Consider the following 71,588-nt stretch of genomic DNA (forward strand, 5'->3'; position numbering starts at 1 on the left):
ACAATATTGGTTCTACCCATCTGTGAGCATTGGATGTGTTTCTATTTGTTTGTGTCACCTATGATTTCTTTCAGCGGTGTTTTGCAGTTTTCCTACAGAGACTTTTCACCTCCTTGATTAAGTAGATTCCTAAGTATTTTATTTATTTTTTTTTTGAGGGAAGCTATTGTAAAAGGGGTTGAGTTCTTGATTTGATTCTCAGTTTGATCATTGGTGCATAGCAGTGCTACTCATTTGTATACCTTGATTTCATATCCTGAAAGTTTGCTGAATTCCTTTTTTGGATCTAGGAGCTTTTTGGATGACTCCTTAGGGTTTTTAAGGTATATGAACACATCATCAGTGAGGAATAACAATTTGACTTTTTCTTTACTTATTTGGATGCCCTTTATTTCTTTCTCTTGTCTGATCATTCTGGCTAGGATTTCCAATACTATGTTAAATAGAAGCGGTGAAAGTGAGCGTTCTTGTCTCCTTCCTGTTCTCAGAGAGAATGCTTTCAACTTTTCCTTGTTCAGTATAATGCTGGCTGTTGGTTTGTCATAGATGGCTTTTATTTTATTTTATTTTATTTCTTTTTTTAATTGCATTTTAGGTTTTGGGGTACATGTGAAGGACATGCAAGATTGTTGGATTGGTACACATATGGCAGTGTGGTTTGCTGCCTTCCTTCCCCTCACCTGTATCTGTCATTTCTCCCCATGCCATCTCCTCCCACCTTCCCACCCCCCCTTCCCTCCCCCATTTCCCCCCAACGGACCCCAGTGTGTAGTACTCCCCTCCCTGTGTCCATGTGTTCTCATTGTTCAACACCTGCCTATGAGTGAGAACATGTGGTGTTTGATTTTCTGCTCTTGTGTCAGTTTGCTGAGAATGATGGTTTCCAGGTTTATCCATGTCCCTACAAAGGACATGAACTCATCGTTTTTGATGGCTGCATAATATTCCATGGTGTATATGTAATAGATGGCTTTTATTAACTTGATGTATGTCCCTTCTATGCCAGTTTTGCTGAGGGTTTTAATCATAAAGTGATGGTGAATTTTGTCAAATTTTTTTCTGTGTCTATTGAGTTGATGAAACAATTTTTGTTTTTAATTCTGTTATGTGATATATCACATTGATTGACTTGCAGATATTAAATCATCCCTGCATCCCTGGTATGAAACCCACTTGATTATGACATATTATCTTTTTGACATACTGTTGGATTCAGTTAGCTAGTATTTTGTTGAGGATTTTTGTACCTATGTTTATCAGAGATATTGGTATGTAGTTTTCTTTTTTCTTATGCCTGTTCCAGGTTTTAGTATTAGGGTGATACTGGCTTCACAGAATGATTTAGAGAGAATTCTTTTATTCTCTATCTTTTGAATAGTTTCAGTAAGATTGATACAAGTTTTTTTATTGAATGTCTGATAGAATTCAGCTGTGAATACAACTTGTCCTGGACTATTTTTCTTTGGCAGTTTTAAAATTATTATTTTAATGCTGCTTTGTTGGTCTGTTCAGAGTTTCTATTTCTTCCTGATTTAATCTAGGAGAGGTGTATATTTCTAAAAATTTATCCATCTCCTCTAGACTTTCTAATTTGTCTGCATAAAGGTGTTCATAGTAGCCTTCAATTATCTTTTGTATTTCTGTGGTAGCAGTTGTAGTATTTCCTGTTTCACTTCTAATTGAGCTTATCTAGATCTTCTGTCTTTTTTTCTTGGTTAATCTTGCTAATGGTCTGTCAATTTCATTTATTTTTTCAAAGAACCAGCTTTTTTGTTTAATTAATCTTTTGTATTTTTTGTTTCAATTTCATTTATTTCTACTCTGATCTTTGTTATTTCTTTCATTCTGCTGGGTTTGGGTTTGGTTTGTTCTTGTTTCTCGGATTCCTTGAAGGATGACCTTAGATTGTCTATTTGTGCTCTTTCAGACTTTTTGATGTAGGCATTAATGCTATGAACTTTCCTCTTAGCATCGCTTTTTTCTGTCTCCCAGAGTTTATTTGTTTTGTTTTGTTTTGTTTTGTTTTGTTTTGTTTTGTTTTGTTTTGTTTTGTTTTGTTTTTGACAGAGTTTCACTCTTGTTGCCCAGGCTGGGGTGCAGTGGCACAATCTTGGCTTAATGCAACCTCCACCTCCTGGGTTTAGGAGATTCTCCTACCTCAGCCTCCCAAGTAGCTGGGATTATAGGCACACACCACCACACCTGGCTAATTTTTGTATTTTTAGTAGAGATGGGGTTTCCCCCTGTTGACCAGACCGATCTTGAACTCCTGACCTCAGGTGATTTACCCACCTTGGCCTCCCAGACTGCTGGGATTACAGGTATGAACCACTGCGCCCAGCACTCCCAGAGTTTTTAATAAGTTGTGTCACAATTATTGTTCAGTTCAAAGATTTTTAAAAATTTTCGTCTTGATTTTATTGTTGACCCAAAGATCATTCAGGAGCAGATTATTTAATTTCCATGTATTTGTGTAGTTTTGAGGATTCATTTTGGAGTTAATTTCCAGTTTTATTCCACTGTGTTCTGAAAGGGTACTTCATATAATTTTGATTTTCTTAAACTTATTGAGGCTTGTTTTGTGGCCTATCATAACATCTGTCTTGGAGAATGTTCTATGTGCTGATGAAAATAATGTATATTCTGCAGTTGTTGATTAGAATATTCTGTAAATATCTGAATGTCCATTTGTTCTAGGGTGATATGGTTTGGCTCTGTGACCCCACCCAAATCTCACCTTGTAGCTCCCATAATTCTTATGTGTTGTGAGAGGCACCCTGTGGGAGATGATTGAATTATGGGGGTGGGTCTTTCCCATGCTATTCTCATGATAGTGAATGGGTCTCAGGTGATCTGATGGTTCTGGAAATGGCGCCCTCACAAGCTCTCTCTTTGCCTGCCGCCATCCATGTAAGATGTGATTTTCTCCTCCTTGGCTTCCACCGTGATTGTGAGGCTTCCCCAGCCACAAGGAACTGTAAGTCCAGTTAAACCCCTATCTTTTGTAAATTGCCCAGTCTCAGGTATGTCTTTATCAGCAGCATGAAAACAGACTAATACAGTAAATTGGAACCAGTAGAGTGGGGTGCCACTGAAAAGATACCCAAAAATGTGGAAGCGACTTTGGAACTGGGTAACAGGCAGAGACTGTAACAGCTTGGAGGGCTCAGAAGAAGAGAGGAAAATGTAGGAAAGTGTGGAACTTCCTAGACTTGTTGAATAATGATATGGACAATGAAATCCAGGCTGAGATGATCTCAGATGAAGATGAGAAACTTGTTGGGAACTGAAGCAAAGGTGACTCTTTTTATGTTTTAGCAAAGAGACTGGTGGCATTTTGCCCCTGCCCTAGAGATCTGTGGAACTTTGAACTTGAGAGAGATGATTTAGGGTATCTGGTGGAAGAAATTTCTAAGCGGCAAAGCATTCAAGAGATTACTTGGGTGCTGTTAAAAGCATTCAGTTTTAAAAGGGAAACAGAATAAAAGTTTGGAAAATTTGCAGCCTGACAATGTGATAGAAAAGAAAATCCCATTTTCTGAGGAGAAATGTAAGCCAGCTGCAGAAATTGGCATAAGTAACAATGAGCTGAATGTTAATTCCCAAGACAAATCCCTTCCGCTGCTTCCTTTACCCTTGTATCTCTCTCAGCTCTTTAAATTGACTCAGCTCCAGGTCAGGTCAGAATCTTCTCCCATGATCTAGATTTTCAGGTTCCCCAATAAGGTTCAGTGGTGAGCAATCCCCCTTTCCCACTTCCACAGTTTGGGCATGCACAGTGTTTGTGATGTCTCCCAGATCCTGCAGGAGCAATCTGCTTCCTTCAGAGGGTCTGTGGGTTCCCTTGGCTTTCCTACTTTATTCCTGCAGTAGTTCTGGAGCAAAAATTTATAATGCGAGACTCCACAAGCTGCTCTGTCCGCCCAAGTCAGAGCTGCAACCTGCCTCCTGCCCACCATGATTCTCTTCCCTATTCTGTTTTATTCTATTGGTCTATGCGTCTGGTTTTTATTTCTTTTTTTAATACAGTACTGTACTGTTTTGGTTACTACAGCCTTGTAAAAGTGTTTTGAACTCAGGTAGTGTGATACGTCCAGCTTTGTTCTTTTCGCTCAGGATGGCTTTGCCTATTCAGGCTCTTTTTTGGTTCTATACCAATTTTATAATTTTTTTTCTATTTTTGTGGAAAATGCCATTGGCATTTTGATAGGGATCACATTAAATATGTAGATTGGTTTGGGCAATGTGGTCATTTTAATGATACTAATTCTCCTGATCCATTAGCATGGAATTTCTTTCCATTTGTTTGTGTCCACTTCGATTTCTTTAATCAGTGTTTTGTAGTTTTCCTTGTAGGGATCTTTCATCTCTTTGGTAAAATTTATTCCTAAGTATTTTGTCATATTTTTTGTAGCTATTATAAATGGAATTGCCTTCTTAATTTCTTTGTCAGCTATTTTATGATTGGCGAATAGAAATACTGGTTATTTTTATATATTGATTTTGTATCCTGCAAGTCTACTGAATTTGCTTATCAGTTCTAAGAGTGCTCTGGTGGAGTGTTAGGTTTTTCTAAATATAAGATTATTCTGGGACTTGTTTTATGAGTTCTTGCCAGGAAGATGGCAAATAGGAGACAGGGCTGATGTACAGCCCTTCCTTGGATGGACAGAATAGTACCATGTTGAGTAGGAGGGGTGAAACTGAGTATACTTGTCTTTTCGCAGTTCCTAGAGAAAAAGCTTTCAACTTTTCACCATTCCTTATGATGTTAGCTATAGATTTTGTCACATAGAACCTTTATTATATTAAGGCATGATCTTTCTATGCCTAGTTTATTGGGAGTTTTTATCATGAAAAGGCATTGAATTTTATCAAATGCTTCGAACTGCATTTATTGAGCCATCATATGGATTTTGGCCATCATCATGTTGATGCAGTGTATCACATTGATTGATTCATGTATATTGAAACATCCTCACATCTTTGGTGTAAATCCTACTTGATCACGTTATGTTATTATTATTATTATTATTATTTGATCCACTGTTGGGTTCAGTTTGCTACTATTTTGTTAAGTATTTTTCCGTATGTATTCATCAGGATATTCATCTATAGTGTTCTTTTCTTGTATCATCCTTGTCTGGTTTTGCCTCATAAAACGAGTTTAGAAGTGTTCCCTCCTCTTCAATATTTTGGAATAGTTGGAGGAAAATTGGTGTTAATTCTTTGAAAGTTTGGTGAAATCCATCAGTGAAACTATATGCGCTTGGACTTTTCTTTGTTGGGAGATTTGTTTATTACTGATTTAATTTCATTACTCATTATTTGTCTGTTCAGATTTTGTCTCTTCCTGATTAAATCTTGGTAGGTTATATGTTTCCAGAAATATATCCATTTCCTCTTGTTTTTCTAGTTTGTTACCATGTATTTGTTCATAATAATTCCTGATTATCTTTTGTATTTCTGTGGGATCAGTTGTAATAGCTTCTTTTTCATTTATGATGTCGTTTACTTGGGTATTGTCTTTTCTTTTCTTGGTTAGTCTAGTTACCAGTTTATCAATTTGTTTATCTTTTCAAAGAATCAACTTTTTGTTTCATTGATTCTTTGTATTTTTTAACATCAATATTGTATTTTGTTCTGCTCTGATCTTTATTATTTTTCTTTTGCTGATTTGGCATTTTATGGGTTCTTGCTGTTCTATTTTGTTAAAGTGCATTGTTAGATTGTCTATTTGAAATTTTTCTACTTTTTAATGTAGGTGTTTATTCCTATAAACTTTCTTTTAACATGCTTTTCCTGTATCCCACAAGTTTGGGTAGGTTATATTTCCATTTTTATTTGTTTCAAGAAATTTTTTTATTTCCCTCTTAATTTCTTTTTCTTTTCTTTTCTTTTATTAGATGGAATCTCACTCTGTTGCCCAGACTGGAGTGTAGTGGCACAATCTCAGCTCACTGTAACCTTTACCTTTCAGATTCAAGAGATTCTCCTGCCTTAGCCTCCCAAGCAGCTGGGACCACAGGCATGTTCCACCACGCCCAGCTAATTTTTGGATTTTTAGTAGCAATGGGAGTTTCACCATATTGGCCAGGCTGGTCTCACTCAGCCTCCCAAAGTGCTGGAATTACAGGCATGAGCCACCACACTGGCCTCCCTCTTAATTTATTTACCCAGTGATCATTCAGGAGCACATTGTTTAATTTGCATGGTTTTCAAAGTTTCTCTTGGTATTGATTTCTAGTTTTACTCCGTCATGTTATGAGAAAATACTTGATATAATTGCAATTTTAAAAAATTTGTCTTGTTCTGTAGCCTAACATATGGTCTATCCTGGAGAACGTTCATGTGCTGATGAGAAGATTGTATATTCTACAGTTGTTGGATAAATTATCCTATAATTGTCTGTTAGGTCCATTTGGTCTAAAGACCATTTTATGCCTAATATTTCTTTGTTGATTTTCTGTCCAGATAATCTGTCTACTGCTGAGAGCAGGGTGTTGAAGTCCCCCACTAATATTTTATTGGAATTTATCTCTCTTTTTAGATCTAGTAATATTTGTTTTATAAATCTGGGTGCTCCAATGGTGTGCATATATATAGAGAACTGTTATATTCTCTTTCTAGATTGATCCTTTTATCATTATATAATGACCTTCTTTGTCCTATTTTACTGTTTTTGCTTTAAAGTCTGTTTTATCTAAGTATAGCTACTCCTACTCTTTCTTATTGCATAGAATATCTTTTTATACCCCTTTACTTTCAGTGTGTATGAATCTTTGCAGGTAAAATGTGTTTCTTGTAGTCAGTATATAGTTGGATCATATTTTTCATCCATTCATCCAGTCTCTCTTTCTTTCTTTCTCTCCTTCCTTCTTTCTTTTTTTTTTTCTTTCCTTCTTTCTTTATTTGTTTCTTTTTTTTGACACAGTTTCTCTCTGTCACCCAGACTGGAGTGAATTGGCATGATCTTGGCTCACTGCAACCTCCACCTCCCAGGTTCAAGTGATTCTCATCCCTCAGCCTCCAAAGTAGCTGGGATTGTAGATCCATGCCACCACACCTGGCTAATTATATATATATATATATATATATATATATTTTTTTCTTTAAAGTAGAGACAAGGTTTTGCCATGTTGGCCAGGCTGGTCTCACACTCCTGACCTCGAGTGATCCACCCCCACCTCCACCCCCTTGGCCTCCCAAAATGCTGGATTACAGGCATGAGCCACTGTATCCAGCCCAGTCTATATCTTTTAAGTGGAGAATTTAATTCATTTACATTCAAAGTAATTATTGATACATAAAGTTTTTGAGTTGTTTTGTTTTGTTTTGCTTTTGTAGACAGAGCTTCACTCTTATACAGGCTGGAGTGCAATGTTGCGATCTCGGCTCACCACAACCTCTACCTCCCAGGTTCAAGCGATTCTTCTGCCTCAGCCTCCTGAGTACCTGGGATTACAGGCATGCGCCACCATGTCTGGCTAATTTTGTATTTTTATTAGGGACAGGGTTTCTCCATGTTGGTCAGGCTGGTGTCAAACTCCCGACCTCAGATGATCCAGCTGGCTCGGCCTCCCAAAGTGCTGGGATTACAGGCGTGAGCCACTGCCCCAGCTGAAACATGAAGTTTTGTTTCTGTAATACTGTTAATTGTTTGTTTACTGTTTTGTGTATTCTTTATTCCTTTTTACCTCTTATTGTTTTTCATCATGGGTTTTCAGTAGTCATACTATTTGCATGGTTTTTCATCCTCATTTGTGTGTTTACTTAACAGTGAGTTCTATATTTTCATGTGTTTTCATGATGGTAAGTGTCATCTATTCACTTCCAAGTTTAGAAGTCTCTTATGCATTTCTTGTAGGGTCAGTCTAATAATGAATTTCCTCAACATTTTTTTCTAAGGGAAAGACTTCATTTCTCATTCATTTGTACAGGATAATTTTCTGGGTATAGTACACTTACTGGCAGTTTTATTCTCTCAGCACTTTGAATATAATATATCATTTTTCTTCTAGCCTGTAAGGTTTCTTCTGGGAAATCCACTGTTAGTGTGATAGGGGTGCCTTTATAAATGGCGGAATGCTTTTCTCTTGCTGTCTTTAGAATTCTCTCTTTGTCTTTGACTTCAGACAGTTTGAATATAATGTGTTGAAAAGAAGGCTTTTTTGCATTATATCTGTTTTGGTATTTTTTGGTTATATCTAGATGTCTAAATCTCTTGCTAGACATGAGAAATTTTCACGTATTATTGTGTTAAATATGTTTCCTCATGCTTTTTTCTTTGTTTGCCTTCTGGGACACTGATACTTCAAATATTTGATCACTTTATGGCGTTCTGTATGTCATGAAGGCTTTGCTCTTTTTCTTTTTAAAAAATTTTTTATTATTTATTTGTTTTTTAAAGACAGGGTCTCTCTCTGTCACCCAGTCTGGAGTGCAGTGGTATAATCTTGGCTCACTGAAACCTCTGCCTCCTGGGTTCAAGAGAGCCTCCCACCTTAGCCTTCTGAATAGCTGGTACTACAGACACACGCCACTATGCCTGGCCAATTTTTGTATTTTTTGTAGAGATAAGGTCTCACTACGCTGCCCAGGCTGATCTCAAAGTCTGGAGCTCAAGCAATTCACCTGCCTCAGCCTTCCAAATTGTTAGGATTACAGGTGTGAGCCACTGCACCCAGCCCTGCTTTGCTCGTTGTTAAAAGTCTTTTTTTCATTATTTTTGTCTGACTGGGTTATTTTAAAAGACTTTTCTTCAAGTTCTGAGATTCTTCCTCTTCTTGGTCTAGTTGATTGTTAAAGCTTTCAGATGCATTTTGTATTGCATTCAAGAACTTCTTCAGTTCTAGAATTTCTCTTAGGTTCTTTTTTATGTTATCAATCTCTTTGGTAAATTTCTCATTTAAATCTTCTATTGTTTTCCTGATTTATTTATTTTGTTTCTTGGAGTTCTCTTGTATCTTACTGCACTTTGTTAGTATCACAATTTTGAATTCTTTTTCCGGGATTTTGTGAATTTCTTTTTGATTGGGCTCTGTTTCTAGAGAATTATTGTGTTCCTTCAGAGGTGTCATATTTCCTTGCTTTGTCGTGCTTCTTGTGTCCTTACATTATATTTGTAAATCTCATGTAATATAGTCACTTTTTCCAATTTTTTGAGCTTGTTTTCATTGTGGAGACTTTTTCCTAAAGATGTGTGTATGGTATTGCTTGGTTATTGCTTTGACTTTCACTCTTGGTGTGTGCAGTAGTGTAATTTCTGTATAATTTCTTTGGCCTTTCTGTGCACTAGGGAGCCTCTCCAGACTCCTGGCCAATTCCTGCTAAATGGGCTGCCTTAGTTCTGTTCTGTTTCTTTACTTGCTGTTGGTGCTTCCTGTCAGTTCTCTGTTGAATTCCAGTGTTATCTCTTAAATGATCTGTTTAAGGTGGGATTATCAACTCACTATTTTGATTCCTCAACATGGAAGAGGCAAGTACAAGATGGTTGACCATCTTGAAGCCTCTTTCTCCAATTAGAAGATTTTTGCCTTCTAGTAATAGGACCTACCTCCTTTTAGCTAACTAGTATTTAGACATTCCCAATAAGTCATTCTGTCAGGCTGACACAATGACTGTTGATACAAATGAATTATCTTTGTCCTATTTCTCATGGCCTGCTGCCTCTCCCTGCAGAAGTTGATAGCTTTTAGGAAATACGCTTCCTTAAAATACTCATTTTCTATTTTACCCAGCTGTCTTATTGTAGAAATTTCAGAATCTAGTGACTCAGATCAACAAATGAGGAATAACTGCTTTCTGGGTAATCACTCTGTAATTCTCCTCATATACATATTAATAAAATGTGTATGTCTTTTCTCCAACTAAAAAGGAAAAAAATGAAATAACTGCTTATTCTTTCTTATAAGTATTGCAATGCCTTTCATTGATAGAAATTTTGTCCTTGTTGTTTCTGAATATTTATGGGTTTTATATAACATGCTATAATTTTTAAAGATCAGTTCTTTGGTTTTGGTTTTTTAATTTGTTTTTTTTTTAATTTCTTTTTTTTTTTTTTTTGGACAAGGTCTTGTTCTGTCACCCAGGTAGGAGTGCAGTGATGCAGTCATGGCTTACTGCAGCCTCAACCTCCTGGGCTCAAGCAATTCTCCCACCTCAACCTCCCAAGTAGTTAGGACCACAGGCACATGCCACCACACCTGACTAATTTTTATTTTTTGTAGAAATGGGATCTTACCATATTACCCAGGCTGATCTCAAACTTCTGGACTCAAGCAATTCTCCCACCTCAGCCTGCTAAAGTGCTGGGATTACAGGCATGAGCCACCGTGACTAACCAGTTCAGTTATTTGGAGAAAGCTGGAGAATCAAATCTGAGTTAAGTCAGAGTTTGCCTCAAGGAAAAGAAACAGCTGGCAACTTGGAATGTAAGGGGTTGATGACCGGTTAGAACCTGTGAAGCAGAAGTAACTCAGAAGTGCTCTTCAGAGAGTAAGCAGCTCTTTCTCTAACAGTTTCCAGCTCAGTAAAATTTAGAAAGGCTTCTAGGAGGTCAACCAGTCTTTTTGATCCAACATTAAATTGTAAAAACGGATATGGAAGCCAAATTTTACAGTAGATCTAACAAAGTAGCTAATTGGTATTATGCTTCTGAGAAACTGAACAGGCCTGTGAGAGCTGTAGCTAGAAGAAAAGTAAAGACTTCAGACTCCAGCACCAAACAGATTTTCCTTAGCAATTTACAACCTGAGGCTCTAAGGAAAAACTATTTTAGCACACACCAAAACTATTCCCGTGTGCTGACAGGTATGGAGACTTCTACTTATATACTGTTTGATTCTTTTCTAACTCGTTGCCATGCACTGTTTCTATTTTTTCTCCTTGGTTTTACCTTGCAAGGGTTTGCTTATTTTTTATTCATACCTATTTATCAATCCTAAAATACTAAAAGCATCCAGGCAGGGAAGCTCTAATTGGTGGCTGCATGAAGTGCTACTTCCTGTGAGGCAGCAATTGTAACCCTAGTTGGCATACACTTCAGATTTTGCCAATAGCAGAGGATGTAAACTTCCCTCTGATGCATTTTCCCACTACCAAATAAAACTATTCTCTTTTTTTTTTTTTTAAGATGGAGTTTCGCTCTTGTTACCCAGGCTGGCGTGCAATGGCGCGATCTCGGCTCACCACAACCTCCGCCTCCTGGGTTCAGGCAATTCTCCTGCCTCAGCCTCCTGAGTAGCTGGGATTACAGGCACACGCCACCATGCCCAGCTAATTTTTTGTATTTTTAGTAGAGACGGGGTTTCACCATGTTGACCAGGTTGGTCTCGATCTCTCGACCTTGTGATCCACCCGCCTCAGCCTCCCAAAGTGCTGGGATTACAGGCTTGAGACACCGCACCCAGCCAAAACTATTCTCTTAATAGTGTGTGCTGGCTTCTCTTCCCAGAATTCAAGGATACAATATCTCTGTTCATGACCTCTCCTTTCCCTGTAATTCACTCAAGACAACCTCAGTACCTCTATTACCTAGTCACAAGTGAGGATGCCTTGCACTCAAATCTCATTGGCTGGGGGGAAAGTCATTAAGCAGAAGTAATAATTCTTGTCATCAAGCTTTCTCCAAACCTGTTCCGTCAGCATTTTACTCTTACTCTTAGAGTCTATCCTCAATGCCATCTGATAGACAGTTGAGTATTCAACAGCCCCTTTCTGGGACAGAATTTTTTAGTTGACTATATATTCTAACCCTGAGCAATGGAGCTCCTATTGTAGATGTTTATGTAATAAACATGATGGCTCTTAAAAAAAATAAAAGAGGAAATTGAGACAAATAGTTTTTATGGGGCTAATACACAACCTCCACTGTCCCACAATAAGAGCAATTGAGCTTAAACACCAGAACAGGCTTTTCTATATGAGTTAAAAACAGAGAGAGCAAAAGAGAGGATGGGCTGGAGTAATCTTGCTTGAAGTTCTCTCACCCTAAGGAAGAACTTTCTGTTCCTCTGCAATACACAAGTGCTTAGGGCTTAACATAAGCCCTATCCACACTTTACTAGGAGCAGATCATCCTACTCAAGACAATAAAAAAGGAATCAATCATGTATTTTATGTATTTAGAGACACATGAGTACACTTTTCTCTTGGAGGTCCTGACTTCCTAGGACCTCCATAACTGAAGTATAATCATGAGTCAGAGATTCTTAAACCAATCCTGGTTCTGCTTTTTTCACTTCACGAAACCAAACTTGACCACATTCTTTAATGGCTCCAAAATCACAACCCTTTGAACTATTTTATTCTTGTTTTCCATTTTCCTTTATACCACTGTCCAGGTGGTATAGATTTTTCTTTAAAAAAGTTTATGTCTGAGTGTACAGAACTTCAGCTGAAATCCAAGCAGGGAATGGGACATCTATCACTTTCCTTATTACAGAAATATTGCTGATATTAATGCAGCCTAATGTTATATTAAGTCCTTGGACAGGAATCTCAAACTATTGGATCTTATCCAATTGGTGGCCAACCAGATAGTTATAAATGAGATGGAGAGATAGGACATTCTCTTCCCACAGTCCTCTCTTCCTTACCCTATTTACCCCAAGATGTTGAGGCAGGAAATAATGCACACTCCTTTGTGAACTCCTCTTTCATTTCCCTTTTTTATTTTTTTGAGACGGAGTTTCACTCTTGTTGCCCAGGCTAGAGTGCAATGGCGCGATCTCGGCTCACCGCAACCTCCGCCTCCTGGGTTCAGGCAATTCTCCTGCCTCAGCCTCCTGAGTAGCTGGGATTACAGGCACGCACCACCATGCCCAGCTAATTTTTTGTATTTTTAGTAGAGATGGGGTTTCACCATGTTGACCAGGATGGTCTCGATCTCTTGACCTTGTGATCCACCCACCTCGGCCTCCCAAAGTGCTGGGATTACAGGCTTGAGCCACCGTGCCCAGCTCCATTTCCCATTTTTAAATGGAAACATAATTAAGGCATAATCTTCAGCCCTTTGCTCATCTCTCTAAACTCATTCTGCAGATCTCAGTCACCCTCACGGCATCAATCATTATGCCACAGAAAACCCAGCAGTATACAGTCTCTGACTTCATCTTAGTAGATATACTGGGTGCACCCATCTGGATGTTCCAGCACTACCTCAATGTCCTTAATTTTTCTGTTAGAACCATCTCTTCTCTACAAACCATGCTTTGTGTTTAGCATACTCATCTGGGGTCCAGTTTAAGAAGGCCACCTTCTTTTTTCAATAAATTTATTATATAGCTAATCATTTTGTTTATATAGAATGTATAGAGGCCGGGCGCGGTGGCTCAAGCCTGTAATCCCAGCACTTTGGGAGGCCGAGGCGGGTGGATCACAAGGTCGAGAGATCGAGACCATCCTGGTCAACATGGTGAAACCCCATCTCTACTAAAAATACAAAAAATTAGCTGGGCGTGGTGGCGCGTGCCTGTAATCCCAGCTACTCAGGAGGCTGAGGCAGGAGAATTGCCTGAGCCCAGGAGGCGGAGGTTGCGGTGAGCCGAGATCGCGCCATTGCACTCCAGCCTGGGTAACAAGAGCGAAACTCCGTCTCAAAAAAAAAAAAAAAAAAAAAGAATGTATAGAACCTGTTCACAGAATATCAAGCATTGTGTATTTTTCCTGTAGGGAACATTTCTTCACTGAATTCCACTCTCACATTTAGATAATTTAATAGTTTTATGAAGGAAGTGAAATGCCCCCCTCCCCTGCCCAAAATTGAAAATGTCAGTGCTGGTTTTCATGGACACATCAGGTGAAGTAATTTCCTTTTATTTCTAGTTTTCTATGACTTTTTTTTAATCACAAAAGAACAAATGCCTTTTTCTGCATCCATTTACATAATTATATAATTTTTCTTTTGTATTCTGTTAAGATGTGGAATCACATTGATTTTTTTGAATGTTAAACATGCCTTCCATTCCTGGCATAAACTCTTATGATCATGTTATATCATCCTTTTTAATATATTGTTAAATTCAATTTTATAATATTTAGTTATACATTTCTGTGGCTATGTTTGTGAGGGATATGTGTCTTTAGTTTCCTTTTCTTTTTCTTTTTTGTATTTATTTCTTTTCTTACACTATTTACCAACTGAAATTTCCTTTCCTTTTAATGTCATTGTTTAGTGTTAGTATACTGGATATGTAAATTATTGAGATGTGTGTTTTCTTCTGCTCTTTTACTGAAAGAGTTTATATTGAGTTGGTGTGGTTTCTTTCTTAAATGTATAATAGAATTAATCAATGAAACCATCTGACCTGGAACCATTTGACCTTCTCTGTGAGAAGGATTTTTTAAATTACAAACTTAATTTCTTTCATTGATTCAGATTTCTTCTTGATTTAGTTTTGGTAGTTTGAATTGTTCAAGAAATGTTTCTATTTCATGTTGTTAAAATAAAAATTGTAGACAAATTGAATTTAACAGAGTTTATTTAGCAAGGAAAAATTCTTGAATTGGGCAGCCCTCAGAACCCAGAAAGATTTAGAGAGCTCTATCCAACAATATGAGAAAGCAGCATTTATAGATAAAAACCAGGAAGTGATATACAAAACCAGCCAATTAGTTACAGCTCAGTGTTTGCATTATATGGGTGTGGTGTGATGAGGCATTTGCCTTATGGGGGCCATAGTATGATCAGTTAGCAACCTGTGATTGGCTGAGACTCAGTGATTTATTACAACACTCTTAAGTTAGTTTGTTGTTTGCATGATGCAGTTAAGTTAGGTTAGTTTGCTATGTAGGAAATCAAGATATGTAGAAGGCTTAACACCAAATTTAATTTAATTTAACAATGTAAATTGTCAAATTTATTGTCATTTTTCTTTATTGGCATTTTCATAGTATTTTGTCATATTACTTTTAATGTTTGTATGACCTATTGTGATGTACCCACTTCCATTCCTCATATAGGGGATTTGAATCTTATCTCTTTTTCTTGATCCATCTAGCTAGAGATTCATGAATGTACTGTGTTTTAAAAACCAGCAATTGACTTTGTTTATTTTCTCTATTGTTTGTCCATTTTTATTGCATTTATTTCTGCTCTTACTATCTTGGGATTAATTTGACCTTTTTTTTTTTTTCTAGCTTCTTAAGATGGGAGTATAGATGGTTGATTTTAGAGTTTTCCTCCTTTCCAATTATATAAAGTTATAAATTATTCTCTAATTACTGTATCATACTAATTTTGATATAGTGTGCTTTCATATTCATTGAGTTCAAAATATTTTCTAATTTTCCTTCTGACTCTTTTTAAATCCAGGTGCTATTTAGCAGTATACTTTTTAATTTCTGGGTATTTGAAACATGAAAGTTATTTTTCTGTTATTGGTTTCTAATTTAATGCTACTGTGGCCCGAAAATGGATTGCATGTGATTTCATCAGAGGCATTTATTTAAATGTGTTTTTGACCCAATGTACAGTCTGTTGTGCAGAATAGTCTTGAGCATTTGAAAAAATGTATATTCTACCACTATTGGGTGGAGTATTCGGTAGATCTTAATTGGATCACATTGGTTCATTGATAATGTTATTTAAATCTTCCATGTCCTCATTGAGTTTTTTTCCTGTATATTCTTTTGTAAATGAGTGCTGGAATTGGGAATTTGTCTATTTCTGCTTTTATTTTTACTACTTTTGGGATAATGTGATTTAAGACATGTTTTCTAAGAACATACACATTTAGGATTGTTCTATGTTGGTGGTAAGATGATCCTTTTATCATTATGAACTATCCTTCTTTCTCCTTGGTAAGATTTCTTATTCTGAGTTCTATGTTTCTGATATTAATACAGCTACCAACATTTCCATGGTTGGCCTTATTTTCCCATTTTTTTTAACTTTAAGTTCTGGGATACATGTGCAGGTTTGTTACCTAGGTATACATATCCCATGGTGGTTTGCTGCACCTAACAATCAGTCATCTAGATTTTAAGCCCTACATGCATTAGGTATTTGTCCTAATGCTCTCCCTCCACTTGTCTCCCACCTCCCTACAGGCTCTGGTGTATGATGTTCCCCTCCCTGTGTCAATGTGTTCTCATTGTTCAACTCTCTTATGAGCGAGAACGGCCAGTGTTTGGTTTTCGGTTCCTGTGTTAGTTTGCTGTGAATGATGGCTTCCAGCTTTATCCATGTCCCCCAAAGGACATGAACTAATTCTTTTTTATGGCTGAATAGTATTCTATGGTGTATATGTATTTTTCCATTCTTTTGCTTTTTACCTGTCTTTGCCTTCATATTGAAAGAGGGCATTATAGCGATAGCATAAAGTTGGCCTAAACATTTTTTTGTGCATTCTGACAATGTTTGCCTTTTAATAAGAGTGTTTAGACCATGTGTATTTAATTCAATTATTAGTATGATTGTTTTAAACTCTACCATCTTACAGTTTGTTTTCTCTTTATCAGATTTTCCCTTTTGTATTTCTTTATTTTGAATTAATTACACTTAGTACTCTTTTTTATCTTCTTCATTGACCTCTTAGCTATACCTCTTTTTTTTTCAGTAGTTGTCAGGAGCTCAAAATATTCATCTTAATACATTCTACCTTCAAATAATTACATACCACTTCACATGTATAAGAAACTTACATTATACTTCCCTTCTATTCTTTGTGTCATTGTCATCATGTTTTACTTCTGGGTATGTTATAAACCCCCAAATAATTTTCACTTTAAACAATTACCTTTTTAAACTCAAAAATTTAAAAAAAAATAGAAAACATGTTTATATATTTATCTGAATTTTTACCATCTCATGCTCTTTTCATTTTAACATCTAGAGAACACTCATAAAGAAACAAAATCCTTGCTCAAATAAGATATTTTTCTTCATAATCACCGTTATTCTCAAACCTTTGAAAGCTCTGTTAATGATGATTTAAGTTCTTCCACATGGAGTGACTATGGCTGGTAAAAATTGCAGTGAATAAGGGCAGTTTCTTATATTATTTCTTGGCTCTTAGTTTATCATGTAGAAAATATGCTCCATGAGATATTGCAATAATTACAATCCAGCCTTGGGAAGGAAGCTTGGGGGTTGTGAATGGAATCGAAAACTGCTTGAAATCTTGATCTAGACAGACTATATCTCTTCCCTCAGAGACTTCAAACACTGCAGCCTTCAAACTACATCCAAGAAAAACTTCACCCAAGTAAAATTTCCGCCAAATATCCTTTCTCTACCCCATCCTATCCTGTAGTTAGGGAAGAATGCAAGGCTAAATCAATATCCTTAGACCTTTCCATTCAGGTGGGATCAGAACCTTTAGTTACTACATCTGCAACAGAGCTTGAAACCACACTTTCAAGAAATAGTATTCACATGTGACCTGGTCCTAGACGTCCAGTAAGAATGACTCAGAGTCTCCCAGCTCTGAAATACTGTAGTATTTTTGGTCTTAGGTTATTCTCGGGAAGGTGACAGTGAAGGGTTCTTCAAAGGAGACCAGAGGATAAAAAGCTCAATGAAGGGATAATCTCCATATCAGTGCTACAGAAGTGTCAACATTTATTCACTGCCTTCTATTTGTTGGGAACTTTACTAAGACATCACTGCTTTAAGGTAACAGATAAGGACAGAGCTTGAAGGGTCAGCAATTCAGTCAGCCACTGGGGTAGTGAACACATGAAGTGAGAAGCAAGGCTGAGATGGAGTTTGTAGGGCAGGCTGGAGTTCAGATCTCTCCTAAGTCTTCTTCTGTTCAGATATTTTGTCACCTGCAGCAACACACACAGTTACTGTCATTCCTTGGTTCAGTACTGTAAGCCCACACCATCTTCCCCACTCCCTTTATGCCTAATCTTTCCAGTTCTCTGCCCTGTTCAGGTCCCAGGGAAATGGTGGTCATCCCTGCACATGCCCTGGTCCTCCAGGTGAACAGCACATAGGAGCCAAGGAGTTCCCTAAAGTTATCAAATTTCACCCCCAAACCCCAGCTGACTTTGAGGGCATCCCACATGCTTCATGTCTTCAAAATATCCTGACAAGGGGAAGGGCCACATTACTGAGAGCAGAGGAGAAGTTTAACTCTGGAATGAGACTTGGAATGGACAAACATCCAAACCATATCAATGAAGGCAATGAAGGAAGGACACTTGCTCGCATTGTGTAAACTGCTCTTTGAAAGGATTTCAAAACCAAGGTAAATTTTTAAAAATGACCTCTGTTGAACATGTGACAGTGGTACTCCTTCCTGGAATTCTTTAATTCCTTGGCTTATGTGGCAACATATTCTCCTACTTCTTCTGCCTCTCTGCTTCTTCTCCATTTTTGTTAAATATTCCTCTTTTGATATTTTGTTAATCATGTATCTTTGCATTACTTTTGCTTTTTCAAGATATTTTGTTAAACTATGATTTACTTTTATTACTGAGTTCTTTTGGTATCCACCAAATTTTGCACCTAAGTCCAGTGCATTCCTGATATCACCTTAGTCTCAACCCTCCTTTTCATACTTCCTCTTAACATCTGACATTCTCCATTCACTTCGTTCTGTTATAAATCATTATAGATATAATTATAAATGTGTGTGAACAAGAAAAAATAAAGAATTTTTCCTACTTAATACTAACACACACTACAATGTTATAGTAATCAAAACACTAGGACACTGGCACAAGAAGAGACAAACAGAACAGTGGAACAAGAAGAAACTCAGATACAGGCCAACCTGTAATGGGAGCTTTCCGTACAGCAAAGGAGACACCACAAACTTATGGGGAAAAGGTGAGCTATTTAGTAGTTGTGGGAACACTGGCCCATTATACAGAGACCAAAAAAAAAAAAAACATGATCCTCATCAAACACAAGGTGAATCCCAGATAAATTAAAGTAGTAAATGTGAAATTTAAAACTATAGGAGATATTTTAAAAGTATCTTTGATATAGTATGGGGAAGACTTATTTTTAAAAAGACACACAAACCAAAAAAAAGCAGTTGATGAATGAACTTCATTACAAAATATCAAGGATTTCTCTTCAATAAAAGAAAATGAGGAGAAAGTTGCCAGAAGTCAGATTAGGGGAAAACATTTTCAATGTCTAAAACTGACAAGGGACTACTTACTAGCAGACTATATAAGGATCTCCTGCAAATCAATAAGAGAAAGGTAGAAGCCCACAGTAAAAAAATGGGCAAAGAATGTGAACAGGCAATTATAGAAAAGGAACCCCCAAGTGGCTAATCAGTCCCAATTATAGCCGCAATTATAAGTAATTAAAGAAATGCAAAATAAAACAGCATATTTATTTATGCACATGAAACTGGAAAAAGTTAGAAAACTGGATAATGTCCAGTGTTGGTGTGCATTTAGTAGTTGCAGGACATTTCATATACTGACAAAGGAAGTACAGACGAGTACAGCCATTCTGATGAGCAGATAAGCAGTACTTAGTCAAATGAAGGAGCTGCATCTCCAGCAATACTGCAACCCCTTTCTAGGATACATACATTCCAGGGAGGCAGGTCAGGTCCACATGCATATGCAGGTCCATGTGAGATACAAGTATTGTTTGCAATAGTAGAGAACCAGGGATAATCCAGGTATCCCAGAAGCAATATAGATAAGCGGATTGATATGATTTGGATATTTGTCCCTTCCAAGTCTTATGTTGAAAATTGATTCCCAGTGTTGCAGGTGGGGCCTGGTGGGAGATATTTGAATAATGGGAAAGACTCCCTCATGAATGGCTTGGTGCCTTCCCCCTGGTAATGGGTGAGTTCTCACTCTATTAGTGCACATGAAACCTGTGTTTAGTCGTTAAAAAGAGCCTGGCACCTCTTTCTCTCTCTCTTTCTCCCTCTCTGACCATGTGAGGCACTGGCTCTCCTTGCTTCCACCATGAGTAAAAGCTTCCTGAATCCCACAACAGAAGCAGATGCCAGTGCCATGCTTCTTGTACAACCTGCAGATCTGTGAGCCAGTTAAAGCTCTTTTATTCATAAATTAGGTAACTTCAGGTATTCCTTTACAGCAAGGCAAAATAGACTAATGCATGGATGTATAGAGTAGAATACTATGGAAGATTTGGAAGAAACAAACTAAATGTTCAAAATTAGACCTATAATTTAATGCCATTTTGGTTAATCATAAATGTACACTGGACACAACTACATAGTATACAGGATCTATGCAAATAAAAGAATACATCAAATCCATTAAAGTGTTTACCTATGAGGTAGGGGTAGGAGGTTAAATATGGGAGTAAGGACTGGGGGTAAAAGGAACAAAATAAATCAAGAGAGAGAGAGAGCTCGGAGGCACCAATGATGATAGTATAATGAACTGAGACGTTATTGTTATTAACCTTTTGTACCTGAGGTCCAGCATGAATGACAATTATAATAATGAATTAGATGTGGCCACCTGCATGGAAATTCATTATCTAATGCTAAGAGAATTCCCAAAACATATAAAATATAAAACATGGTGAAGATAAATAGAAAACTATAAGATCTCAGGAGGGGCATTTTTTGTGTGAGCATTGCCATGGAATGAGTCCAAGTAGAGACAGTAAATAGTTACAGGCACCCACCTCACTGTGTTGCAATTATATATGGAAATACAGATCTGGCTCTATTACTAGACAATAGATTCTTGGAGAATTTAAACTTGGTCTTTTGCTTCACAAAATAGGGTGTATAGGACAGTGGATAAACAGTCTTGGATCCAGACTTTCTGGATTGGAAGCTTGCCCTACTACTTCATAGCTGTGGGAACTTGATCAAGGTGCTTAAAGTCTCCATGTGTGTGAAAAGATGTAAGTATCTCTTATGTGAAATGGTGAAAATAATAGTACCTACCTCAAAGACTATTTGTGAGCATAAAGTGGGTTATTTGTGAGAATAGCACCTGAGCATATTAACTACTCAGTTAGTTATCAATGTTGTTGGTTTTAGCTGTTTTTTTTTTTTTGTTTTTTTTTTTTTTTTTTTTTTTTTTTTTTTTACGGCTGAATGCTTTTAACTCATTAGGTGATCAATGAACACTTATCAGATTGAATTTTTCCTCCCATCCTTACATTCTACAGAGCCTAGGGCCTCCTCTTTACATTCCCACCTTTACAGTATTTCACAGGGGCCCCTGGGCCCGGGGGTCACGGCCAGAACGCAGAGATTTTATGATGAGGATAGTGCCCACGATGATGCCCACTAGGCCCAGTACCAGGCCCAGGGCACAGAGCACAGTCTCCTTCGTCTCAGGCATCTGGATTGGCTCTTGGGCCTCTGGGGAAAGAATGAAGAGATAGGGTCAGGAGGTGCAGTGAGGGTGGTCCTGGTCTGGGATGGGTGTGGGAATTGAAGGTTGTTGACCAATTAATTGGACGTTAGGACGAAGAGAAGACTGATACCTGTCCAGTGGGGAAAGCTGGTGCAGAGGACACCAGGTCCTTGGAGTAGAGGATGCCAGGAGATTATGGAGAGAAAAGGAGCTGCATACCCCAGTGCTTGAGGAGTGGCTGGTCCAAGCCCCAGTGCTCCACCCTGCAGTCATAGACGTCCTCAGCCGAGGGCACAAAGGTCAGGTAATGGAACTTGTGGAAGCTGTAATCTGTTCCGGGCAGGAAGAGGCTCTCAGCGACACCCTCAGTGACTGGCTGCCCATTGCACAGCCACGTGACGTTGAGCACTGGTGGGAAGAACTTGTCAATGTGGCAGATGAGGATATTGGGCTGGCCCAGCTCCACAGGCTCCTTGGGAAACACGGTCACCTCAGGGGGATCTGGGAGGAGACAGGACCAGGTTAGGCCCCTGTTCTGGGATGAATCACAAAGGCTCCACCTCTGGGGGTTAATCTACCTCAGTCTTAGATTTTATGGCAGCTCTGGGTTCCTGTATCACAGAGGGGGTATCTCACCACTGACCAACCTCACCCTGCTCACCTTTCTCTCTCCTAAGAAGGAAGGGCACAAACACTTGCTGTAGTGGGATCAGCCCATGGCCACTAGGGGAAAAAAAGGATCACACAGCAGGGGGCACTTAGGCTTCCTAGTCTGAGGGTGGCAGAAGGGCCCTCTCATCCCTTCCAGTTGGGCTACAGAAAAGGCAAAGATAGGCAGTACCATTGGTGGCCTGAGTGTGGTTGGAACGCTGGATCATGATATTCAAGTTGCTTTTCACTATAGCAATGTTAGCCAGTGCGCCCTGAGTATCAAAGGAAAAGGCTCGGCCAAACTCCTCCAGATGCCAGACGGTCTCCTTCTTGTCCAGATCCACATAGAACTGCTCATCCTCATCAAACTCAAACATATACTCCCCTGTTGGTCTCTGCGTCTGTACAAATGTGACATAAATTGACACATGGTCCGCTGCATAAAGAAAGTAGAGAAAACATGATAAAATATCAGTATGAATAAGCAACTGGTGAAAGCTAGAGAAGGAATAAAGATTTATGAATATAAAAGGAAGCAGTTAAGAGGTCAAAGGAAGGACATACGGGGAAGAAGGAGCAACACCATAAAGGAAATACTACAGAGCAGATGAGCAGTTATAAAAAGAAAGGCACAAAGAACAAAATGAAAAGTTTGTCATTGGTAAGGCAAGTTGCTTCCTGATCTTTGAAAGTCTGGGCATCCTGACCCTACACAATAGTAATAGTAACAACGACAGCTAACATTTGTTGAGCGCGCACTTGTGCCAAGCATCTTTCTACAAACTTCACATATTTCACTCGTTGAATTATCACAATAACCCTATGAAGCAAATACATAGCATACTATTTTACAGATAAGGAAATGCAGAGAGGTTAAATATTAATAACTTACTAAGGTCATGTGGCTACTGATGGAACTGGTAGAGACTTTCTCTCCCTTTAAGATCTTAATTCTAGGACACAGATATAAAATTGTTTTTAGGGTCATGGAGGTGGGGGAGTGGACATTTTATTTTTCTTATTACAGAAAAGGGAGAAAAAATAGAAAATTGAGAGGAATAAGAAAATATCCTTCAAATTTTAGTGCTCTTGACAGTTTCTGTCTCCGTTTATGAACATGAAACAGTAGAATGTATAGCTTTGTTGATAATATTTTTCGTTTGAGGCATATAAATTCAAAAATACAGTAGAGTTATCTTAGCATTTGTTCCAAACTTGTTTCCTTTTTAAAAATATTTTAACATTTATTTTATGTTCAGGGGTACATGTGCAGGATTGCTATATAGGTAAACTCATGACTCAGGGGTTTAGTGTACAGATTATTTCATCACCCAGGCAATAAGCATTCTAAACTTTTCTTTTTTTTTTTTTTTTTGAGACGGAGTTTCGTTCTTGTTACCCAGGCTGGAGTGCAGTGGCGCGATCTCGGCTCACCGCAACCTCCGCCTCCTGGGTTCAGGCAATTCTCCTGCCTCAGCCTCCTGAGTAGCTGGGATTATAGGCACGCGCCACCATGCCCAGCTAATTTTTTTGTATTTTTAGTAGAGACGGGGTTTCACCATGTTGACCAGGTTGGTCTCGATCTCTTGACCTCATGATCCACTCACCTCAGCCTCCCAAAGTGCTGGGATTACAGGCTTGAGCCACCGCGCCCAGCCTCTAAACTTTTCTTACATTTATATTTTGATTTTTGTTTTAGAGGCCAACTAGAAATTATTGCTGAGTTTGAAATACATGTAGGATTTAATTTATTTTGTTTCTTAGCCTTTATTAGTTTGCAAGAAGTAGCAAAGATAAGAGGATAAAAGCAACTCTCATCATTAAAGAAAACAGTGAATGTGTATGTGAGAGTCTGGGTTTAGAATGATAAATGCATGCGTGGGAAAGGACTACACGGCTCATCGGCTCTCACCTCCCAACTCACAGATTTCCCTGTGAGTCTGCAGCCCTGACATGTGGGGACCCAGTCTGTGCTTACAGTGACAGAGAGGATAGGACCTGTATCTTATTTTTCACTGAGAATGACTCCCTGTCACTATAAGTGGCCAAGCACAGAGTGGTATTTCAAACTAAATAAAATAAATTAAATCCTGTAGGTATTTCACAAGCCAACTTAGTTTCCACCTCAGTTTAAAAGACTCAAAGGACTAACCAGGAAAAGAGGGTAAAATAAAAAGATACAAAATCCTCTAGCAATTGGAAATTCGTCTTAATACCTGAATGCCCCTTGTACTTTTTTAAACGCCTTTTAAAAAACACTTCCACAAGTTCTGCAATCTAAAGATCATCCAGATGTGAAACAGATTATTTTACTTCAAAATATCATTTCCATTCAAACAAAAATGTGTATTAAAAGGCTATATGTCAAATGCTGTTCGATGCTAAATATTCAAATAAAAATAAAACGTGGGTCCTGTTCTGCAGATGTTTACAATTCATAGAAGGAAACACAAGTGACAAGACAACAGCAGGTTCGGAAGGATACGTGCAGATTTGTGGGCATACACAAGATGCGATCAAACAACTCATCGGAGAAGGCTTCCTGGGGAACCGATGGCTTCAATGTAGGCATTCAGAAAGCAGGGCAAAAGCCACTTCTCACAGGGAGAAGACGGCCTGACTGGGAGAAGACACTGAGTTCACCATGGGGCTAGTGCACTTATGAGATCTGAAAGTCATTTGAGGAGAAATAATACATAGACATTTATGTATGATGGGTGGTCTCAGGAGAGGAGTTTAGGCCAGAGAACTGAGAGAGTCATTATGGGCAGGTGCAGGTTAGATGAGATTTTCCAGGAAGAGTGGCAAAAATCAGAATTGTAGAGATCTCAGAGTATGATGAGAGAACGTGATAATTAAGAGGTGATTTAAAGGATGATAAGGAGGATCCAGAGAAATAGGAGAAAAATAAGGACAGGGTAGTTCATCAGAAAGAATTGATTACAGCGCAAATGTTATTAGTAACTCAAGTCAGAGACACTGAGAAGAACCCACTGGATTTGACCTTCTGCAGAGGTTCCTGATGGCCAAGATGAAAGGATCCTTAGGGATATACTGGACACAGTCAGAAGCTTAGCTCCCGGTGTGAGGACACAGAGTGTCTCTAGGGTAGGATGCAGGCAAGGTTATTTTTTATCAGTTGGTCTGCTCTTATGTTTTTAAGGTAAAGGACGTGTTTAAATGTTAAGAGACAAGAAACCACTGGGGAGGGAAGCCCTGAAGAGACAGCTGAGCTAATTAGGAATTTCTACCAAGAATCCTAAAAAGTATTCAAATCTATGACGATACATCCATTGTGGTGTTTATTAGGACATAACACTAGAAATAACTCAGGTGACCATGAACAATGCAATAGATATTTCTGGTTATCTCCAGCCTCACCTCCTCTTTATTCTACACATCTTCAATAAAACTGTCTGAGGCCAGTGTGCATCTTGTATGTTATGGATTCTAACCTTCCTCATCACTAGATTTGGGGATAACAGTATCATACATAGGCTTAATGTCATTTTCTCTGATGTCAGCTACAGGAAGAAAGAGCATTAATGCACCATGGTTCATCTCTGGCTGAGTCCTTGTGGCTATCCAAAGTGTAGGCCTCCCCTGCAGTCCTGGATGTCTCAGGACCTGAATCACAAGGCTAACAAGAACATGCAACACTGCTGTCTTGAGAGAGGAAAGCTTGTGACCACCCACAAAGACCCAGGAAGGTCCCTAGGGTCCTAGGACAGAGGGGGGATACAGGAACACTCTTAGCACATTCCCTCCTAATGCAGAGCTCATAGCTCAGAGTTCCTGTAAAGCAGCCACAAAAGACAGAAGCTGGGGATCCCAGAGAGATAGGAGGGGTACAGGGGCTCTGCAGGGTCCTGGTAGAAGGTCACTGTGTGCAGGAATCTGGAGAAGGCAGTGTATGACCCTCAGAGCTGGGTCTAGACTTCAAACTTGGCTTGTTGATCTGCTGTGTAAACTTGGAGAACGTAATTATCTTTTTGAGCTTCTGTTTTCTCAAAATAATTTTTAGATAAAGGGAATAATTTCTACAAAAAGGGAATAATATCTTCATCGAAGATTCCCGTGAGATGTAAATGGGGAAGAAACTATGCAGGTGTCTTGTAAACTCTGGCTGCTATTGCTGTTATGATTATGAGGGCCAGAGGGAGCATAGACTGTCAAGAGAGCCAGATAGATCAGTGAGCCCCTAAAATCTCTGACTCCTGAAGCAACAGTTGATGTGAGCCTCCCCTCATTCACCCCAATGCTCTTCTGTCCTCCTGAGCACTCACCCTTGATGGCCCCAGCTCCTCGGAGACTCAGGAGGAAAGCCAATGAGAGGGCTCTCAAGATCACAGCTCTGATCTTGAATATTCTGTCTTCAGGGCGCATGCTGTGAGTCTATAATTGATGACTGTGAGCACAGGAACAGTGATGAGGAACAGAGGCCGAGTGGAGGCAGATGAGACTCTGAAACTGTGGGCTTCTAGCACCTGGAAATGGTCAAAATGGGTGGAGAGGAGTCAGCATGGCCGGGCTTCACCAATCAGAGAAATCATAGAGCTGACGTTCTCAGTTGCTGGGTAAAGAGGATGCTGGAAGGTGCCGGGAAGAGATGGGAGAATTTTAGGTACCTGTGTGGTCAATCAAGAGAGCTCCAGTTCGCAGTTCACTTTCAGAGTTAAAGAAAGAGACTTAAAAAGAGAAGTCACACTTTCTTCTGATGACAAATGTTTTCCATTATGTTCCTTCTCCCCACCTCATCCCCATTTCAGACAGTCAGATGATCTTTGATGTTTTTGGGTCACAATATTTTAAATAATGTTTTATGTTGTGTTGTCAAGTTTACAAAAACATTCTGCTGATAATTAAGGATGAATGTGCTATCTAATAAAATATATAATTAATCTTTCTTTCACGGCCATCTCCCTGAGTGAGGTATTTCCTTTTTATTTAATCATTTCTGCAGAAGTGTTATAATTTCTATCTAGAAGTTTTAATTAAGTTGAATGAATCTGATCCTTAAGTATTTACCTATTCCTCGTTACCTTTGTTAGTGAAATTTCTGGGTAATTTTTATTATTCAGATTTCTTAGTATTTAACTTTTCCTGGTATTTAAACTATGTAATAACATTTTTATATTTAAATTACTAGTCATGTTATTTCATTTTTGTATAAGAATACCCAGAACAGGTTACCTATGGTAACATTGTGCACCAATATTTTGATCTTGTTTTTAAGAAGGGTTTCTCTAATGTTTTTCTGTTCCAGGTAAAGTTCATTTTTTAATTTTATATTCTCTTTACCATATTTAAGAAATTACTTTTCTAGTCTCATTTTAAGTATTTCGATTTTGAGCTATTTCTTTGATATACATAAGGTCACAAAACATTTAATATTTAATGTAATGATGAAGTACATATATTACATTAATATTTTTTCTTGTTTGTGGTAGCCTTACCTTGCATAAATAATAATTACTAACAGATTAGTACATGGGAGATGCTGTTATTAGTGCTCTGCAAACATTACCTCATTTAATCCTCACATTAAGCCTGAGGGAGGTATTATTAATGTCTACTCTAAAAATAAATTACCTGAGACATTGAGGAGTTAAGCATTGTCTAATCATCCAGGGCAGGTAAGTGACAAGGAGAAGTGTTCAACCCAGGCAGTTACTAAGAAAACTGAGCTTTTTGGCCAGGCGCGGTGGCACACCCCTGTAATCCTAGCACTTTGGGAGGCCAAGGAGGGTGAATCACCTGAGGTTGGGAGTTCAAGACCGGTCTGACCAACATGGAGAAACCTCATCTCTACTAAAAGAAAAAGAAAAAAAAAAGCCAGGCATAGTGACACATGCCTGTAATCTCAGCTACTCGGGAGGCTGAGGCAGGAGAATCACTTGAACTGGGGGGCAGAGGTTGCAGTGAGCCAACATCACACCATTGCACTCCAGCATAAGCAACAAGAGTGAAACTCCATCTCAAAAAAAAAAGAAAAAAGAAAAAGAAAACTGAGCTTTCCTCCACAATCCTCTCTTGGCCCCTCAATCCTGCTGGACACCTACTACATAATTGTTTAATTCTCTTGCATTTTACATGCTAGCCTACTATTTACATTTTTATATTTATTTAAATAAATGATGCCAATTTGATTATTTTTGAAATTAGAATTGATCCAAAGAAGGACTGAAAAGCAGGTATCTCAGTTTTCCACTTACTTCCAACTTTCCTGCTTAGATCCTTCCTCCTAGACCCCTCCACAGCCCTCCTAGGACACACCTAGAAGGGACTGACATCGTGTCGCCTCCTCATTTTTCAGGGTAGCAATGTTGGAATCTCAATGTGGTCCAACAGGATCACATTTATAAGTATCTAAAGTAAGAAGCAACATTCTTTGAAAGTTTGTAAAAATATTAACTATAAACAAAATAGAATCAGATCCTTTGAAGGAGGTGGGGTTGTTGATAATTTTTTTTCACTTTCTTCCTTATTTACTGATCAATTTATATTCTCTATGGACTTTATTTTTCCAAGGCAATTTCAGACCTGTTGATCTCATTTGATCTTAAGAGCTTTGCTATAAGGCAAGTTATATCATCCCCATATTGAAGGCAAGAAATTGAAATCCAAAAGAGGCAGCGTCCTTAAAGCTGCTTACTTCCATGGTAGGATAGGTGGTGTGTCCATGTTCCCGGTGTAAGGTCCCTAGACTGAGCCCTGCTGACCCTGTTGACAGCCCTATGGAAGAAGCTGGTATCCCCTGCGCATCTCAGGACTCATAGACCTTTGGGAGAAAGTAAGTATGAATGGGTGCTAATTTAAACACACCCTTGGACAAAGGCAAGACAGGCAGACTCAGGCCTCCTTTGAGTTCTGGGATGGGTACTCTAGTCCCTCTAAATGATGTCACTGAATGGCCTTTTACACACGGAGATAGCACTTCTTCCACAATAGACCATGTCCTGTGTGTGTTTGAGGTGTGACAGAACTGGGGAAATGATAATCCCCATAGATGGGCCAGCAGAATATCTGAGATCACCTTCAGAGCAAAGGAAACACATCATCTCCCCAAACCTCATGACATATCTGACTGCTTAAAATGAGTATCACTGTCCTCCATCTGTCATCTTAAGTGCATCACAGGCCTTACATTTTCAGACCTTTCACACTAACCGTCTGCCCGGTGAGTGATGATTCATGCAAAGCTCAGCGTCCATTGGCTCTTTTCTCAGACTCTGTCCAATCCCAGGGTCACAGAAGACTACTTGGGTTCATGGTCTCTAACATTTCAGACAGGAGCTCCCCTTAGTGAGTCCTTCTTTTCCTAGCTGCAACTCTTTTCATTTTGCCACCTTTTCCAGCTCCATGATGGTTCTGCAGGTTTCTGGGGCCCCCCAGACAGTGGCTCTGACGGTGTTACTGATGGTGCTGCTCACACCTGTGGTCCAGGGCAGGGCCACTCCAGGTAAGAGCACAGCTGCCATTCCTGAAGGGTCTGGCTCAGGGAACAATTCCTAGGGGACTTTATCTTTAAGGGATAAGACTCAGACAGGCTGTGGGGGCTCCTGCCCTAAGCCAGTGTCCTCCCTTCCCAGCTAGAGAAAGAGGCTCATCCCCAATAGGGTAGGTTGCTACCCTACAGGCCTATTCTTTCTCCAAAGACATGGGTACAGCAAACAGAGAGAGATGCCCGGTGGTCAGTATGCTTGTCTTTGGGGAAATGGGGCCAACAGGTCCGGGATAACCTTGGATGGACAATGTTTGCAGAGAGAGAAGTTGGCAATTGCAGGCTCCTGGGAGTGTTCACATCTGCTTCCAGCCTGGAGGGTCTCAGGCAGACAGCCCTTAGCTGGAGTGTCCAGTCTCTGAGGATCACTGAGGATTCAGTGCTCATGGATAATGCCTCTCATTCTCCAGGGTGCAGCAGGAGCCTATGCCCCTTGGACAATGAAGGCAAGATGGGAGGGAGGGAAGGGGACAAGTTCTAGCCTCTGAAGGCACTCTCTTTAAAGGTACTTCTCCCAGCCTCCTCAGAACTTGGTTAGAATATTAGCGTGGGTTGAGACTTGTAGGAAGAATGAGATGAGGATGTGTGAGTGCATGAAAGGGATTGCGTGTAGGTTATCACACAGCCAAGGAAGCAGTAACCAAGTGAAGAACCTCTTCATCCCGCTGCCTCCCTGTGGCTAGTGTGATATTATGGCTTCTATGATCCATGTTTTTCTCTCAACATACTCTTATCTTTCTAGTCCAAATTTATACCAACACCCTGAGAGGAAGGACTGCAAAGTAGGTGCCTTAGTTTCCCACTGACTTCCACCTTTCCTGCTTAGATCCTTCCTCCTAGAGCCTCCACACCCCTCCTAGGACACACCTAGAAGGGACTGACATCATGTCACCTCCTCATTTTTCAGGGTAACAATGTTGGAATCTCCTGAGGACAGCCCCTCAAACCCCAAAGCCCCTCACCTATTACCTGGGGTTCGTGGTCTGGGGAGGAGTGGAGGGCTTGCACTTGTAGTCACAGAGGGTGCTGAGAACTGACCAGCAGGACGGCTCAGCCCTGGGAACTGGAGTGGGGTGAGGCTGGGGAGAGGGGAGGCCGGAGCAGCACTGAACAGTCCCCAGCAGGAGGTGAGGGGACGCAGCACCCGCATCCCATAGGCAGAGCTGTCGTGTGGGATGAGAGGCAGTGTTGGGAGCCACCAAGGAAACCCAGAGGTGAGGGAGCAGAGAGTAGAAGGGGGCACGTGATGGTGGGCAGTGAATGGGTAGAGGGGCAAAGGCTGGGTTGAGGTTGGTAGGGAGAATGAAGTGAGGCAGTGCAGCCACGCGACAGGGACTGAGAGTGGGTTACCAGAGCTCCCTACATAGAATGAATGTTCAATCAAAACCTGCTGGAGGGAGAGCTGGAGCCAAAGGGCAGTGGGTAGAGTGGGCAGGGCCGATTCCACCATGCCCTGCATGGTCCCCCAACTCCACACACATCCCCATCCTCAAACAGGGCACAAGAGAAAAGGCCCAAGGAGCCAGGATGTGGCTTAAAGAGGCTGGTGGAGAACAGCTTGGCTAAGACAACGCATAGGGAGCTAGAGGTTTTTAAAATATCCTCTTTTGAGTGAAGAGATGAATTCACTGAGATTGATGGTTTTCAAATTGTGCTCTGGCAACTCAATTATTAAGGGCTCCACAAACAGGATAAAATTTCTTACATACAAAAAAACAAAGGTTTCAAATTACACCATAAAACCCTTCATCACTTATGTCTACTTGGCAGGTAAAATTCCACGTAAAAAGTTAAATGTACATATTAAAAAAAAAAAAAAAAAAAAAACCTAAGACTGGGTAAATTAAAAAAAAAAGAAGTGTTTCAAAGAAAAATTTCAAAATTCTTATTCTTGAGTGAAAAATGTTCTCTTACTGGTGAATGAGGAGGAAAAACAAAGACTAACAAATGAAAATGGGAGGGTCCACACTCAGAGCCGGACAATTGATCACAGAAGGGGGAGTGGGTGGCAGGAAAGGAGGAATCTGGACTCAAGGGGCTGGGGTAGGGGTGCTGGGCCTGGGAGTTTAGGGGGCTGGAGTACAAGGCTCCAAGGGAAGGGGCAGATCTGGATATCTGAGTGAAGACCTGGGATCTGCCTTAGCAATGACAATGGACACGGAAGGTGGACTCCATGGTGCCCCTGAGCCCAGCCCCACCCCTTCTCTACTATCCTCTGCTACCAGCTGTGCAGCTTCTGTGAGGGGTGAGGTTAATAAACTGGAGAAGTTAATTTGCAAAGCATGAGACAGATGCGTGGAACAATCACAGCATCTTAATTTCCCCAGTGTGCCCAAGAACAGAGCAGGCCTGAAAAGACTCAAACAGAAAGGAGCATGCGCCCCATCACCGATACTTCTGTGTAGACACACCTGCCAGACACTGCTCATGCGCTCCCTAGGAAGAACAGCATGTGGGAAAGGCTGCCAAAGTTTTCTGTGTAAAAATTATGTCAATGCTGTCTTCCTCGGCGCTGTCTACAGAATTGGCAGCCATGTCCTCCTCAGCCATGGCCTCCTTCAGACTCCTCATGAAGCCCAAGATTGTCAAAAGGAGGACCAAGAAGTTCATGCAGCACCACTCAGACCGATATGTCAAAATTAAGCATAACTGGCGGAAACCCAGAGGTGTTGACAACAGGATTTGTAGAAGGTTCAAGGGCCAGATCTTGATGCCCAACATTGCTTATGGGAGCAACAACAACAAAAAAAACACCTGCTGCCCAGTGGCTTCCGGAAGTTTCTGGTCCACAACATCAAGGAGCTGGAAGTGCTGCTGATGTGCACCAAATCTCACTGTGCTGAGATCACTCAAAAGGTTCCTCTGAGAACTGCAAAGCATTGTGGAAAGAGCCACCCAGATGGCCATCAGAGTCACCAACCCCAACGCCAGGGTGTAGAGTGAAGAAAATGGGGAGACAGCTCAGGTCCACATTTTGTGTTTAAATAAAACCAAAAAAACTGCCCAAAAAACATTACATCAATGCCTCTAAACCCAAAGGACTCCACCCCCACAGGTCTCTGGTTGTTGTGGTGATTTTCATTGATTAAGATACTTTCCACATCTTTTGACACCAAGTCTTTCTGCAGCCATGTTAGAAAATTATTTTTCAGAAGGGCCGGGCACAGTGGCTGAGGCCTGTAATCCCAGCACTCTGGGAGGCCGAGGCGGGCAGATCATGAGGTCAAGAGATTGAGACCATCTTGGTGAAACACGGTGAAACCCCCATCTCTACTAAAAATACAAAAGTTAGCTGGGCATGAGAGTGCATGCCTGTAATCCCAGCTACTTGGGAGGCTGACACAGAAGAATTGCTTGAACCCAGGAGGCGGAGGTTGCAGTGACCCGAGATCTTGCCACTGCCCTCCAGCCTGGGCAACAGAGTGAGACTCCATCTCAAAAAAAAAAATCAAAAATTAACTTTCAGGCTACAGAATGTTTCTTTTTTCTTTTCTTTTCTTTTCTTTTCTTTTCTTTTTTTTTTTCTGAGACAGTCTTACTCCGTCGCCAGGCTGGAGTGCAGTGGTGCTCTCACTGCGACCTCCGCTTACCGAGTTCAAGTGATTCTTCTGCCTCAGCCTCCTGAGTAGCTGGGACTACAGGCACGTGCCACAATACCCAGCTAATTTTTGTTTACTTATTTATTTATTTTCAGGCGGAGTCTCGCTCTGTCACCAGGCTGGGGTGCAATGGCACGATCTCAGCTCACTGCAACCTCTGCCTCCTGGGTTCAAGCGATTCTCTTACCTCAGCCTCCTGAGTAACTGCAACTACAGAGGCCCACCACCATGCCCATCTACTTTTTTTATTTTAGTAGAGATGGGGTTTCACCATGTTAGCCAGGATGGTCTTGATCTCCTAACTTTGTGATCCCATCCTCCTCAGCCTTCCAAAGTGCTGGGATTACAGGCGTGAGTCACTGCTTGGCCCAGAGTCTTTCTTATACCAAAATTGACGAAAGTTTTAAGACATGTATTTCTACATTTTCTTTTTTTTTTTTTTTTTTTTTTTTTTTTTGTTTTTGTTTTTGTTTTTTTGAGACGGAGTTTCGCTCTTGTTACCCAGGCTGGAGTGCAATGGCACGATCTCGGCTCACCGCAACCTCCGCCTCCTGGGTTCAGGCAATTCTCCTGCCTCAGCCTCCTGAGTAGCTGGGATTACAGGCACGCGCCACCACGCCCAGCTAATGTTTTGTATTTTTAGTAGAGACGGGGTTTCACCATGTTGACCAGGATGGTCTCGATCTCTTGACCTCGTGATCCACCCGCCTCGGCCTCCCAAAGTGCTGGGATTACAGGCTTGAGCCACCGCGCCCGGCCTATTTCTACATTTTCTAAATGCAAAACAACAGGAGCAGATGGAAGAGTTCTCAAGAAAGTGGCAGAGAAGAGAGAGGGCCTAGCTGTGGAAAAGAGAAAGAAGGAAAGGAGGGCTTCCTGGAGGAGGTGGCATTTAAGCCAAGACTCACATCAGGATGGAAATGTCAGGCAGGGAGTTAGGTTAGGGGGAGCAGCTCTGCCCTCCCTGTCCCCAGCTCCTTCCTCCCCTGCTGTTTCTCCCAGGGACCCCATAGGAAACATCTCCCCCTCCTCCTCCAGCCCCCAGCAGAAGGAACTGCCCTCCCCTCAGTGCTGGCCCCTCCCTAGTGATCACTCAGTCCCCGAGCAGTGAGTCTCATTCTTTTCAGTAAATCATCTTGCTGCTGGTGAGGAAACTGAGGCCTGGAGAGGCTCTGCGACCTGCCTAGGACCACAGAACTCGGTAGCAGGAAAACTCCTATTTTAAAATTCAGGTCTGAGTGGGAAGATTTGGGAAGAATCGTTAATATTGAGAGAGAGAGAGAGAGAGAGAGAGAGAGAGAGAGAGAGAGAGACAGAGACAGAGACAGAGACAGAGACAGAGAGAGGATTAGGGGAGAGTGCGCCCCCGCTTCATGGCCGCCCCTCCCCGCAGAGAATTACGTGCTCCAGGTACGGGACGAATGCTACGCGTTTAACGGGACACAGCGCTTCCTGCGGAGAGACATCTACAACAAGGAGGAGGACGTTCGCTTCGACAGCGACGTGGGGGAGTTCCGGGCGGTGACGGAGCTGGGGCGGCCTGACGCGGAGTACTGGAACAGCCAGAAGGACTTCCTGGAGCAGATGCGGGCCGCGGCGGACACGGTGTGCAGGCACAACTACGAGCTGGACGAGGCCGTGACCCTGCAGCGCCGAGGTAAGTGGCGGCTTTGAGCCAGGGGTCCCAGGACAGCCACAGGGGCTGGGCCCAGGGCTGGGTGGCAGCCAGGCCAGCCTAAGGGACGTTAGTGCTAGGCAGCAAGGGGACTTTGGGCTGGGGATTCATGGGGAGAACCCATCTGGAGCGTGTCAGGGGAGCGAGCACGGGGACCTGGACCAGGCTGAACATGGAGTGAGGATGACGGGCTCAGAGAGACCCTCGGGACACTATCACACCTGGCAGCTGACTGCATGTGGGGTGAGGGAAGGAGGCCACAGGAGAGCCTGCAGGGGTGTGGTGTGGAGATGGAGGTGGAGATGGCACAGCAGGCCGCGCAGAGAAGACACCTGCAGAGAGACGGAGGGTTTGAGGTGCTTCAGGGGCCAGGCGGATGGTCTGACGGGCAGATAGAGAGACGGGTCTGCAGCCAGGGAGGGGCCTGGGCTACATGAGACCACACAGGGAGAGGGGACCCAGGGGGAAGGGCAAAGGACTGGATCCTGGGAACTGGACAGTTGTGATTTGGCCAAGAGAGAAAGGCCTGTGAAGAAGACAAGAAAACGAAGTGCCGTGTGAGGGCAGGCCCGCGGAGTAGAGTCCCGGAAGCTGAGGGGAGGGGCCTCAGCAGCACTGGGGAGAGCCGTGCCGGTGACTTGGGAAGGTCAGAAAACTGAAGATGGAAAGTGGGTTTGGAAACCAGGGTCACCTGGGAGAGCAGGTGGGCTACAGCGGTGGGAGCTGGGATGGGAGGGAGTGAATGAGGCTGAGTGTGGCGCATCCTCCTCGGGGCTGAGATGGATTTTACTTGTCTTGGGTTCCCCGTGGCTGGCACAGGGCAGTGTCTGAGCTCATTCGTCCTTTCCTTCAGGAAGTCTGGGTGTAAAAGATGGAGAGAGGTGAGGTGTGGGCAGTAAGAGGATTTCTCAAGGATGGGCCAGGGGAGGCTTGGCGCTGGGGCATCCTCCTGTGAACACGTGGGGTGGGGAGCCTGCTGCACCAACCTGAGGGACCTGGGGGAGTAGCGTCAGGGGATGGGGGTGAGCCCTGGACCTTTGTCCTGGAGACAGAAATAAATGAAGGGAGGGGGAGGAGGCTAGGGAAATCCCAACTTTGATCCCCTTTTTTTCTGGCAAGTGGAAGGAAGTTCACCTGCTAGGAGGGAGAAGGTGGGCACATTGGGTGGGGAGAGTGACATGGGTTTAGGAAAGTTGCTGAGGTAATGGTTGAGAGAGGTGTGCAAATAAAAGTAATGCAAAAACTGTTACTGAGACTTTGTAGAGGCACAAATCAGCGACATGGCAGCATTTTTTTCATGGTAATCAGCTGCCAGACTGCAGAGCCCTGCTGCCAGCCTAAGAAGTGTGGGTGTCTCCTCAGGGCTCACAGGTCCCCAACCTCACTGCTCGGAAGACTCCTAGAGATCCTCTGTGATGCACAGATGCCCAGACTCACTGCCCTAAGACTCAGATTTCCCTGGGTGGGGAGGTCTGGGTATCTCTGTTTGTAATCAGCTCCCTAGATGTTCCCATATAGCCAAATAAGTATTGTCAGAACACTGAAGATTTTTGAAAAATGAAAAACAGAAGGGTAGAGCTGTGTCTTCAGAAGACTACTGAGGGTGTTGGGTAGAGGAGGGACCAGAGGCAGGGAGATGAGGCAGGAAACTGCTGTTATTGTCAGAGAAATTGCAATGAAGGCATGAATTAGAACAGGGAACACACAGAGGCAGGGGAGAGGTGGGAACGGGGGAGGAAAGGCGTTGTGACAATTGCAGTGTGGATGCCCACCCAAATCTAGAAGTAATTGAGCAAATGTTTCTGGGCATTAGAGAAGGCAACTAGAACAAACAGGAATCCTTGCCCTGGTGAAATGATTTGAACTGGGTCAGAAATGAGGCCTTTGGGTATCAGGCCTTAGCTCCAGCGCCCCCTGGAGGTCTCTGATGTGCTCCAGGCTGACTGGCTCCTGTCAAAGAATATTGAGCAAGATGCTTCTCATGGAATGTTCTGGGACCTTAAAACAGACACCCAAGTATTCCCCCTGATTTCATGGCTCCCAGGAGCTCTATGGGGAAGAAATTGTACGTAATTCACAACTGAGATTTAGACATAGGTTGAAGAGTCTAGCGGACGTTGAGTTTACAGAGGTAATTGAAGTAGTGAGACACGGGTGTCTCTGAAATAAACTCACATTGAGGGAAGAAGAGGCTGGGAACATGGATCAGTCTGTAAACAAGGCAAAAATACCACAGGGAGTAAGGGTGTGGGTCAGTTCAAGACGGCACTTTTACCTGGCCCAGCCCCATGTCAGGGTGTGTGTGTTCTCCAGGAAGTAGAAAGGAAAGAGCTGAGTGTGGAGACATAGAAGACTAACTGGAGACATTCCTCTGAATGAGCTGTTCTCTAGGAGCAGTTGGCCCTTTTCTGTGTTTGTTTTTTGCTTTTGTGTTTGTGTTTGTTTTCGAGACAAGTTCTGGCTCTGTCTCCCAGGCTGGAGGGCTGTGATGCAATCATGGCTCACTGCAGCCTCAACCTCCTGGGCTCAAGTGATCCTCCTGCCTCAGCCTCCCATGTAGTTAGAACTACAGATACATGTACCACCATGTCCAGCTAATTTCTGTTTCTTTTTGGAGATGGGATCTCACTATATTGCTGAGACTGGTCTCAAACCCCTGGGCTCAAGTGATTCTCACCGCTCAGGCTCCCAAAGTGCTAAGATTACAGGCAGGACCACCAGGCCTGGCCTTTCCTGCCTTCTGAGGAGGAAAAAGGTACTGGTGGCAGAGATCCAAAAAAAAGTTGCCGGCGGCAGTGCGGAAATTTACCTGGGAATGAGCTGGGGCACAAATACAGAGATGCAGAGGGCGGCAACACCTGGCTATCTGTGAGACCTTCACGGGACCTAAAGACACAGCTCAGAGGAGGCACTTGGAAAAGGACGGATTTCTACCGCTCAAGCATGTAGGGGCTCAGGATATTGTGTGAATATGAAGATTCTGAGTTTTTATAGGTGAGGTCAAAAAATACATAGGTTATTTGCAGAATAAGACACACCTAGCCCTCTTCATTTTCTTTGTATTTTCATGAAATAAAGTAATTAGATTAATAGGCCACCATAATGCCATTGTCTGTATATCTTCATTTCAAGATATTATTTGGGTAAATTTTGCACCCTTTGTATCAAGAGAGAACTTTGAAAGATAGATAGTTTCACAGTTGATTGAATATTATTTGACCAAATTGCTTTTAGTTAAAATTTCTCCTGAATGTGCTAGAGTGCTACCTCTGTATCCCTGCCATTCCCCTATGTACTTATTATTTTATTCAAGATCATGCATGCTGTACATGAAGGTCTATTTCTGTCTTTTCAGTGCTACCCTTACCCACTAGGCTAATCACACTATTCCTATTTTTGACATCTGGGAATCAATTACATCGTGACCATGCCTAACAAATAATAATCTGGTCAGATGCAGTGTCTCATCCCTGTAATCCCAGCACTTTGGGAGACTGACTGAGCGGATCACTTGAGGTCAGGAGTTGGAGACCAGCCTGGCCAACATAGTGAAACCCTGTCACTACCAAAAATACAAAAAATTAGCCGTATGTGGTGGCAGGCACCTATAATCCCAGCCACTTGGGAGGCTGAAGCAGGAGAATTGCTTGAACACAGGAGGTGGAGAACCTGAACCCCTCTTTCAACCTCAGCCCTCAGGTGAGTGAGGAAAGAGCTAATATTGTGCCACTGCACTCTAGACTGTGACAGAGTGAGACTTTGTCACAAAGAAGAAAGAAAAAGAGAAAGAGAGGAAAGAAAGAAAGAAAGAGGAAAGAAGGAAGGAAGGAAGATCTCAAATGCGATTTCATTATTTTTCTTCCCCATCGTAGTCCAGCCTAAGGTGAACGTCTCCCCATCCAAGAAGGGGCCCTTGCAGCACCACAACCTGCTTGTCTGCCACGTGACAGATTTCTACCCAGGCAGCATTGAAGTCCGCTGGTTCCTGAATGGACAGGAGGAAACAGCTGGGGTCGTGTCCACCAACCTGATCCGTAATGGAGACTGGACCTTCCAGATCCTGGTGATGCTGGAAATGACCCCCCAGCAGGGAGATGTCTACACCTGCCAAGTGGAGCATCCCAGTCTGGACAGTCCTGTCACCGTGGAGTGGAGTGAGTTACTGTCTGATGACTCTCTAGACCCTGCCTTTGAAAAGCAGAGACTCTCTGGCTCTGGGGTCCACTCATTTTGTCTTCCGTGTCTATACCCTGGGGCCATGTCTGACCCCATTTTCTTCTACACCAGCTCCCGAGCATAGCTTTAAGCTGGGGCAATGGAGACTTCCTGACCCTGGCCTAGGGGGTCCTGAGGATGCATAGTTCTCCCCCTTGTCAGAGAATCTAAGGACACAGACACCTTCCTGAACTGACCTCGCCCATGGGAACAATTCTCCTCCTTCAGCATTTTAGCCTATTGTGTCATTTTGAGAGGCAACTTCCAGAATCAGCATTTGCCACCTTATTGAGGTCACACCCTATGTTCCAGATATGAAGGTGGCTCTTTCTGAATTTCCTCTTATGCAAGGTTTCTCCCCCTCACTGTCCTTGTCTCGATATTCTGCATCAGGCTCCAGAATCTCAGGCAGGACGTGAGTAGGGGTGCAGCTGGGGAAGGTGACACTGAACCTGGGTCTGTCCTTCCCAGAGGCACAGTCTGATTCTGCCCGGAGTAAGATGCTGACGGGAGCTGGGAGCTTCATGCTGGGGCTCCTCATCTGTGGAGTGGGCATCTTCATGCACAGGAAGAGCAAAAAAGGTGAGAACGCCTGCAAGGTGAGCAGGACTTACCTTCCCCTGCCATATTCACACTTATTCCATGGTGAGGGGTTCAGATAGAAAAGAAATGTCAGAAAGCTCTAGAGGCCACTGAAGTCAGACAATCAGGGAACAAACATGACCTATAGGTAGAGAGATATCCCAGGCTGGGGTCTTAATGCAGCCAGATGCATGAGGTCCCAGGTACTCAGGCTCCTGCGGGGCATCCATTGAGTGATGGGCAATGGGAGTTGGTGGGATAGAAACGTTTCTTTAATTATCTGAGGTGGTTTCAATGGCTGAATACATAACCTTTCCTCTTTCATTTCAGTTCAACGAGGATCTGCATAAACAGGTAATATTCCTGCTTTGATTTCCTTGCGGGGTGGGTTGCAGGAGGATATGAGTCTTTTCTGTGCATTGTGACATTGAGTCTCCTCTAGGAAGAGAATCTCAGGCCTGAACCCCTCTTTCAATCTCAGCCCTCAGGTGAGTGGGGAAAGAACATTGCGTGGCTCCATTCCTGAAGGAAGCAAAGATCAACTGTGTTCTCTATCAGACTGAGACTCAGCCTCTCACCATAATTTTTCTCTCCTGGGATTTAAAGGAAGGAGGCCAGCAACCTGGAGTAATTTTTCCTTCATCCCCACAGGGTTCCTGACCTCACCGAAAAGACTAATTTCGTTAGCCCCAGCTGCTGCTTCCGGGACAGACACCCAGCTCCCCAAGAGGACGCTGCTGCCAAGAACTTGCTCTGAAGGCAGTTTCTGTCATTCTGCTCTTTGATTCAACATGCGGTTTCTCTCACTGAATTCTTCTTAGAGCCATAAATAATCAAAACCCAACATGAGTGTTTGTTTTCTTTCAAAAATAGGCACCAAATCTTCTCTCATCACTTTTGTCTGAAGGTTTTAGTAAACAGTAGGAGTTAATAAAGAAGTTCATTTTGGTTTACATATAAGAAAGAAGAAAACCATGAAAATGGGGATAGGTTAACTATTGCATAATGTGGCCTGTTACACGTGGCACTCTTCTGAATTTACTGTATTTCAGTGAGCTGACCCCAAATCAAATTTAGTGCCTTCCTCCATTTAGGTCTCGGACCACTATTCTTAGCTATTCAGTGGTGAGCAGACTGCAAATCTGCCTGATAGGACCCATATTCACACAGAACTGATTCAATGTATAACTGACGGAGACCACGTTTTATCATGATCATTAAGAAATTAAATGATTGGGACAGATCATCTGAGGTCGGGGGTTCAAAACCAGCCTGGCCAACCTGGCAAAACCCCATCTCTAAAAAAAATAAAAATAAAGAAGTTAAATGATCATCAGAATTTAAAATTATAAATATAATCTAATATACCTTAAACATTTACTTGCATGTCATCACAAATACTCCTTAACCAAATATGGCTTGGCCTTTGAATGCATCAAGTAGATGTCATTTATCCTCTAGGTCCGCATTCATCCTCCAGCCTAGACCTCCTGTCTTAATTTTCATATAGACAAAAATGCCTCCCCATTAGGGAAAGATCAAAGTAATACAGGTAGCACTCTTTTTCACACACTGGTGTTTTTTTCTTTTTCTTTTGTGCAATCCAACATTGTTATGTGTTTTGTGTCTCATGTTGTCACCTTTCAGTCAAGGTAGAGGACATGTTTGGTGTAAGCTTTCTCTTTCATGTAGGGGATGGATTCTTCACTCCTGATACGCAGAATGAGCGCTCAGCAGCTCTCTGACACATCCAGTTGATGGCTTCCCTCTCCAGCGCTTTTTATCAGTGTCTTCTGGGCCTTTTGTGTCCCTGGGCACCTGTCCCTGGTCAATTCCCACAAGCTACTTTGCTCCTCTCTCCCTCCTCCCCTTGCAAATAGTGCCCTGCATCCAAGGACCAGCTTCCTCCAGTTCCAAGAGAGGTGGACTGAAGGTACAGACTTGGGCGTCACTGGCACAGGTATAAGTAAATATGGCTGGAGTCTGCAGAGAGGATGGACTGAGTGAGGGAGTCAGGAAAGAGAAGCCACCCACAAGGACAACCAATCACGTCTCACATAATCCTCTTGACCTAGGGAGTAGGACACAATCATTTTTTCTTTTTAAAACATCCTTATCCCTGATTAGCCTCATTTCCTCAAAAACTAAAGGAAAATGCTGCTGCCTTGTTTTTGTGTAGTAATTTCAGCTGTCACATAATCAGGTAACAAGGACAGTGTATACTAAATAAATGAGGATGCTTTATCTGTCTTATTTTCCCTTTTGGCTTCACAGCCAACTTGTGAGAAACCTATGCAGCAAAATTAATATGATTTTAATCCAGGATTCAATGATGGAAGGAGGTCATGAGAATTGCAGAGTGGCCTCAAATTGAGATCACTGTGAAATCCTCAGATTCAAAGCACATAAATCCTACCCTGAGCCAATGATCAGTCAATATCGCAAACCAAATCCAATCAGAGTCATTCTGTTTCATGCTGGTCGCCTGTACCCATGTTACAGGTTAGGGCAGTACCCACAGTGGAGTGAACAATCTCTGGACTAACACTTGGCAGGATGAGAAGCTGAGGTGTCTGCACCCACGTTACAGGAAAAGGACATGTGCTCCTAGGGAACTGAGGGTATGAGGAGACGAGGAAAAGCCCTGGAGTCACAGAAAGAAGGCAATGGTCGTGTCTCACTCGGACATATGCAGGTATTTATGAAACTCTGGGATTTCTAAGAAAAGATGCAGTGCAGAGAGAGGTCCCAGAGAAGACCAGGGACGAGAGACCATCCAAACTGGGGACGACTTCATCACTACACTTCAAATTTTTAATATTTATACAGTGTTTCTGAGTCAGGTCCTTTACTGAGTGCGATGTGCAGCAGGATCAAAGGTGGCCAGGAGGTAGAGGAGTCTTGAAGTCAGTCAGTCATTAAGGTTGAAGAGCAGAGATTCAAAGGAAAACTGGGACTGGAGTTTTAAAGACCTGAAGCTGGTGACTTTTGTGTTGGCCTGTGACTCAGAAAGATGGACACCTGCAGTAGAACAAACCCAGCGGGCTTAGGACTCCCAGCTGAGTGTTGTATCCCCGATCCTGACCAGGTGAATTGTCCCTTCATTCTTTACTCCTCACAGTCCCCTAAGGAGAAGATGGTCCATCTAACAGATGATGCTTCCCCAGCTGGTGATCAAGGGGTACCCTAAGCTGAAGTCATTTCACCCTCTCTTTGTCATTACTTCTCAAGTAGCAGTGAAGCCCAGCCAGGGGATGGTGAAAGTGGAAGGAGGTGGGAGTTGGCCATGGGGTGTGAAGATGTTCTTTAAAGAGGTTCTAATAACCACCTGTACTACACGCCAGTCAACACATCATAGTTGATGCCTTTTGAGCATGTCATAAAGTGTCCCTGAAATTCCTGCTCACTTGCCTTATAAGGTGAAACATCTTCCTAGTTCTCCTGTCCTTCTTCTTCTTTGAAGTCTTGCCGAGCACCTTCCCTTCTATTCCTTTTACACAGTGAGAATAGGATCAGCTGTGATAAAGTAACAAATACCTGGATATCTAGATTTAGCTCACACTACATGTCCAAAGCAAGACTGCTGGGAAGCTCTGCTCATCATCTTAGGAAGCCAGGCTGACAGGGTTTCTCCTGCACATCTGCTCCCAGAATCTCCCCAGAAGAGTGAAGGGAACCTAAAAAATCATTCACTGACTCTCAGTGACCCCTCCTAGAAAGAACACACTTCTCGCATTTCATTTTCTGACGTAAATCACATGGCTGCAACTAACTTCGAAAGAGTGAGAATCCTTGAAGGTGGAAAACATTTAAGAAGTACATGTTAAATAAATAATAAAACGCTTCTGCAAGAAGTGTTTATGGAGGACCTACTGTGTGCCAGGAGCAATGCTAGGCATTATGGGTATAAGCAGTCTTTGACTCCTAAAAAGTTTACAAACTACCTGCTGGCCTAAGGAGGGGCGCAGGGATGCTGGCAACAGTCTGTTTCTTCACCCAGGTACCACTTACATGGGTGCTTGCAGTGATAATCATTTAATATATATTCTATTGGTTTGTGTGTTTCTTCCAAATGTCCCAGCATTCACCATAAAAAGGGCTTAGATAGGGAAGTAAAGGAGAATTTGGAAATTTGAAGCAAAAGCAAGAAACCAATGAACTAAGCACAAATATTGAGCTTTGATTATGATTAGAATAAGAAACATAATAGGTGACATAAGAAGTAGGACTTTTGCAACAGAAATGTAATTAATGAACAAAAAGCCAGACTGAGACACTCCCCCAAGGACAGTATGATAAACAATAGAAAATGCAAAAGAAAAGCAAAGAGAAATAAAGGATAGAAACAGACATCTGACATCTTGATGATAAGACATCTAGAAAGTCAGGGAAATAATAGAGGGAGAGGAATAACTGAAAACATAATAGATGTTTCTAGAAAGATGAAATAAGTTTGTTCAAAATGGTACATAGAATGTCAGACTAGTTGTTAAACAAATTTGTTAGGGAAAAACTAACTGAAAACAAATGAGCTAACTATGTAAATTAAGAGGATGGAAAAGTAGAAAAAGAGCTAAAAGAAAATATACATAAACAATAAGGACAAGGGCTGAATTCAATGAAATATAAAAATAGCAAAGACAAAATCAAATTTTGAGGCAATGAAAATTTAATGAGATCTCTGGCAAGACTCCTAAGGAAAATATAACATTCAAAATGAAAAGGGGAAATGACTATATGTACACACCTTTTAAAATGCAAAATCTTACGACCAAGTCTACATCTATGAATTTGAAAACTTAGATAAGATGGATACTTTTCTTGAAAGATATAAAGGTCAAAACCAAAACCTAAAATGCAATAAAAAAAAATAAAAATAAAATAAAATAATAAAGGTCAAAACTACAGGAAGAAATAGAAAACTAAAATAGAGTAGGGAATATCAAAGAAATAGCCATAGGAAGCAAAGAGTCGCCTTCCAAAGAGCCCTGTCCCGATAATATTATAGTTGGGGCATCCTCCCACATTTTCATGAGCAGATCATGCCTCTTACATGCGTGGTTCTAGAACCCAGAATGAAACAGAGTTTTTAAGATCATTTTGTGAGGTTGGTTCATTCATATTTCCAAAGCCAGCCAAGAATAATACAAAAGAAGGGAATTACTGACTAATGTTACCCATGTCACTACATGGGTAGTGTAGTGTAGTCCAATAGTACACTACAAAAATACTTAATTTTGACCAATTTAGATTTATTCTAGGAATGCAATAATTCTTCAGTGTCAGAAAACATATAATGTGGTTAACACATTAGTGGACTCCACAAAATTCATATTAATTTAAACTAAATTCAGCTCAAGACATAGACAGAATTTAATCAATTTCACGACATGGTAAAGATAGTGAACCGAAAATCCATAGCATGTATATTTATGAAGAAATTAGGTGCATTCTTGTTGAGATTATGCAAAAGATCAATGTCCTTTGTTGCTGGAAATGCTTAACATAGCATTGGAGGTTCTGAACATCGCTATGTGTACAGAAGAAAATCAAGGCTTTGAAAAACGTAGGAAGACAGATTGTGACTGCAGACGATACAATCTACACACTGGACAAGACTGCAGCCACTGCCGGCCCAAAGCCTGGGTTCAAATCCAAGCTCTGCATTTTGAAGTGTCTGTAACGTGAAATAAATAATAATCCACCTCCACATGTAAATAAGTGAACACAAGCCCAGTGCGGTGGCTCTCCCCTGTAATCCCAGCCACCCACTTTGGGAGGCTGAGGCAGGTGGATCACGAGGTCAGGGATTCCATACCAGCCTGACTAACATAGTGAAATCCGGTTGCTACTTAAAAATACAAAAATTAGCCAGGCATGGTGGGGTGCACCTGTAATCCCAGCTACTTGGGAGGCTGAGGCAGGAGAATTGCTTGAACCTGGGAGGCCGAGGTTACAGTGAGCCGAGAGTGAGCCATTGCACTCCCGCCTAGGCGACACAGCGCAACTCCATCTCAAAAATAATAATAAAATAAAAAAACAAGTGAACGTATGAGAAGCACTTAGAATAGTGCCTGGAACATAGTAAGCAACTCAAGGAATGAAATTTCTCATTACATTTGTTGTTTCTCATTCCATTTGTTAATGTTTTTATCCAGCCTAGTGGCCCTAAAACATCAGTGCTCAAAGAAACCCTGGTGAAGTGCTGCTCCTTCTCATTCTTCACCCCTAACTTGTTGCCTCGTCTTTCCCACTGCATCCCTAATACACCACTGAGGTGATTCACAGGAGCCCCTGGACCCAGGGATGCTGTCAGATCGCTCGGTCTTCGAGACGTTAGTGCCATTGATGACCCCCGCCAGCCCCACCACCAGGCCCAGGGCGCAGACCCGCATCTCCATCATGGTTTCGGGGACCTGGATCAGTTCTGGGACCTCTGTGGCACCAAGGGAAGACAGAGTTATAAGGCACAGAGAGAGCGGGGGCTGGCCTGGGGTGTGGGAGGTGCTGGGTACTTGAAACCATGAGATGGTGACGTTTGGATAAGTGACCATAAAACACGGGATTGAGGAAAGCAGCTGCTGAGGAGAAATGGGTCCAGAAAATAAAAGTGGTGCTAAGGCCGTGATGGCGGAGGGAGAGTGCTGGGTACCCCAGTCCCGGAGGAGTGGCTGGTGCAGGCCCCAGTGCTCCCCCTGGCAGTCACAGATGTCCTCTGTGGCCGTGGGAAGGAAGGTGAACGTGACAGATGAGGGTGCTGGGCTGGCCCAGCTCCACAGGCTTCTTGGGAGACACAGTCACCTCAGGGTGCTCTGAAAAGGGATAGGACCCAAGGAGCTTACTGCCATTGGCTCAGTCTCAAAGGTGCCACCACCTGAAGCCCTATATTCACCAGATTAGGGGCCACCCTTCCCAGGCCCACTCTCCTGCTCCCCCAGGGCTTGTGGACAGGGTCATAGCTTCTCATGCTCCTGATCTGGCCCCCTCGGCCCAGGCTTTCTCTTGAGTGAGAAGAAAATGCCTTCTCCTCTGCTATCCTAGGCACCCGGCTGTGTGGACCCAGCACTGCTCACTCTCGGGGAAGGGGCTCACTCATGAGTGGACATCACGGCCTCTAGTTCCCTGTGTGGCAGAGGGGCCCTCCCATCCCTCCAGCTGGGCTAGAGAGGAACAGGCAGTACCATTTGTGACCATTGGATCTGGGTGTTCAAGTGCTTCCTTGCCGTGATAATTCCAGCAACACCCCTCTGAGAGCCAAAGTCAAAGGAGTGAATAAACTCTGGTAGATGCTGGACCATCTTCTCATCCAGGTTCACGTAGAACTGCTCCTTCTCATCAAATTCAATCATACACTCCCCAGAGGGTCTGTGTGTCTGCACAAACTCTGCGTATGTTGACACATAGTCTGCTGCATGAAGGGGAAAAAGATAGAGAATGAGTAAATATGTAGGCAACTACACAGAATGCAGAAAGCAAGAGGTAACAGGAAGGTTATTGGGAACACGAAGGAATAACACAGAAAATGAAAAATGCAAAATAAAAGAAAAGGAAAGGAATGGGAAGAAACAGAGACAGAAATGACCCATGACCGATTTAGGTTGTGTCTCTTGTCTCTAAAGACTTAAACATCCATCTACAATAATGGTAATAATGAACACAATAAGATGATATTTATTGGGCACTTACTACGTGCTAAACTTATTCATTGAATCTTCACACACCCATGTAGAAAGAAGTCACACGACTCCTGGTAGAAACAATATTGAGTAGTCCTCCTGCCCCATTCCCATAGGATCTCAGAAACCCTACAGGACAATACATTAAAAACTACTGATATAGCCACAAAGCAAGTCAGGTAAGTGGAAGGATGGAATAAATATTTCAGAGTGGGAAAAAATTGTGAAAGACATTAAAAGACCTCATTTATAGACTTCAAGTTACATTCTTACTTTTCGAATTAAAATGATACCTTATAGAATTTTATCCACAACACTTACATTTAGGTAGAGTACATTTAAAAGTATTATCGTTCACATAATATTCACAAAATTGTCTTATGGAGTGTGTGTTTTCAAGTGTAGTTTCACCTGGAAATAAAAGTTGTTGCATTTGCAACACCTAGGGGATAGTAACTTAGCTTTACCCGATGTGAAAGAAGCAGCCACTGCCTGATAACAAGAAGTGAATTATTGTTACAGTAAAAAAATAAAGATGAGAGAGTCTCGGGTACAGACTGGAAGAGGAAGTGAAGTGAAATGACATTGCATGGCTGATGATCCCTAAGCGAGGATGTTCTCCCAGGCCAACAGGGGGCAAACCAGTCCTCTACTTAAATGCATAGAGAGACAGCGGGTTCAGTGTCACACATGGATGGTGAGGGTCCTCCACTGAGTTTAGGGTCTAGAGAATTACTCACCTACAGAAATGAAGCTCAAAGGAAAAAGAAAAATATATGTGCCGGGCGCGGTGGCTCAAGCCTGTAATCCCAGCACTTTGGGAGGCTGAGGCGGGTGGATCACGAGGTCGAGAGATCGAGACCATCCTGGTCAACATGGTGAAACCCTGTCTCTACTAAAAATACAGAAAACTAGCTGGGCGTGGTGGCGCGTGCCTGTAATCCCAGCTACTTAGGAGGCTGAGAGGCAGGAGAATTGCCTGAGCCCAGGAGGCGGAGGTTGCAGTGAGCCGAGATAGTGCCATTGCACTCCAGCCTGGGTAACAAGAGCAAAACTCCGTCTCAAAAAAAAAAAAAGAAAAGAAAAGAAAAAAGAAAAATACATGGTGTATTCACTGGGCTACACACATGTAATTGATTCAACTTAGGCTACTACATATTTACTATATTCACAAAATCTGAAAAATAAAGTTCTGCACATTTTGAAGCCAATTCCACACTCAAAACATTAATTTTCATTCAGTTAAATGAATGCTTATTGTGAACTTTCACTCTCCAGGTAATAAGAATGTAACTCAAAAAATAGGAACTTTGTCCTCAATCTGCTTGAAATCCAAGAACAAGAGACAAAGAAAAGATGATTGCCACACGTGTGGTTTGATAGACCCTGAGTATCACAAAGTTTACACAGGAGCTACTCAGGAGCAAAAAAGGGCATTAAAGTTAAAACACGATTTCAGAAAGATTCCTAGGGACAGTGTTCACCTGAAGACAGCAAAACACGGAAGGAGGAAAATGGCATTTCCAGCAGGAGAAGCAGACTCAGGAGCAGAGAGGCATGAATTTGCAAGGAGAGCTACAGTTCTTCAGTGTGACTGAGCCAGGGGGATGTGGGCCGGGCTGCACTGTAACCTCCTGTGTGCTGATGGCAGGTGTCTGCCTTTTATCCCACAGAACATGGGAAATTCTCAAGGTTTCCAGTAGCTCATAAGCTGATCTAGTTCCTCTTTCATATGCATTTATTTAGAATTTCGCTCCTATTCAAACAGGTCACACAGTGAAAAGGAAGGGGAACTAAGTAACCTGGATTGAGCCGCGACAGATACAATGCTACGCCTTTTACATGTGTGAACTCATTTAGTTCTCACAGCAATTTTGCAAGGTAAATAGTGTTACTGCTATTTTGCCTTTCAAGAAATGGAGAGTTAGAAGGTTGTTTCTTGCCCAAGACAATCTAGTAATAAGCCGTAGTGCAAGAACTGGAATCCCTACCTGTGACATGTTCCTTTTCTTACCCATATGACCCCCCATTTATATCCTTCTGCAGTTATATTTTAATATGTCCTGTTCTGAGTGAGAGATACATTCACTCAGATCATTGGCTTTCAAATTGTGCTCTGGGTAACTCAGTTGTCAAAGTTTCCACAACAGGATAAAGTTCCCCATGTACAAGAAAATGAAGGTCTCAAATTCCACCACACGTTCATCACTTATGTTTGCTTTGCAGGTAAAATTCCATTTAAAAATTTAAATGTAGCCTCCGAAAATGCTGGGATTACAGGCATGAGCCACCGCGCCCGGCCGTGTCCTTTCTTATAGACGTACATACATGATGCTGGCTAGAGTCCGCTGCAGGGCAGAGGGCCCAGTTAGAAAGATTTTTGTAAAGACAGCTCTTCACTTCAGCTCAGCAGCTTTGGTCGTAAACAAGTTTGTTTTCCATTATCATAATTTGATCGTTCTTGTGATGACTTAAATGCTAGTTCTTAAAGAACTCTTTTATTTCTGTATGTGGAGCTAATGTTTACCTTGGAAATTTTGCAAAATACATGTAATAAATAACATATATTTTGAAAATAAAAATTTAAATGTTGCAAAAGGAAGTTTCCAATTCCTTACTCTTGACTTAAACCATGTTCTCTTATTCATGAATGTGGAAGAGAAACAAAGACTACCACATTAAAATGAGAGGATCCACACTGAGTGGGGCAGTTCAGTAGCAAGGGGTGGATTAAAGGGGTTGGGGTGATGGGCCTGGGTGTGTAGGGGGCTGGAGCCCAAGGCACCAGGAGAAGAAGCTGGTCAAGATATCTGAAGTCCTGGGATCTTGCCTTAGCAATGACACGGGAAACTACAGGCCGAGTCCATGGTGACCCTGAGCCCAGCCCCACCCCTTCTTCTCTGTCCTCTGCCACCAGCTATGCATCTTGTGTGAGGGGTGAGGTTAATAAACGTGAGTTGTTAACTTGTGGAACATGAAACAGGTGTCTAAAACAAACCTTAGTTTGCTGTGTGTAAGTCAAAGCACCTTAATTTCCCCTCTGTGACCAGGAACAGATCAGGCCTGAAGAGGCTCAGAGAGAAGCAAGCAGACACGTGCTGGGTCATTGCTGCTTCTGTATACACATACACCTGCCGGACACTGCGCATGGTGCTCCCCAGGAGGAACCGCAGGAGGAAAAGGCTGCCACACCTTTTTATGAAAAAACGACACCATCAATGCCTCTAAACCTAAAGGAATCCAGTCACTTAGTTTTCTGGTTGTCCTGGTGATTTTCATTAAGATATTTTCCAGGTGTTTCTAGATCACATCTTTCTACATCCATGTTTGAAAAGTGAAAATTAACTTTCAGGCTGCATTGTCTTTTCTATGGCAAACTCGAAGACGTTTTATGAAATGTATTTCTACATTTCCAGCATGCAGAACAAGAGCAAGTTGGGGTATTCTCAAGAAACCGGCAGAGAAGAGAGAGTGCCTAGCTGTAGAAAGGGAAAGAAGGAAGGGAGGGCTTCCTGGAGGAGGGGCATTTGAGGCAGGACTGACAGGATGGAAACATCAGGCAAGGAGTTGGGTAGGGGGAGCAGCTCCACCCTCCAAGTCCCCAACTCCTCCCACCTCTACTTTCTCTGCCTGAAGGACCCGCCCCCGGTGACATTCTGCTTCTCCCTGAGACTCCACGTGAAATGTCTCCCCCTCCTCCTCCAGCCGCCAGCAACCCGGGCTGCCTTCCCCTCAGCGTGCGCCCCTCTCTATGATCACTAAGCCCCCCTGAGCAGTGAGCCTCATTATTTTCAGTAAATCCTCTGCTGCGTGGTGAGAAAGCCGAGGCCTGGAGAGGCTCTGCGACCTGTCTAGAACCACAGAATTCGGTAGTAGAAAAAATCGTGTTTTTAAATCCAGCCCCGAGCGGGAAGATTTGGGAAAAAAGCTAATATTGAGGAGTGGGGAGAGGTGGGGCTGGTGCCACCCCCAACAACCACCCCCTACCCGCAGAGAATTACGTACCAGGAACGGCAGGAATGCTGCGCGTTCAGTGGGAATCAGCGCCTGTGGACAGGCTCATCTACAACCGGGAGGAGTCGGCACATTTGACAGCGCAGTGGAGAGTTCCTGGCGGTAATGGAGCTGGGACAGGCCGAGTACTTGAACAGCCAGAAGGACTTTATGGAGCAGAAGCGGACCGAGGTGGTCACGGTGTTCAGACACAACTACGAGCTGATGGAGCCCCTCATCGGGCGGCGCCAGGGGGAGGGCTGCAGACCAGGGCTCCTGGGGCAGCCGTGGGGGCCGGACCCAGGGAGTAGGGGCAGCCAGGCCGGCCTAAGAGACCTTAGCACAGCGGGGCAAGGGGACTTTGGGTTGAGGGTTGATGGGAGGAGCTGATCCAGAGCTTGTCAGGAGGGTGAGCACGGGGACTTGAAATGGGCTGAGCAGGAAGTGAGGATGGGGGCGGAGACCCCTGGGACTTTTTCACCACCTGGCAGCTGACTGCAGGAGGCCACAGGACAGAGTACAGAGGTGTGGTGTGGCGATGGAGATTGTGGGTAACACCCCCCATGGGCACCGAGAATAACTGTCCAGACCCCAGGCACAATTAGTGCATGAATACCTTAGTTAATAGTGTTATTGCTCAGCTGTTTCCTTTATATCATCCTTCATATATAACCATATATTAGTTTATAGAATTAGTGCCCGAAATATAATTTATTGCCTACATATATTTAGTTTATATAATCATATTTAATACTTATATCTAGCATACTTAGTTCTATATAATCTTTCTGTTCTATATAATCTTTCTGTATAATCATATAGGTATTGTAGTCAGAGCTGTACTGAGACATTTAGTGCTGATTTGTAGAATCCTTCCATATAACCACAGAGTAGTTTGTAGTAGGAGGAATGCCTAGAGCAGTCACAGAACAGAAGCAGTACATGGGAAAACAGCCAGCCCAGGACGAGAACCAAAGACCCCCGCGGTGGCGTCCCTGCCTGAAAGGGCATACTCTGTATGGCAGGCTTGGAGCAAGAGCCTCTCCTCCTGATAAAGGAGTTGTAGTACCTTGCATCCAGTTCCTGTGGAAAGTAGACCTCAGGCCTGAGATCCTGGAAGTAACCGAGGGAGAAGAACCCCTCTGGTGTGACCGGTCACGGCAGCTGTACACCCTGTCAGTCTTTTCTCACTTCTGTGCTAGCTCAAATCATCCTCCCATAAATATCTTAAGAGAAGAGCACAAGTCTGTCAGCTCCCACTGCATTAATCTTACAATATCCTTCTATTAGAAATCCTTTCGGCCGGGCGCGGTGGCTCAAGCCTGTAATCCCAGCACTTTGGGAGGCCGAGGCGGGCAGATCACGAGTTCAAGAGATCGAGACCATCCTGGCCAACTTGGTGAAATCCCGTCTCTACTAAAAATACAAAAAATTAGCTGGGCGTGGTGGTGTGCGCCTGTAGTCCCAGCTACTTGGGAGGCTGAGGCGGAAGAATTGCTTGAACCCAGGAGGTGGAGGTTGCAGTGAGCCGAGATTGTGCCACTGCACTCCAGCCTGGCACCTGGCGAAAGAGTGAGACTCTGTCTCAAAAAAAAAAAAAGAAAAAAAAAAAAAAAAAGAAATCCTTTCAAGTCTCCAGCCCCCAGATAAGAACCCCAGATAAGAAGTGTTGTGTATGACACCTGTTGCACACAGCCCACCTTGCCTCTGTGACCTAATGGGGGTGGACCACTTTTCTGTACACGACCCTCTACTACTGCGCAAGGCACAGCCTCCTGCTGCACACAGCCCACCTCTCTGCCCAGGTGACAAAATGGGGTGGTCCCCTCACTTGGGACTCACGTGATTATGTATGCCCTATCACTAAGCCTATAGATGATGACCACATACACGACCCTGCCCACTGCTTGTACCTAATAAATACAGTTACTCTGGGGCATTTGGGGGCCACCACTGATCTCCACTCACAGGCGGTGTGGCCCCCCGAGTCCAGATGCTCTTCACTAGCTCTTCAGTGTCCCATCTCTTTACTTCTCGGATCCTGCCCCTCAACACAGCATAAGGGGCACCCCAAGACCCTATGGGGCCCCAACAGCCCTGCAGAGATGGCGATGGCACAGCAGGCCAGACAGAATAAATCTGTAGGGAGGCACCTGGGTTTGAGGTGCTTGAGGGGCCAGATGGATGGTCTGATGGGCAGGTAGAGAGAAGGGTCTGCAGCTGGGGAGGGGCCAGGGTTTCATGAGACCACACAGGGAGAGGGGACCCAGGAGAAAGAGCGAAAAACTGGATCCTGGGAACTGGACACTGTGATTTTGAAATGGCTCCATTTTCTGGGGTGTATGCCCTGGTTCTTTGTCATGGCCAAGAAAGAATTCATGACACAGACACACTGAGAAGCGGGTTTAGGAGTAGAAAGTATAATAGACAGGAAAGAAGAGAGAGAAAATCCTTCCACATGGTGAGAAAGCGGGTTGCCCAAGAGAGGCTCTCCAGTTAGTAGTGGAATGCAATCTGTTTTGTACAGAGGCTTGAGGAGGTGGTGATTGAGTTACATAGGGCTCAGGGGATTGGTTTGACCAGGTGTGTCATTTACATAGCCCATGAAAAGACTGACCCTCCCACCTTAGTCTTTCATTATGCAAATGTGGCCTCCACCTGGTGGTGGCCAGGATACCTGTGCACGTGGTTTTACCTGGAGGCTGCCATGACACCTGTAAAAGTGGTGACAAGGAAAAGAGTGGGAACCTCCACACTGGATATCCTGGCTTCCAGGTACTGCTGCTTCTAGTTTGCATATCTATGCCTGAGTTTTCAGGCTGCTTTCTGTTAGAAAAGAAACGTTTTGGGGCTGCTTTTTATTAAAGGAAAATTCCACTGAGAACTTTTACCCTTTCTAGCTGCCTAAAAATAATTTTTTAATAACTCCTGTATTATTTCCTCCCTCAGGAAATGTAATCATAACTGCTGTTAGGGGGTGTTGGACCAATGATTCTTTCTGGCTATTTCCTGCTGAAAGAGGGTGTCGTGTGGGCGGACTGCAGTTGGGGCTCCTGCTGAGGTTGATCTAAGGCTTCTTTGAAGAATGGCATGTCCATGTGTGGCTGGCTCTGTTTGTGGCACCATTTGGAGTTTGCTTCTAGGTGAAAGATAAGTTTTACAAGAAGGTTTAAAATATAGGGTTAGCACATGAATATTAAGATTATCACTATTAGTAGAGGTCCTACAGACGGTAACTATGACAGTAGAGTTTGATACCTGTTAGTTCCACCAATGAATTGTAATGCTGGTTTGCCTCCACTAGATGTCGCTGTACATTACCGGAAGGGTTTACACAAAGGTTAACATTTCCTTTGAGAAAAACATTATTTCCCCCTTGACTTGCGATTAGGGGATAATTTTAGGTTTAGGTCTTTTTTAAATAACGTGATATAATTGGGAGAAATACATTATTGGGAGGCTAAAATAACTTTAGTGTTAATCTTGGCAGTTCCTTTCCTTTAATTATTAAATTCTTTCATGACTTTCACAGACCCTCTTACAACATACTCCAACTTTCTGACTTGTCTTAAACATCTTTCCTTTAAACAACCAGTTCCTTTAAACAACCAGTCATTTCCTTCTAGGACAATAATTTACCATTTGAGATCCTTTCTTATATAAGTCGCTTTCTTTATAACCTTCTTTCCATAGCTTAGAGTGCACCACATTACAAATCCTCAATAAAAAGTTCCAGCAAACTTAGTGATAGTAAAACCTTCATGCTTACTTCTTGTCTGTAACTATTATTCCTGCTATAAGCAAAACAAACTTGATGAAATCCTTCCTGCAATTATTAATCCTGTCATAAAGATGATAATTAAGCAAAACATTACAGCAATTCAAATTTTACAACCAGAATTCTACATTGTGGGTGCCACAGAGTATAGTTCCATTGCAAATAATAGCATGACTATAACAATTCCCACAAAAGTGGTGTAGTAAATAATTTCCATTTAAAACTTCACTTGCCAAGATATAACATTTCTTTTTGGGGATTTACAGAGTTACAAATGCAGTCCTATGTATAATTAAAATCTCCCTGCAAACATGCATTAAAAAGAAGTTCTAATATTCGGCAGTAAATTTTGAGAGGAAAAGCAGAAATGATAAAGAGTGTCTGGGTGAGGCAGGAATGGGACTGAGTAAGATGTGTAGCCCTCACTCATTTACTTATCTTTTATGATTTTTTACTTAAGATCTTCTATTTCTCCACACTGATATTCAGGACGTTCATCTGGGCTATCAGGGGTTGCTCCCTCAGCTCTTCAGGCTTTGACTTGAGTGTGATGTATTCAGAAGTTGATACCTGTAGCTGTTACTGCTGAGGGGGTTGAAAGAAGAACTATGTAGAGCCCTTCCCAGCTTGGCTTAGGGAAGGAGGGAGAGAGAGATGAGTTTTCACTACTACCAAATTTTCTTGCTAAGTAAAGGTAGTCCAGTTTCCTGAGGTTGTGCTTTTGTTAGTTGTATCAATTCCTGTTGGATGTGAGCTAGAAAGGTTACATGCTTAACCAATTTTGAGGTTTTCTGTCTGAAAACAATCTCTGAGCACATCGATAAGCTTTATCCTTTCCTTATCTGCTTCCTGCAGAGCTGCCTGCTTTTCAGCTGTATTTAGAGTTTGGTTTAGGAGCAGCATAGTATCCTTTCATGTGAGGTGAAATGCCTGAGTTAAATTCTGGAAAGCTTCTATATACCTATTGAGATTGTCAGAAAATTGGCATAAGTCTTCCTTTGCTTGCCTAAGGTTCTGTAGTGAGAAGGGAACTTCAGGTGACCCTAAATAAGGGGAATTCTCAGATGGTTCCCTTGGAAATTGCCTTTCTAATTCTGAGGGATTACTTTCTATAGGCCTGCCTGATATGCCTGTTAAAAAAGATGGGTTGATCTTACAGTGTTTGCAAAGGTTTAGTAAAAATGCCATGCCCTCATGCAAAAGAAAATGAGTCACTTTTCTCTTCCAAGTCCTGAGGTTAAAGGAGGTCCAGTGTTTTAGAGTGCATTCCAGAGGGGTGTAAGCCGAAGCTGGTCTGTTACCCATCTAGAAAAAGAAGTCAGAATAAAAGTGTCTTTTTAGTCCCTATTCTTTCATTGTGACCCAGGATGGAGGGGAAGACAGTGGGAGCGTCCTCCCTACTGTTTTCTCTCCTTGGTTCCTGGGTCCCAGCAGTGTGTTAAATGTGCCACCCATGGTTGTAGGTGTGGCCCTCCAAGCCATGGAACTGGATAAACTAAGTGATGGGATTAACCACCCTTTATCCATACAGCCTTAGCTTATCCACCTTATGTGATCCTCTTTGACATCCCTAATTTATGTGATGTGCCTGGCTCCCCAAAACATGGATCTCCAGAGAGACTATGCTGTCTTCGGGCAAGGCTCCTTTAGCAGAGGCAAAGTGCTAGATTGCCTGCTATTAGGGCCCATGCTAAAACATTTGCCCTTCGCAAAATGGTTCTGGTTAACATCCAAACTTAAAATCCCCTTGCTAATTAAGTACTGTTCTAATTGGAGACAGAAATAAACGTGGGAAACTAATGACAGTTTTTCCTGCTGATGGGACAGTATCACAACTAAAGTTTCACTATGGAGGACATTTTACGCCTAGCTGTTGAAGGAACTTTCCTGTTCACAGAAGAGGCTTTTCTAGTGGCACAAAAAGGAATAATTTGGAAGCTGCAGTGTTTACCGTAAAAACCGATAGGGTGCCTGATGAAGAGGATTTCTATTTTCACTAGGTGATGCTGTTGGCTTAGAAATACCATGTGCTCACCAGAGACAGAATAGAGAGTGAGACACTTATTGAGTTACTACCTGTGGCATTTGCCAATCTTTCCTAACAGGACTGTTTCCCTGAACTGTAAAATTTCCCACACATTTCACACACAGAGAGGATGGGAGACCTAGTGACTGTGGATAGAAAGGAAACGAAAATTTTGCAACAGGATAGCTAGAGATCTATTAGCAACACCTGGACAGGCTATCAGAGCCTGGGTTCAGTGCAGAAGCCTTTGAATAACACCAAGGTGTGCCCTGGCCAGAAACTTTCAGTTGCCCCAAGACTTTTCCCAGCCTCATGCGATGTTGAAGTTCTCCATGAAAGAAAACTGGTATGAAGAGAGACTTGAGATCTATACTCACCACTTTGATGTTTCTATCTTCTGTTCTGATTCGGAGCCTGGATAAGCTCCCAAAATGAAACAGCTCCATTGTCTGGGGTATATACCCTGGTTATTTGTCATGGCCGAAAAATAATTTCACAACATGGAAAAACACAGGGAGTGGGTTTAGGAGCAGAAAGTTTAACAGAAAAGAAGAGAGAGAAAAAGCTTCCTAATGCTGAGAAGGTCACCCAAAGAGGGCCTCTAGTTTGTGGTAGAACGCAATGGGTTTTGTACAGAGGCTTGAGGAGCCAGTGATTGATTTATAAAGGGCTCACGGAATTAGTTTGACCAGGTGTGCCATTTACATAACCTGCAAAAAGACCGGCCCTCCCACCCTGGTTTTTTTATCATACAAATGTAGCGTCCACCTGGCGGCACCCATGGTAACTGTACACATGCTTTAACCTGGAGGCTGCCATGACACTTGTAAATGTGGTGACAAGCAAAAGAGGGTGAGAACTGCCATACTGAATTACCAGGCTTCCAGGTACAACTGCCACCATTTACATATAAAAGCTCCTAGTTTGCATATCTATGCCTGAGTTTTCAGGCTGCTTTCTATTGGGGGGGGGTGGGGGGGTGGGAAAGGGTTGGGGCTGCTTTTTATTAAAGGAAAATTCCACCAAGAACATTTACCCTTTCTAGCTGCCTAAAAATAATCTCTTAATAACTCCTGTATTAATTTGGCCAAGTGAGAAGTCCTGTAAAGGAGACCAAAAAACAGTAGCGAGCCTTGCACTAAACAAGGACCTTTGTTGTGGAGAGAGGAAAGAATGCAGGGGTGGAGGAGGAGGCTCAGGCGGTCACATCATTGATTCTTCTGTTGCTGAGAAAGTGGAAGGAAGATCATCCAATAAGAGTGAGAAGGATGAGGAGACCGATATGGGTTTAGGAATGTTGCTGAGGTGTCCAAAGAAAACTAATACAATTTGCAAAAACTGTCACTAGGACTTCATAGAGGCCTAAATCAGCGACATGGCAGCATTTTCTTTCAGGGTAATCAGCTGCCAGATTGCACAGAGCCCTGATGCCAGCCTAAGGAGTCTGGGTTTCTCCTCTAGGCTCCCAGGTCCCCAACCTCACTGCTCAGAAGACTCTCCTGGAGACCTTCTGTGAAGCACAGATCCCCCCAGACTCACTGCCCAGAGACTCAGATTCCCTTGGTGGGGAGGTCTGAAGATCTATATTTTTCATCAGCTCCCAAGAGATTCCCATGTAGTAGATAAGTGTCAGAACACTGAAACTTTTTGAAAATCTTCAGAAATATTCAAATGAAAATGACAAGGCTGGAAATCTGTTTTGGGAAGACAGTGAAGTAGGTTGGAGAGACCAGGAGCCACAGGCAGGGAGATGAGGTAAGAAACTGCTATTATTGTCCAGGGAAATCATAATAAGGGCATAAATTAGAATAGAGAAAAACCCCGGGGTAGGGGAGACAAGGGGAAGGAGGAGGATAGGAGTTCTGGCCGTTCCAGTGTGGATGCCCACCCAAATCTAGAGGTAATAGAGCAAAGGCAACTAGAACAAACAGGAATCCTTGCCTTGGTGAAATATATTTGAACTGGATTAGAAATGAGGCCACTGGATATTAAGCCTTAGCTACAGTGCCCCGTGGAGATCTCTGATGTGCTCCAGGCTCACCGGCTCCTATCAAAGATTGAGCAAAGTGCCTCTTACGGAATGTTCTGGGACCTTGAAGCAGACACCCATATATCCCATGACTTTCATGCTTTCCAGGACACCTACGGGGAAGAAATTTTACTTAATCACAGTTGGGATTCAGACACGGGTTGACCAGTCTGATGAGTTTATGGAGGTAGCTGAAGTAGCGTGAGAGCCAGGTGCCTCTGAAATAAAACCACATTGAGGGAAGAGGCTGTGAATGTGGATAACCCTGGACACAAGGCAAAAATACCATAGGGAGTAAGGGTTGTGGGTTAGTTCAAGACTGTTCATGTACCTGGCCCAGGCCCACGTCAGGGTATTTCTGTTCTCAAGAACAGAGTAAATAAGGACCTAGAAGTTCTGATTTGGAGCATTCCTCTGATTGGGATGTTCTCTGGGGACAGTTGGCCCTTTTCTGCCTTCTGTGGAGGAAAAGGGTACTGGCGGCTGAGGTCCAAAGGAAAGGCTGCAGGTGGTAGTTGGGAAATTGACCTGCAAGCAGCAGAAAAAGAGGGCGCACAAAGAGAGAGGTGCTGAGGCACAGCAAACACCTGTGAGCACCTCAGTGGGTGTGACAACACAGTGCAGAGGAGGAACTTAGGGAAATTCTACTACTCATGCATGTAGGGGCCCTGGATATTATGTAAACAGGATGATTTTGAGTTTTCGAAGGCAAGGCCAAAAAATCCATAGCTTACTTGCAGAATAAGTCATGTTAGGCTCGCTTTATTTTCTTTATATATTTATGAAATATAGTTATTGGATTAATAGACCATGAGAATTTCATTTTATATATATATATATGAATTTCATTATATATAGATATATATTAATTTCAAGAAATTAAGCAAATTTTTTATTCTTTGCATCAGGATAGAGGGTTGAAAAGATAAGGTAGTGTCACCACTGATTAAATATTCTTTGTCCAGGCCAGGTGATGCTGGTGGCTCATGCCTGTAATCCCAGCACTTTGAGAGGCTGAGGTGGGTACATCACAAGGTCAAGAGATCAAGGCCATCCTGGCCAACATGGTGAAAACCCATCTCTACTAAAAATACAAAAATTAGCTGGGCGTGGTGACGAGGGCCTGTACTTGGGAGGCTGAGGCAGAAGAATCACTTGAACCTGGAAGGCGGAGGTTGCAGTGAGCCAAGATCACGCCACTGCACTCCAGCCTGGGCGAGAGAGTGAGACTCAGTCTCAAAAAATAAAAATAAAAAATAAATATTATTTGTCCGAAAGCTGTTAATCAGTAACTTATACGTAAGATTTCTTTTAAATGGCTACAAACTGGTAAGCTTGTGTGCCTCCTGTTCTTCTCAATACTATTTCTATAGTTTCAGTAATGCCCTGATCCACTGGCCTAATCACATCATTCCTTTTTTTTGTTTTTGATTCGTTGTTGTTGTTGATTTGCTTGGGTTGGTTTGTTTGTTTGTTTGTTTGAGCTGGAGTTTCACTCTTGTTGACCAGGCTGGAGTGCAATGGCACGATCTGGACTCACTGCAACCTCCACCTCGCAGGTTCAAGCGATTCTCCTGCTTCAGCCTCCCGAGTAGCTGGGATTACAGGCATGTGCCACCACGCCCAGCTAATTTTGAATTTTTAGTAGAGACAGGGTTTCTCCATGTTGGTCAGGCTGGTCTCGAACTCCCAACCTCAGGTAATCTGCCTGCTTCGACCTCTCAAAGTGCTGGGATTACAGGCGTGAGTCACCGTGCCCAGCTATCATTCCTATTTTCAACATCTAGAAATCAATTCCATAAAGAGCATGCCTAAGAAATAATAATCTCTTGGCCAGGAGCGAGATTTAAAAAAAAAAAAAAGAAAGAAAGAAAGAATAATCTCAAATGCTATTCCACTTTCCTCTTCCCCACTCCTAGTCCAGCCTAGGGTGAACGTGTCCCCCTCCAAGAAGGAACTCCTGCAGTACCACAACCTGCTTGTCTGTCATGTGACAGGTTTCTACCCAGGCACATTCAAGTCCACTGGTTCCCGAAGGGACAGGAGGAAACAGCTGGGGTCGTGTCCACCAACCTGATCCGTCATGGAGACTGGACCTTCCAGATCCTGGTGATGCTGGAAATGACCCCCCCCAGCAGGGAGATGTCCACACCTGCCAAATGGAACGCCCCAGTCTGGACAGTCCTGTCACCGTGGATGGAGTGAGCTACTCTCTGATGACCCTCTAGACCACACCTTTGAAAAGCAGGGGACTCTCTGGCTCTGGGGTCCATTCATCTAGTCTTATGTGTCTATACCCTGGGGCCATGTCTGACCCCAGTTTTCTTTTACACAAGACCCTGAGTATAATTTTAATCTGGGGACAATGGACACTTGCCTGTCCCTGGCCTAGGAGGTCCTAAGGATTCATAGTTCCTCCCCTCGTCCAAGAATCTAGGGCTGCACTTTCCTGAACTGACCTTACACATGGGAACTATTGCCTTTTAGCTTATTCTGAGTTATTCTGAGAGGCAATTAACTGAATCTGCATTTGTCTGTTGTTGAGGTCACGCCCTCTGTTCCAGAATCGAGAGAGTGGGTGTTTCTCAGTTTCCTGTTGTGCATGGTGTATCCCCTCACTCATGTCCTCATGCCCATATTCTGCATCGGGCTCCAGGATCTCAGGGGTGCAGCTGCTGGAGGTGACACTGAGCCTGGCCCTGTTCTTCCCAGAGGCACAGTCTGATTTTGCTCCGAGCAAGACGCTGACGGGAGCCGTGGGCTTCGTGCTGGGGCTCATCATCTGTGCAGTGGGCATCTTCATGCACAGAAGAGCAAGAAAGGTGAGAAATCCTGTGAGGTGACAGATACCTGCTTTTCTCCTGACTTGCTCACCCTTCTTCCACAATGAGGGGCTGAGACAGAAAAGCAATTCCAGAGAGCTTACTGAAATCACATAGTCAGGGAACAAAGACGGCTTCTAAGGAGAGAGGAATCCCAGGCTGGCATCCTAATGCAACCAGATGCATGAAGTCCCAGTTACTCAGGCTCCTGCAGGGTGTCCATTGAGTGATGGGCAATGGAAGATGTGATGGAAACGTTTCTCTGATTGCCTGAGGTAATTTCAATACCTGAATACATTCTCTTTTCTCTTTTCATTTTAGTTCAACAGGGACCTCCACAAACAGGGAATATTCCTGCTATGATTTCCTTGGGGGAGTTACAGGAGGACGTAAGTCCTTTCCGTGCATCGTAACACTGAGGATCCTCTAGGAAGAAGTCTTGGGACTGGACCCCTGTTTCAACCTCAGCCCTGGGGTGAGTGAGGACAGACCACTGCTTGGCTCCACTGCTGAAGGAAGCTCAGATCAACTCTATTCTTCATCACCTGAGACTCAGCCTCTCACCATTATTTTTCTCTCCTAGGATTTAAAGGAAGGGTGCCAGCGACCTGGGATAACTTTGCTTTTTTTTTTTTTTTTTTTTTTTTTTTTTTTTTTTTTTTTTTTTTTTTTTTGAGAAGGAGTTTTCGCTCTTGTTACCCAGGCTGGAGTGCAATGGCGCGATCTCGGCTCACCGCAACCTCCGCCTCCTGGGTTCAGGCAATTCTCCTGCCTCAGCCTCCTGAGTAGCTGGGATTACAGGCACGCGCCACCATGCCCAGCTAATGTTTTGTATTTTTAGTAGAGACGGGGTTTCACCATGTTGACCAGGATGGTCTCGATCTCTCGACCTCGTGATCCACCCGCCTTGGCCTCCCAAAGTGCTGGGATTACAGGCTTGAGCCACCACGCCCGGTTGATAACTTTGCTTTTTACCTCCACAGGTTCCTGACCTTGCCTGAAAGACTAATGTGCCTTGGAACAAGCATTTTCTGTTTCTTTAGTCCCAGTTTCTGCTTCCAGAACAGACCCTCAGCCTCTCAAGAGGACGCTGCTGCTGAGTGGTTGCACTGAAGCCATTTTCCACCATTCTGTTCCTGGATTCAATGCATGGTTTCTCTCATGGGGCCTCCAACCTTTCTCCTTAGTGCCATAAATAATCAAAACCCAACATGATTGTTTTCTGTTAAGAATATATACCAAGTCGTCTCTCATCACTTTTTCTTGAGGGCTTTGGTAAACAGTAGGAGTTAATAGAGAAGTTCATTGTGGTTTACGCATAGGAAAGAAGACAGCTATGAAAATGGCTATGTCCAAATTATTGTATAAGGCGGCCCATTGGACACGGACCTCTCCTGGATTTACTATATTTCAGTGAGCTGCCCCATAATCATGTTTGGTGTCTTCATCCATTGACATCTGAAACCACTATTCTTAGCTGTTCAATGGTGAGCAGACTGCAAATCTGTGTTATTGGACCATATTGACATAGCACTGATTCAACACACAGCTTACTAAGAGCATGTTTTAGCATTACTCTTAAGAAATTAGGCCGGGCGCGGTGGCTCAAGCCTGTAATCCCAGCACTTTGGGAGGCAGAGGTGGGTGGATCACGAGGTCAAGAGATCGAGACCATCCTGGTCAACATGGTGAAACCCCGTCTCTACTAAAAATACAAAAAATTAGCTGGGCATGGTGGCACATGCCTGTAATCCCAGCTACTCAGGAGTCTGAGGCAGGAGAATTGCCTGAACCCAGGAGGCGGAGGTTGCGGTGAGCCGAGATCGCGCCATTGCACTCCAGCCTGGGTAACAAGAGCGAAAACTCCTTCTCAAAAAAAAAAAAAAAGAAAGAAATTAAATGAGAATCAGAATTTAAAATGATAGATACAATCTAATACACTTTAAACATTTTCTTTGCATGCCATCACAAATATTCCTTAAACAAACGTTGCTTGGCCTTTTGAATGCATCAAGTAGAAGACACTTAGCCTCTAAGTCTTCATTCATTCACCAGCCTAGGCCTCCTGAGCTATATAATTCATACAAAGAGAAATGCCTCCCCACTGTCGAAAGAGCAAAGCAATATGTGCAGCACTCTTTCAAACACTGGTCTTTTTTTTTTTAAATCCAAAATCGTTAAGTGTTTTGCATTTCATATTAAGTTACTATAAATCAAGGTAGAAGACATGTTTGGTCTAAGCTTTCCTTTCAGTGTAGATGAATTTTTTTTTTTTAATAGGCAGAGTCTCACACTGTCACCCAGGCTGGAGTACAGTGGTGCAATCTCAGCTCATTGCAACCTCCGCTGCCCGGGTTCAAGTGATCCTCGTGCCTCAGCCTCTCAAGTAGCTGGGATTACAGGCACCCACCACCATGCCCAGCTAATTTTTGTATTTTTAGTAGGGACGGGGTTTTACTATGTTGGACAGGATGGTCTCAATCTCCTGACCTTGTGATCTGCCCACCTCAGCCTCCCAAAGTGCTGGGATTACAGGCATGAGCCACTGCGACTGGCCCAAGGGTGGCTTCTTAACTCCTGATAACACATGATGAGCACTCAGTGGCTCTCTGATACATCCAGTTGTTGGCTTCCTTCTCCCTGACTTCTCACAAGCAGCTTCTGGGCCTTGCGTGCCCCTGGGCACTTATTCCTGGTCAGTTTCCAAGAGCCACTGTGTTCCTCTCACTATCCAATCAGAGCCATCCCTTCCATTTTTGTCCCCTGGACACATGTTATAGGCGTGGGCAGTATCCAGAGTGGAGTGAACAATCTCCAGACTAACTCTTGTAGGATGCAAAATTGAGGTATCTGCACCCATAACGCATCATGCACCTGTATCCTACAGTTACAGGTCCAGGATCTGCATTCCTAGGGCACTGAGGATGTAAGGAGTTTATATGTAAGAATATAAGAGGTCCACGTCCACATCTGAAAGGCGTCAGATGTGTCTAGCTCTGACACACACAGGTATTTATTGAACTCTGGGATTTCTCAGGAAAAATGCAGTGCAAAGAAAGGTCCCAGATGAGATCAGAGCATACAGACCATCCAGTGTGGGCACCACCTTGTCACTATACTTTAAATTTTTCGTATTGATTGAGTGCTTGAGTCAGACTCTTTGCTGAGTGCTACGTAGGCAGGATCATAGGCAGCCAGGAGACGGAGGGGTCTTAGGGTACATCAGTCATTGTGGATGAAGAGCAGAGATTCAAAAGAAAGCTTGGCCTGGAGCTTTAAAGGAGACCTGAAGCTGGTGACTTCCCTGTGTCCATTTCTGACTGAGAAAGATTGACACCCGGAGTAGAACAAACACAGTGGGGTTAGGGCTCCCAGCTTAGTATCGTGTCCCCCATCCCTTTCCATCCTGTTCCCTTCATTTTCTGCCCCTCACAGGCCCTGAGGAGAAGGTGGTCCACCCAACACATGTTGCTGCCCTAGGTGAAGATAAGGGGTACCCTGAGGAGAAGTCATTTCACCCTCTCTTGGTCTCTGTCTGTCAAGTACCAGTGAGGCTCAGCCAGGGGACAATGAAAGCAGAAGGAGGTGAGAGCTGGGCATGGGGTGTGAAACTGCTCTTTGAAGAGGCTTCAGTAACCACTTACTACCAGGCCAGTGTATACTTACCGTAGTTGATGCCTTTTGAGATTCTAACAGTGTTAACTATTCCTGAAATTCCTGATCCCTTGGCTTATGTGAGGAAACAGCCTCCTCATTCTCCTGCTTCCTGAAAAGTCTGCAAACTACCTACTGGCCTAAGGAGGGGCACAGGGAAGCCAGCAATGGTCTATTTCTGTACCTAACTACTAGTTATGTGGGGTTTGCTCTGATCATCACTGCATGTGGTTTATATTGGTTTGTGCATTTTTTATAAACATCCTCAATTTCACAATAAAAAGTGTTTAAAAAGACAGGCAAAGGAGGAGATTGGTAATGTGAAGCAAAAGCAAGAAGCTGGTGAATCATGAGCAAGCCCTATATTCACCAGATTAGGGGCCACCTCTCCCAGCCCCACCCTTTTTCTCCCCAGGGGCTCCCAAACAGAGTCACACCTTCCCATGTTCCTGACCTGGCCCCATCAGCCCAGTTCAGAAAAAGGAAAAGTGACATATTGGTTATAGCTGGGTGTATCCTTATTTGAACACGGTTTGAACAGTTGGTTACATATGATTGGCCAAAACTCAGTGACTGGCACAAGGTCTGTTTGCACCTCCACTTGTTATAGTTCATGATATACAGAGAAACCTTTAGGCCAAACTTAAAATATGTAAGGAGGCAGCTTTAGGCTAAACTTGATTTAACAGAAGAAATTATTTTACTATTAGGGAACTGACCACCGAGGTAAAGTAACTTGCCCAAGTTACAAACTCCAGGTAGAAACAATATTGAGTTGTCCCCCTACCTCACTCTGTTAGGATCTCACAACCCCTAAAGGACCAGACATTTAAAATACTGATATAGCCACAGAGCAAGGCAGGGAAGTGGGGGGATGAAATAAGAATCTTTCAGAGTGAAAAAAAATAGTGAAGGACATGAAGGACCGCCAGAGTCTTAGTGCTATTTATAGACTTAAAGTTATGTTCTTACTTTTAGAAAAATGGTACCTTATATAATTTTATCCAAACACTTTCATTTCAGGCATGGTAAATTCAAAAGTGTTGTCATTCACATAACAGTCACAAAATCCTCTTGTCAGATGTATATTTTCAAGTGTAGTTTTACCTGGAAAAAAAGTTGTTGCATTTGAAACACCTATGGGATAGTATCTTAGCTTTACCTGGTGTATAAGAAGAAGCAAAAGGTTGACAACAAAAAACCAGTTATTACTACAGTAAAAGAATAAAGATGAGAGAGTGTGGGGTTCAGCCTGGAAGACGAAGTGAAGCGAAATGACATTGCAAGCCTGATGGTCCCTAAGTGAGGATTTCCCCTCCCAGCCCAACACGGAAAACCAGTCCTCTGCTTAGATGCATCCAGTGACAGCAGGTTCAGATGGTGAGAGTCGCCACTGAGCTTAGGGGCTAGAGAATTACCTACAGAAACGAAGCCCAAAGCAAAAAACAAAAAACAAAAAACATGACATAGGAGCAGGACTACAGAGATGCAGTTTGTTTACCCTAGGTTACTTTGTTTTTATTATATTCACAAAGTCTAAAACTCAAGGTCTGTGCATTGTGAGGCAAATTCCACCTTCAAATGTTAATTTTTATTCTGTTAAATAAACACATTTTCGCCGAACGTGCTGGCTCAAGCCTGTAATCTCAGCACTTTGGGAGGCCGAGGCGGGTGAATCACGAGGTCAAGAGATCGAGACCATCCTAGTCAACATGGTGAAACCCCATCTCTACTAAAAATACAAAAAATTAGCTGGGCATGGCGGCACGTGCCTGTAATCCCAGCTACTCAGGAGGCTGAGGCAGGAGAATTGCCTGAACCCAGGAGGCGGAGGTTGCGGTGAGCCGAGATCGCGCCATTGCACTCCAGCCTGGGTAACAAGAGCGAAAACTCCTTCTCAAAAAAAAAAAAAAAAAGAAAGAAATTAAATGAGAATCAGAATTTAAAATGATAGATACAATCTAATACACTTTAAACATTTTCTTTGCATGCCATCACAAATATTCCTTAAACAAACGTTGCTTGGCCTTTTGAATGCATCAAGTAGAAGACACTTAGCCTCTAAGTCTTCATTCATTCACCAGCCTAGGCCTCCTGAGCTATATAATTCATACAAAGAGAAATGCCTCCCCACTGTCGAAAGAGCAAAGCAATATGTGCAGCACTCTTTCAAACACTGGTCTTTTTTTTTTTAAATCCAAAATCGTTAAGTGTTTTGCATTTCATATTAAGTTACTATAAATCAAGGTAGAAGACATGTTTGGTCTAAGCTTTCCTTTCAGTGTAGATGAATTTTTTTTTTTTTTAATAGGCAGAGTCTCACACTGTCACCCAGGCTGGAGTACAGTGGTGCAATCTCAGCTCATTGCAACCTCCGCTGCCCGGGTTCAAGTGATCCTCGTGCCTCAGCCTCTCAAGTAGCTGGGATTACAGGCACCCACCACCATGCCCAGCTAATTTTTGTATTTTTAGTAAGGACGGGGTTTTACTATGTTGGACAGGATGGTCTCAATCTCCTGACCTTGTGATCTGCCCACCTCAGCCTCCCAAAGTGCTGGGATTACAGGCATGAGCCACTGCGACTGGCCCAAGGGTGGCTTCTTAACTCCTGATAACACATGATGAGCACTCAGTGGCTCTCTGATACATCCAGTTGTTGGCTTCCTTCTCCCTGACTTCTCACAAGCAGCTTCTGGGCCTTGCGTGCCCCTGGGCACTTATTCCTGGTCAGTTTCCAAGAGCCACTGTGTTCCTCTCACTATCCAATCAGAGCCATCCCTTCCATTTTTGTCCCCTGGACACATGTTATAGGCGTGGGCAGTATCCAGAGTGGAGTGAACAATCTCCAGACTAACTCTTGTAGGATGCAAAATTGAGGTATCTGCACCCATAACGCATCATGCACCTGTATCCTACAGTTACAGGTCCAGGATCTGCATTCCTAGGGCACTGAGGATGTAAGGAGTTTATATGTAAGAATATAAGAGGTCCACGTCCACATCTGAAAGGCGTCAGATGTGTCTAGCTCTGACACACACAGGTATTTATTGAACTCTGGGATTTCTCAGGAAAAATGCAGTACAAAGAAAGGTCCCAGATGAGATCAGAGCATACAGACCATCCAGTGTGGGCACCACCTTGTCACTATACTTTAAATTTTTCGTATTGATTGAGTGCTTGAGTCAGACTCTTTGCTGAGTGCTACGTAGGCAGGATCATAGGCAGCCAGGAGACGGAGGGGTCTTAGGGTACATCAGTCATTGTGGATGAAGAGCAGTGAGCCGAGATCGTGCCATTGCACTCCAGCCTGGGTAACAAGAGCGAAACTCCGTCTAAAAAAAAAAAAAAAAAAAAAACTTTCAATTTTCACTTTCTAGGCACTAAAAATGTAGCTCAGAAGACATGGACCTTGTCTGCAAGCTGCTTGAAATCCAAAAACCAAAGAGAAAAATAAAAGAAGATTGCTGCACGTGTATTTTTTTTTAATTTCCATAGGTTATTTTGATCACCACTGAGTACCACAAGGTATATGTTGGACCCACTCAGGAGCATAAAGAGGGCATTTTTTAAAAATGAGATTTAAGGACGTTTCCTAAGGATGGTGTTTACCTGAGGTTAGCAAAACGAGAAAGGGTGAATGGAATTTCCAGCAGGAAAAGCAGGCTCGGGAGCAGAGAGACATGAAGTTGCAAGGAGAGCTGCAGTTCTTCAGTGTGACTGAGCCAGGGGGCACGTGGGCCGGGCTGCACTGTAACCTGCCTTGTGTGCTCATTGCAAGTGTATGCATTTTATCCCACAGAGCATGGGAAACTGTTAAGCATCTTAAGCAGGAGAATAAAGTGATGAGATCTGCGCTTGGAGGGTCAGCGGTAGGGATCATGGGTTGGAGGAGGTTGGTGCAAAGCCAGACCACGGCCGGCAGTGCTGGCTCACGCCAGTAATCCCCGGACTTTGGGAGGCCGAGGTGGGTGGATCACTAGGTCAGGAGTTCAAGACCAGCCTGGCCAACATGGTGAAACCCTATCTCTACTAAAAATACTAACATTAGCCGGGCGTGGTGACACATGCCTGTAATCCCAACTACTCCGGAGGCTGAGGCAGGAGAATCGCTTGAACTGGGGAAGTGGAGATTGCGGTGAGTGCCATTGCACTCCAGCCTGGATGACAGAGTGAGACTTCATCTCAAAGTAAAATAAAAGCCTTTCTGAAAATGGTGTTGTGAGGAAGGACATGAGGTTTGGCACCTAGGGGGTGTTCAGTAAATGGTGCTTATTATTGTTGCTGTTAGAGTGAGAGAAAGCAAAAAAGAGCCTCACACAGGATAGTAAGGAAGAGAGAAAAGAAACAGGAAAGAAAACAGCATATGTGGGCGCTTCCTGGCCCACCTGAGCGCTCACCCCTGATGGCCAGGCTTCCAGAAAGCTCAGCAGGGCAGCCAGGGCGATGGCAGAATCCGGCGCTGCGCTGGCTTCTTCAGTCTTCAGGGTGCATCTGCAATGGCCACTGTGCGCCAGACCCCTTGGAGAACAGGAGGCGGTGCAGGGAGGGAGGAGCTCCCAATCCGCCACTCCTTTCCCTACCCCTGACCGGGGAGAAAGGCTGGAGATGAAACAGCCTGATGGAGCTCAGCCAACCAGAAGAGATCAGAAGGGGCCGCCTCTGCGGCTAGGGAAAGAAGATGCTAGAGCTGCTGGGAGGCAGTGGGAGAATTGTCAGGGACCGGTGTAGCCCAGGAAGCCTCTGCCCACTGCAGAGTGTGGGGATAAGTGAAGAAAACGAAAATGAGGACATCATAATCACCTTCCTCTTAATGAGGATGTTTGGAAATACATTACACAAGTTGGGATTTTTTATTTGTAGTGACTTTTGTGAATGGATAATATCTCTTCATCATTTTACATTGATTCTTTGCATCATAGAGGAATTCATTTGTTACCAGGTGATATTATATTTACACTTTTATAGCTTTGATAATTTTGGAGAAAATCTTTGATGTTTTCAAACATAAAAGAAGGAAATAATAATTATTTAATTAGTAATTATTCTTTTATTTCTTCTTCACATAAGGATGTGGTGAGGCCAGGCGCACAGCTAAATTAAATAAGAGTTGCCTGGGCATGGTGGCACCTGTAATACCAGCACTTTGGGAGGCCAAGGCAGGTGGATCACCTGAGGTCAGGAGTTCAAGAGCAGCCTGCCCAACATAGCAAAACCCCATCTCTGCTAAAAATTATCGAGGCCTGGTGGTATGTGCCTGTAATCCCAGCTACTCGGGAGGCTGAGGCAGGAGAATGTCTTGAACCCAGGAGGCGGAGGTTGCAGTGAGCTGAGATCACGCCATTGCACTCCAGCCTGGGAGACGAGAGCAAAACTCCGTCTCAAAAAGAAAAAAAAAGAATTTGGTGGTACAAAGAACCTCATTTTAAATTTTGTGTTTAAGAACAATTTCTTTTTTCTCCTTTTTTCTTTTTCTTTCTTTCTTTTTTTTTTTTTTTTTTTTTTTTTTTTTGTATGTGTTTGTGTGTGTGTCACGATATCACCCTGTCACCCAGGCTGGAGTGCACTGGTGAGTGTGAGCCTCCACCTCCTGGGCTCAAACAATCCTCCCTCTCAGCCTCCCCAGTAGCTGGCACCACAGGCACATGCCATCATGTGCCTGCATTTTAATTCATGTACTTCCTCTTTCCCAAGTTCTCCAGTTTATAACATGTCCTTTCCTGAGGAACATAAATCACATGTTATTGTCTGCTTTTCACCCTGAGAGGAAGGAGATAGTCACATGGCCATTTGATGCTTGAAGGGTTTGGTGATCACCGGGTCCAGTGAAGAGCCTCGAGATGAGTCAGTGTGGTTTTACCCAGGCATAGAGGAGTACACTTCTTGATAGTGATCAAGTCTCCTTATTAAATAGGAGTGCAGCTGATAGGGGATCTCCTCACATTTGCTTTCTTTCATGGTAGGTGCCCAAATTCATGCTGTACTCTCAGCAGCAAGGAGTGGGACCATTACTCCTGGTGTTCCCAGATGGAACAGACACCAAACCTGGCTTTGCCACTGAACACAATACAGGCCTAATAAAGCAGGTCAGTTAGTAGGAATATGCTT

The 71,588-nt window shown here is 43.0% G+C and overlaps 2 protein-coding genes across 3 annotated transcripts; one reads left to right on the forward strand and one right to left on the reverse strand.

Moving 5' to 3' along the window:
• Window positions 1-20,944: 20,944 nt before the first annotated feature.
• LOC101040088 (HLA class II histocompatibility antigen, DP alpha 1 chain) lies at window positions 20,945-26,421 on the reverse strand. The gene is made up of 4 exons (XM_003923126.4): window positions 26,217-26,421; window positions 22,121-22,366; window positions 21,499-21,780; window positions 20,945-21,284 (listed from the first exon to the last, which is right to left on the reverse strand). Exons 1-4 carry the CDS (start codon window positions 26,314-26,316, stop codon window positions 21,130-21,132), a joined length of 783 nt encoding a protein of 260 aa, XP_003923175.2. The 5' UTR covers window positions 26,317-26,421; the 3' UTR covers window positions 20,945-21,129.
• A 2,773-nt stretch (window positions 26,422-29,194) lies between these two features.
• Window positions 29,195-40,349, forward strand: LOC101039220 (HLA class II histocompatibility antigen, DP beta 1 chain). Of its 2 annotated transcripts, XM_074397903.1 has the most exons (7): window positions 29,195-29,392; window positions 34,427-34,690; window positions 38,581-38,862; window positions 39,395-39,504; window positions 39,834-39,859; window positions 39,948-39,993; window positions 40,157-40,349. In XM_074397903.1, the coding sequence occupies exons 1-7, from the start codon at window positions 29,293-29,295 to the stop codon at window positions 40,163-40,165; spliced, it is 837 nt and encodes a 278-aa protein (XP_074254004.1). In that variant the 5' UTR covers window positions 29,195-29,292; the 3' UTR covers window positions 40,166-40,349. The 2 variants fall into 2 exon arrangements, with proteins under 2 accessions (XP_074254004.1, XP_074254003.1); XM_074397902.1 differs by lacking the exon at window positions 39,948-39,993.
• The last annotated feature ends 31,239 nt before the right edge of the window (window positions 40,350-71,588 follow it).

Source organism: Saimiri boliviensis, chromosome 4 (assembly GCF_048565385.1).
Source record: "Saimiri boliviensis isolate mSaiBol1 chromosome 4, mSaiBol1.pri, whole genome shotgun sequence".
Taxonomy (NCBI): Eukaryota; Metazoa; Chordata; class Mammalia; order Primates; family Cebidae; genus Saimiri; species Saimiri boliviensis.

Excerpts from the sequence above, each read along its gene's own strand:
- LOC101040088 (XM_003923126.4), bottom strand. The coding sequence starts at position 26,316 with ATGCGCCCTGAAGACAGAATATTCAAGATCAGAGCTGTGATCTTGAGA. Across the intron at positions 22,367-26,216 it reads AGGAGCTGGGGCCATCAAGG|CGGACCATGTGTCAATTTAT; the intron begins GTGAGTGCTCAG and ends TTCTTTATGCAG. Across the intron at positions 21,781-22,120 it reads CCACACTCAGGCCACCAATG|ATCCCCCTGAGGTGACCGTG; the intron begins GTACTGCCTATC and ends GTCTCCTCCCAG.
- LOC101039220 (XM_074397902.1), top strand. The coding sequence starts at position 29,293 with ATGATGGTTCTGCAGGTTTCTGGGGCCCCCCAGACAGTGGCTCTGACG. Across the intron at positions 38,863-39,394 it reads TCCTGTCACCGTGGAGTGGA|AGGCACAGTCTGATTCTGCC; the intron begins GTGAGTTACTGT and ends TGTCCTTCCCAG. Across the intron at positions 39,860-40,156 it reads ACGAGGATCTGCATAAACAG|GGTTCCTGACCTCACCGAAA; the intron begins GTAATATTCCTG and ends TCATCCCCACAG.